This window comes from Mobula birostris, chromosome 28 (genome assembly GCF_030028105.1).
Source record: "Mobula birostris isolate sMobBir1 chromosome 28, sMobBir1.hap1, whole genome shotgun sequence".
Taxonomy (NCBI): domain Eukaryota; kingdom Metazoa; phylum Chordata; class Chondrichthyes; order Myliobatiformes; family Myliobatidae; genus Mobula; species Mobula birostris.
Genome location: NC_092397.1, coordinates 23569879 through 23641967, shown reverse-complemented (window position 1 = coordinate 23641967; position 72089 = coordinate 23569879). Strand labels below are relative to the sequence as shown.

Here is a 72089-nt window from a genome sequence, read left to right as displayed (position 1 = left end):
GAGATAGTAAAGTGACAGAGACATCGTGAGGGAGAGGGAGAGGGAGGAAGGGAGGAAGGAAGGAAAGAAGCAAGGGAACCGGCTCTGTGACATTGCCGGATCTGCTGTGGTTCCACTCTTTCACAGAGATCGGCTTGTTTCGTGGATAAGTATTGTTTCGAATTATGTATAGCTATACTGTAGATATCAGTTTTCTTTTTGTTCTATATCAAAATCGTACGAGTTCTAACAAATTCTGTGGTTTCAACACATGTCCAGTCTCCTTTGTTTGCGAATGCATAAGTAAATTGCCTGAGCTGAACCAGAGAAGAATACAATGAATGAATTTTCAAACAATGTTCATTACAAACAGAAAGCACAAAAGTATATGAAAGATATGAATCACATGCAGCGAACACTATAGCTGGGGCACAGACAGGAGTATGTGTGTACATGAGTGAGATTGCAGGATGATGCGTTACCCCAATCATGCCATGGCCAAGGATGTCTCTGAGAAGGTAAGGACCATTTTGAAAGGGCAGGAGGAACAGCCAGAGGTCATGTTCCTTATTAGAACTAACAACAGACAGACAAGGTCCTGCAAAAAGAATTTAAGGAGTAGGGCATAAAGTTAGGAAATAGTAACTCTTGGGTGGTGATTTCAGGATTATTTCAGGTGCCACATGCTTCCGAGGTAAGATATGGTACGTTGGTACACTTAAATTTCTGGCTAACAATTTGGTGCGGGATGGAGGGCATCAGGAACACAGATCATTGGGCTCTCTTCCTGGATAACTGGGGCTGGTGTAACAGGGATTGGTTACAGTGAAGGGGAAGTAATATTCTCACAGGGAAGCTTGCTGTAGCCACCCTGACAATTTTTATCATGAGGCATGTGGAGGGGGTTTTGGGATCCAGACCTACCGGTCCGTAAGTAGCATTGAGCGGATGGGGTATTATTTGTTTGATGTGTTCAGGAAGGTTTCCAGAAACCGTATGTAGATGGTCCACCAGGAAGGGAGACATACCTGACATATTGAGAAATTAACCTAGCAAGACGATTGGAATTTAATTGGGAAAGTCTTATGAATCTTAATTCTGGAGGGTTTCAGATGATTATTGATAAAAATATGTTTGGACCAGCAGGTCGATGATTATAAATTTGTGGAAGAATTGGGCAGGTGTCATAGAGAGTTGTCTGGGAGCTGATGCTACTAGTTGTTACTGGATGGAGCTGATGTCAGCTGATGTCTGATACCGTGAGAGTCACATACAGCCCTGCCGGTCAGAATTTAGTAGTTCCCTGTTCCTATGAGGAGGGTAGAGAAGGACAAGGATGGTCAGGAACTTAGGGTGATGAGAAATATTGTATTTGTTTAAAAACGTAAGAGGAGTCATAAGAGGAAGATGAAATTAGACGGACTTGGAGGAACATACAGGAAGCAAGAAACAAGTCACACAGCATATCAGGAGAGTGAAGCGTTATCAAGAAATGTCCTCATTCAGGAGGATCACTGAGAATCCCAAGGCATCTTATGCATACACAGAAAACAACAGTATAGTGGGGAGAGGACAGGACCACCCGAGGACAAAGGTGGGAGTTTATGCCCCGAGACAGAGTTAGCATGCGAGGTAGAAAATGAATACTGGTGATCACTAAGGGAAAGGACAAGGAGGAAAGTGTGATGAGAAAGGCTGTATGGTGTTATTCTCCAGCGTGTTGATACTAAAGGGGAAGTGCTGTTTGGTCTCAAATCATTTTGATGGGTCAGTCCTTTGGGGGAATTTAGTACATTGGGAGACCCAGACCACATGCAGTTAAATGTGATGTTTAAACTGCCGGCACCGTACTGCAACAACAAACATCGTAACAACATCTGTTTAACAACCGTTAAACACTAGGACAACCACAGCATTTCAATGACAGAGAGCTGTACAACCGTGATAATGGACTTCAATTCATGGACAGTATCTATACCCCAATCCCACTGGACATCTTTCAGGATATAACAGAGAGTTGAAAAAGAGAACATTGAATGATGTGTGCTTCAATTTCCAAAGATTTTTGAGATGCCAGCAGCAGAAAGAGGAACAGAAATGTAGGCAGGTTCTGGAAAGTAGTGAAAACAACAGAGTAGTGTCTGACTGTAATTTCCCCAACATTTGCTCAGATTGTCTTATCAGAGAGGCCTCGAGGAGTGGAATTTGTTGGCATCGTGGAAATATTTCCCAGCATTTACAGCCTATACTATGTCAGTTTGTGCAGATTTAGCATGTGATCTAAAACTTTGACAATGTTCTCTGGAAAACACAGGGGCTTATATTGATGATCTGGTTGTAGGGAATGACACGTGGGAAGAGCATATTGCAATGGTAGAAAAACTGTTTGAAAGGTTGTCCAAGGCTAATCTTACTGCGAACCTCGCTAAAAGTGAGTTTGGTCATGCTACAGTTACATATCTGGGTTATGCAGTAGGCCAAGGCCAACTGGCTGCTGTACAGGACAAGGTTCAAGCTATTGCTGAGGTTCCCGTTCCAACTGGCAAGAAAGCTTTGAGAATGTTTTTAGTAATGGTTGAGTATTATCATAAGTTTTGCAAGAACGTTGCTGACACCATTCTCCCCCTAACGAAATTACTTGGGAAGAGTGAAAGATTTGTATGGAATGATCCTTGCCAAGAGGAATTTGAACATCTGAAAGCCATCCTGTGTTATCATCCTCTGCTCAAAGCACCTGATTTTTCAAAACCATTCTCTATAGCAACAGACACTAGTGACGAAGCTGCTGGGGCAGTATTGTTACAGAAAGGTGTGGATGACGTTGAACACCCAGTAGCTTATTCCTCAAAGAAATTTAATGTGCATTAGGAAAATTATTCCGCTGCTGAAAAGGAATTGCTTGCACTTATTCTGGCATTTTGAAGACTATGTTTGTCCTGCCCAGAGACCACTTGTGGTTTACATGGATCACAATCCGTTGGTGTTTCGAACTAAGATGAAGGATAGGAATAGAAGGTTAGTAAATTGGACTCTGATATTGCAAGAATATGACCTGACAATGAAACATGTGAAAGGTACTGACAACATTATAGCTGATAGTTTATCTAGATGTTAAGTTAGCAATTCTACACGTTTTTGCTCTATTATCTGTTGATTATACATGTTTCAAACTTTATAATTTTCAGTTAAAGTAAAATTTTGCCTGCGTCAGAGAGAGAGAGAGAGAAAGTGAGTAAGTGAGTTGTGGAACAAAGACACCTTGTTAAAAAGAGAGAGAGAGAAAGAGAGAGAGAGGCAAGGACTGCTCACAGTTTGTTTATACTTTCTACAAGGACACTAGCAGCATCCATGTTCTTACAGAGAGAGAAGGGAGGAGCTGCTTTATGGACAGTTGGTATTCAGCGTGGTGAGATAAATAGAAGGTCAGCTGTTAGACCTACAGACACATGCTTTTGGACACTGAATGAGCTTTGTTGTGCCCACAGAAAAGCTGGGTTTTGGAGGATTGATCAGGCACATCAATCAGTGGCTCTAGCAGTGCACAAAGGGTGTGACCGGTGGGGAGTTATTCGTGTGCCACCCTTGCTGGGTTGACAATTCCACCACAGAAGAACGGTCTGAGTTTGTTGTGGTCACAGTCGGTGACTTCTAAAGGATTTCCGAGGACAACAGGAAGATTGACGGCGTCAGCTCACCTGAAGACTCAGACTTTTCCCTCTCTCTCGCTCCATCACTACTCAACTCAATACCACGAACTGAACTGAACTTTACTCTCATCGGAAGACTATCTATTTACCCCTAGACCTGATGAAGCTTGTTTTTCATATATTTCCACATTTACTTATACATATATATATATATAAGCACTGCTAACCCGTTTGATTTATCTGCACTTGTATTACTGAATTACTTAGTAACTAATATATACCATTAGTTATTTGCAATACTGGATTCCAAAGTGCTTTCCATTTCTGCTGGTTCTTCAACCCGTCACGGGGTACGTGACAATAGATATATTGTATGTGCAGAGTAAGTAATTTCATATATTCCTTTCCATTCTAAAATTAAAGGACATAATTTTGTGGTGAAATTTGCTGACATGGATTAACAATCTTTTGACTGACTGGAAACAGACCAAGGGAGTTTCTTCTCTTCTCTGTGGCAGACATTTACTCTTGGGCCAGTGAAGGGATCGGAGTTTTGAAACAGCTGCTCACAATCCACATGTCATCTGGCCAAGTTAACTACATTTAGACACTCCAAGTTCACAGACAGCAGGAAGCTGGGAATAGAATTTAAGAACAGATCAATGGGGAGATACTGAGCAATTATGCAATTGGTTAGTTTAGGCATACCTGGAGTATTGTGTTTGTGAAACAAATTTGCATCCCCTGTTCACTCACCTGTCGATCTGTTAACTTCCTGAATCCAGCCCGGCAGAGGTACCGCCGTCATCTCCTAACATTTCACCTTCATTCCATGTCTTTTCATTATCATTTCCCTGGTCAGTGATGCCATCTCTCCCTGACCGGCTTACCTTTGGCAAAAGTATATTCACCGGGAAGCACAGGAAAGACACTCCAGTGGTGGCGCTCATCTCACGCACAATGGACAATAATGGTGTTTCTTAGCGTCAATCACACCAGGCACAGGACTTCTCTGAAGGAATTCCTCACATCTGTCCCTTGGGCTCAAACATCTTCAACTGTATGCTCAATGACTTTTCTTTCACTGCAACATTTGAAGAGTGATATCACAAACACGAGAAAATCTTGAGATGCGGGAAATCCAATTTAAACACACACAAACTGTTGGAGGAAGTCAGCAAGTCAGGCAGCATCTGTGGATCAGACGCCATCTGTGTAAAGTTACTATTGTATATGGAGCAGATCGCTCGGCTGTTTTTTTTAAATGCAAAGTGATGTGTGTTTTCAGCATTGTCAGTTTTGGTTTCCAAGTTCATTGTCTCCAGCATGTTCTTCAATTTTTGACACAATCTGATTGAAACATATAAGATTATTAAGGTATTGGACATGCTGGAAGCAGGAAGCATGTTTCCGCTGATGGGCGAGTCCAGAACCAGAGGCCACAGTTTAAGAATAAGGGGTAGGCCATTTAGAATGGAGTTGCGGAAAAAAAAATTCACCCAGAATGTTGTGGATATGTGGAATGCTCTGCCCCAGAAGGCAGTGGAGGCCATGTCTCTGAATGCTTTCAATAGGGAGATGGATAGAGCTCTTAAAGATAGCGGAATCAAAGGTTATGGGGATAAGGCAGGAACTGGATACTGATTGATGATCAGCCATGATCACGGTGAATGGCAGTGCTGGCTCGAAGGGCTGAAGGGCCTACTCCTGCACCTATTGACTATTGTCTAATCCAAACGGCACCAGCCTATCACACTTCCCAAACCCCACACACCACCAGCACAGTTTGTGGCTGGACTTGTACTGACCAGGACTTCGTCCCTCTCCTTCCAAAAACATCTAATAATAAAGCCCTGCACTCCGGCCACTCAAATCTACAACAACACTGAGCCTTGGAATCTCAACTTCATGCTAATCAAGGTTGTTTGTTGCTTAACAGAACTACTGTCACAGCAATTCCTACACGCATTCGTAATGTGAATTCTGTCTGTGGAAAACACCTGTTGATTGTATCTGATCCCGGGGCCTCTATATTCAATAATGCTGAACTAACAGAATTATTTTGTGCCATTCTGATGGCAGTTTTTCAACTGATAAACCTTGTCTCTCCAGGGATTTGGTGTAGCCTGCCGAACGTTCCCACAGTTTCTTAGTCTTCCCGTTCAAATTAAATAAATTCGTAGAATCAAGCAGGGGGCCAAAGTCACAAAGAGCGTCAGTGAATTCGGTCTAACTGCTACACCCTGACACAAGATCTCGGACGGCAGACCCACCGGCCATGGAGTAGATCATGAGAATAGAAAGAAACTGCACCAGTTTCCTTCTAAAGACCATTGGGCACTAGATGCCGTCCCTTCTGATCATGGAATATAGAAAGAAACTTTGAACTACAGTACAGGACAAGACAGTTTGACCCACAATGCTGTGTGGAACCAACTGAAAACTATATCAATAAATCTCCATGAAGTGATCGCTCCTACCCACACAATGTCATTATCCCAGGCTGCAGATTGTGAGCATGCTCCACCCTCTAAGCAAACACTTAACCTTCATATCTCCTCTGAATCTACACCCTCTCACTTCCAATGCATGCCCTCTGTTACTGGAGATTTCTATCCTGGGAAAAAGAAACTCCATCTCTGCTTGATCTGCGCCTCACACTATCTTACAAACCTCTATCAGATCTGCCCTCAGCCTCCACCGATCCAAAGAAAATAACCCAACTTTGTCAAGCCTCTCATAATAGCCTGTCCCCTAAACCAGGCAGCAACCTGGCAAACCTCTTCTGCACCCTCTACACTACCTCAACATTATTCCTATATTGGGGCGAGCATAACTGTATGTAATGCTTCAGATGCGGCATAACCAGGGTCTTTTTAAATTACCTCGTAACATTTGAATTCAAGGCCTCAAATAATAAGACAAGCAGTCTATAAGCATTGGCAACCACATGATCAACCTGTGTAGCCACTTTGAAGGAGCTATAAATGTTGGCCCCAAGATCATGCCATAAACTTATTACTGTCTCCTTGCATTTGTCCAACCATTTATTTGGGCTGAACTCCATCTGACGTTTCTCTGCCCATATCTGCAACTGATCGAAATTACCCAGAAGCCGTAGCACAGATCACTGCAGAATACTGCTGACCACAGACCTCGAGCTCCAGGCAGGCGAGGTTGTTGTCCTTCTTGGATGCGAGGAAGGGGAAGAAACGGCAGTTTGAGGCGTGAATCCGGCGGAGAATGAAGTGTAGGAGAGGTCCATGGCAGACGGTGGAGAGTGAGTACCAGAGTGGTGGCAGAGAGACGGACAGGACCCGTAGGTACCTCCGCATGGCAGCGAGCGTGGCGCGGAGAATCCTGCGGGAGCAGCGGAACGAGCAGTGGTCAATGAAATGGAGGTACCTGGGATCCTCACTGGGCCCGAACTGGGAGGCCTGGAACCGGAGCTGGAATCCCTGCGGTAACAGATGGCGGCGGAGACACGCTCCCAGGAAGGAGCCGTGGCTGTGGTAGCGGGTCTGAGACAGGATGTGGTCGAAGAGTCGGAGAGAGGCAGAGATCACAGAGGGGGAGCAGTGAGAGAGGGTCTCACTGAACTCCTGTCGAAGAGAGGATTTAAACTTCTTCACGGTAGGCATACCTTGAAGAGAGTTCGCAGTGGAGTAGCAAATCATAAACACAAAATAATCTGCAGATGCTGTTGTCAAAGGAACACTCACAATGCGCTGGAGGAACTCAGCAGGTCAGTCAGCATCAGTTGAATAGATTAGTCGACGTTTCAGGTCGAAACCCTTTGTCAGGACTGAAGGAAGAACTTTGGGAGGGTTTGAAGAATGCTGGTAGTTGAAAAAAAACAGTAATTTGAAATACAAAGGGGAGGGGGAGGGGAAGCAGGGAGGTGATTGGCAGGAGAACAATGCGCAGTAGTAGAAGGAGGCGGAACTATGAGGGAGGTGATGCGAAATAGGGATAGAGGATGGGAGAGGGGAGGGAATTACCGGAAGTTGGAGAATTCTATGTTAATACCAAGGGGCTGGAGACTACCTAGACGGTATATGAGGTGTTGCTCCTCCAACCTGCGTTTAGCCTCATCATGGCAGTAGAGGAGGCCATTTATGGACATATCTGAATGGGAATGGGAAGCAGAGTTGAAGTGGGTGGCTACCGGGAGATCCTGTCTGTTGTGGTGGACGGAGTGGAGGTGCTCGACGAAGTGGTCCCCCGATCTGTGTCGGGTTTCACCGATGTAGAGGAGACTGCACTGGGAGCACCGGATGCAATAGATGACCCGAACAGATTCAAAAGGGAAGTGTTGCCTCACCTGGAAGGACTGTTTGGGGCCCTGAATGTTGGCAAGAGAGGAGGTGTTGGGACAGGTGTAGCACTTACGCTTACAGGGATAAGTGCCGGGTGGGAGATCCGTGGGGATGGACGTGTGGATAACTGAGTTGCGGAGGGATCGATCCCTGCGGAAAGCGGAGAGGGGTGGAGAGGTAAAGATGTGCTTAGTGGTTCTTAGTGCTTAGCCTGTTCCTAATATTGTACTGCAGGGGTCAAGACATTTTCCTCCCTGTTACAATCACATGAGAGATGTAAAGGATGAGAAAAGAATAAGCCGTTGAAGGACCTTTGAGAAATAGAATGAGATCATGCGAATGAAAATAGTGTAACACCAGACAACAGATGACTGATGCTGAAGATAAAGGACTTGAATACTGAATTCAGCCGACCCAGTCCTTCACATGCATATTGTAGTGTTTTAGTCACACCAATAGAGGGCATGGATCCCATCAAGTCCAAGTCAGTACTCTGGAGGGATATCCATTCCCCCTCCAGACAGATTGCAAGCCATATCCTTCAACTGCCAATGCTATTTCCATTTGAAATCACATCTACTTCCAACAACCTAAAACATCAGATTCCTGGACTTGATCTTGCTGTATCAAAAAGTTCTTCATTTACATCCTTTATTGGTTGCCCAAAACCTCAAATCCATCTCATCTAATTCAGAAGTAAATTTATTTGCCTTACCTAATGGCTAGATATTAGATTAGATTATGAGGACACTCAGTCCTCGTTCACTGTCATTTAGAAATGCATGCATTAAGAAATGGTACAATGTTCCTCTAGTATGATGTCACCGAAACACAGGACAGACCAAGACTCAAACTGACAAAAAACACATAATTATAACATATAGTTACAACAGTGCAAAAGAATACCGTAATTTGATAAAGAGCAGACCATGGGCATGGTAAAAATAAAAGTCTCAAAGTCCCGATAGCCCCAACATCTCACGCAGACGGTAGAAGGGAGAAACTCTCCCTGCCATGAGCCTCCAGCGCCGCAAACTTGCCGATGCAGCATTCTGGAAGCACCTGACCACAGCTGACTCTGAATCCGTCCGAAAACTTGGAGCCCCCGACCAGCCCTCCGACACCAAGCACTGTCTCTGCCGAGTGCTTCGACCCTGCCCCGCCCGCCGAGCAACAGCAAAGCCAAGGACTCGGGGCCTTCCCCTCCGGAGATTTCAGATCACACAGTAGCAGTGGCAGTGAAACAGGTAGTTCAGAAGTTTCACCAGATGTTCCTCCGTGTTCTCACGTCTGCCTCCATTAAGTCAGAATTGTGCACGGCACCCTACTTGATAGATAACAGATATTCATCATGGAGTGGCTGCTGTGCACCGCGTCGCGTCGCCATTTTCTCCTCTCCGACTTAACATCAACATATCAAATGGAGCCTGGACAATGATACAATGTCTGCCTTAGGATTTGAGTGCAAGATTGCTCACTTCCACTCTGGTTCCTCTATCCCGATTTCACATCACCTCCCTCATAGTTCCGCCTCCTTCTACTACTGCGCATTGTTCTCCTGCCAATCACCTCCCTGCTTCCCCTCCCCCACCCCTTCATCTTTCAAATTACTGTTTTGTTCAACTACCAGCATTCTTCAAACGCTCCCCAAAGTACTTCCTTCAGTCCTGACGAAGGGCTTCAACCCGAAACGTCGACTAATCTTTTCAACTGATGCTGACTGACCTGCTGAGTTCCTCCAGCACATTGTGAGTGTTCCTAAGAGTACCGTCTGTGGTCCTATCCACCTGGGGGCAAACCCTGGCCTTTCTGGCAGCACCCTCACCATAACTTGGTCACCGGGCTGTGGAAAAACCATCCCCTCTCCCTCTGGCTCCTTTTGATCAGCCATTCACTGTTGTTGTTTCGCTCGGTCCTTTAATACTTTAAATTGGTTTCAAGGGTCTTTCATGTATTGGGTCATTCTATCCCTGAATGTCCCAGGCTCCCCGCAACCCATAATTACCCCATAAGGGAGTCGCATTGCTCACCCCATCAATAATTCGTAGGGGCTGAGACCCAAAGTGCAGTTCAGGGTTGCGTGCAATCTCATCAAGATTCCTGGTAATACATCAACCCATGTCTTTCCTGTCTCAGCTATAGCTTTGGCTAACGCATTCTTGATTGCTCGGTTCATCCTTTCTACTATCTCTGAACTCTGGGGGTGGTAGGGTATGTGGAACCGTTGTCGAATCCCTAGTAGTTGGCACATTTCCTTCATCACTTTCCCCGTGAAATGTGCTCCCTGATCTGAATCCACCTGAACTGGGGTTCCCCAGCTTGGGAGGATTTCCTGAACTAGGATCCATGCAGCAGTGCGGGCGGTGCAGTCACTTGTTGGGAAAGCCTCTACCCACCGAGTGAAGTGATCCATAATTACCAGACAGTAGCTTTTCCCCCGGCTTTTTAGCAGGGGCCCTGTGAAGTCTATCTGGATGTTTTTCCAGGGTCACCTCAGCTGAGGCTGATTTGCCAGTTGTAGCTTTCTGCCCTTACCAGGGTTACGCTGGGCACAAATGATACAATGGCGGCAGAATTTCTCAACATCCCCACCCATCCCTGGCCACCACCAGTCCTGCTGGAGGGTTGTGATCATGCTCTGCCTTCCCTGATGCATCGCCCCATGATAAAACTTTAGTAGTATCTGTCCAATACAGGGTGGGTCCATCTCGACTATTTCCTCCCCGTGTGTCCAGCACCCATCTGATCCCTCCTTTGCTCCTTTTCTCGTCCATTTTTCCTTCTCTTCAGCCTCTACCTCTTCATATAATTTTACTAAGCTAGCTTCTGTCATTTCCTCCTGCACACTTGCAATTTCAGTTGCCTCTTGCCCCCTGCTGCCTTATTCGCAGTAATGTCTGCCCTCAGAGGAACTGGGAAAACTTTATATTCTGGAGTGGCCGCAGTCTCTCTGAGTATCCCCTGGTGTTTTTGTTCCTTCGCTTTTCCCTGAGCAGCAGTCAGTGTGTCAGTTTGTATAGGGTCCTGCTTAGGGGGTTTATACAGACCCTCCTCTATTTTAACTGGGTTTATCTTCACCTGCCCACAATCTTGCTTGTCTGTAGCCCACACTGCTGGGAACTGTTGACAAGGTAACCCATAGACACCATCCTGGCTCCAGTCTCTAATGATCAGGGCAGCTGCGCCTCAGCTCGCCAGGCCGTGTATTCTGTTGGTTGTGCGCGTTCACTGCCCCTGACTCGTCCATATTATTTCTCCCTTTCCCGAATCCACAAAAGCTCCTGCTTCCCTCAGGATGTCTATTCCAAGGATTGTGCCCTCATTATTTGGACACACCCAGAAATACACTGGAAGCTGCACTCCCCCGATTTCTAGTACCTGCAATTCCCTTCTTTCTGCTTTTACTGTTTTTACCTCCTACACCCCTGATATAACTGGCCTGTCCGGTTGCTGGTAACAGTAAGTTTGTTATCGATACCGATGCCCCTGTGTCCACTAACATATTGCATTGCCAACCCCTAACAATGCCGTTGTGTACATCCGCGGGTCACCAGCGCTGGCAGGGCAGCCCACTGCCACATCTTTTTCTGTCTTCAGAGGCACCGTTACCAGCTCTTTTATCTGATCGACAGTCAGACCGTTTGCTGATGGGGTGAGTGACTGGGTATCTGCCGTGACCTTCGCCTGGGTTTTCCCCCTCCCTTTTGGACACCGGCTCCAGCCATGCCCCGACAGGGCACAGCTGTAGCATATCAACTCCTTCACTGCCTTATACTTGGTCCGGCAGTCCTTTGCTGGGTGCCCTGGCTGCCGGCAAGCAAAACAAGCCCTCTGGGACATCACAGCAGCTGCATCCAGTATACCCACTTTACGATTTCTCTTGCCTTTTCTATGGTCTATCTCACTGGCCCACGAAACTATCTCAGAGTAGTTGGACCCCACCGTTATGCTTGAATCTAAAACTTCCCGGTGGGCTGAGCTCAGGCCTTCCTTCAGCATTTTTAGGAATCCTGGGTTGTCCCTCCCTGGGTTATCCAACCCTGAATACTCCTCGTACACTCGGTATTTACGTTCTGCATAATCCATGGCTGTCTCGTCAGCCCTCTGGGTCACTGCCATTATCATTCCCCAGCTACTCTCGCCTCCCCCCAGTCACTGCCTCACTTCCCCTTTAAAAGAGCAATATCTTTCTTCATTACTGGCGCTCCCGGTAGTTGTCCATGTACCATCCTGCACCCTCTGGGCCACCCTGTCCCACGTATTCCTCGGGCACTTGGCTTTCACTAACACATGTACATCTTTAAGGTGCATCTGGTGAATTTCAACCATTTCCTCGAGTTTGCGCCAGAACTCTGAATTCCCACAGGCGACTTTAAGTGAGGGCAACTTGGACAAAATGCTCTGTTTCTCCCCGGGGGTGAAGGGCTTATGAATAGTCATAATCAAGGTCAAGGGCTGGCTCGGATCATCAGAGTTCTCAACCTGATGTTGACTGACTTCAATAGGTGCCATTCTGGTTGATCTCTCTGGGTAAAACCTCTCCCTGAGATATCTCCATACTAATTCCCACACTACGCAAAATATAAAACTGCAGAGTATGTACTCCACAATCTGCCAATTTTGAGTACCCGAACTCATGAGGCCTGCTGTATTCCCTCGCATCACACTTGCAAACGCATACACTAAAATGCAGCTCCCCGAACAAGAATACACGCCCCCACTCTGGCGTCTCGAACCGTACCGTTGGTTAACACCTTTCGCAACTGGTGGTTCAAGTCTCACCAAGTTAACCAAGTTAACATGCAAAGGTTCCTCACTTATATAAACACCCATGCACACACTACTTTAATATCTACCAGTTCAGCTCTCCACTTTCGTCATACCTCGTGTTCCCGTGTCTCCGCCGACCGAACAGATCCAAGTGTGAGTGTTATTTTAGAAAAATACTCACCAACTTAGACTGCTAGGAACGCTGGCCACTAGACAGATCACGAAGTATCCCACTCCTGACACCAAATGTTGTATCGTGTGTGAAATCACCGGACAGACAGAGTCACTGGTAGATACAAAGCAGCTTCTTTATTCAACACAACAAGGTACAGCAGGCATCTTACGGACGGAGACGCTTTCCGTAGAAAGGTCTGCTAGCCCAATGTGGGCTCGATATTTATATACTTTATACTTTATTGTTGCTAAACAATTGGTACTAGAACGTACAATCATCACAGCGATATTTGTTTCTGCACTTCACACTCCCTGGATTACAAATATTAAAAATAGTTAAAATTTGTAAATATTAAAAATTTAAATTATAAAACATAAATAGAAAGTAGAAAATGGGAAGTAAGGTAGTGCAAAAAAACCAAGAGGCAGGTCCAGATATTTGGAGGGTACAGCCCAGATCCGGGTCAGGATCCGTTCAGCAGTCTTATCACAGTTGGAAAGAAGCTGTTCCCAAATCTGGCCATAGGAGTCTTCAAACTCCTGAACCTTCTCCCAGAGGGAAGAGGAACGAAAAGTATGTTGGCTGGGTGGGTCAGTCCTTGATTAACCTGGCAGCACGGCTCCAACAGTGTGCGGTATAAAGTGAGTCCACGGACGGAAGATTGGTTTGTGTGATGTGCTGCGCCGTGTTCACGATCTTCTGCAGCTTCTTTCGGTCTTGGACAGGACAACTTCCATACCAGGTTGTGATGCACCTTGGAAGAATGCTTTCTACGGTGCATCTATAAAAATTTGTGAGGTTTTAGGGGACAGGCCAAATTTCTTTAGTTTTCTCAGGAAGTAAAGGCGCTGGTGGGCCTTCTTGGCAGTGAACTCTGCTTGTTTGACCAAGTCAGGTCATTTGTGATATTGACCCCGAGGAACTTAAAGCTTAAATATGCTAAACACAAAGGCAATCGCTACTTGAAAAGTTGCAGACAATGCATAGGCAATGCTTCCTTTTGAAGCTACATACAAAATATCACACCATTCTTTCCTTCTGACGCCAATATATCTGGGTTGGTATCCACAGCCTTTAGGATTTACTTGGCATTTTGCGTGCTAACATAGAAGACAATTAATAGTTATAATGTATAGATAATACTGTCTTTGAAACTGCAGCATTAGGTCAAACTATGGCGCCAGAAGCATCTGGTATTTACACCTTTTAGGAAGCTCATTGTGGTGGACTCAATCCACAGTCCTTTGTCAAACTGTTAAAATAGAAATCTGGTGGCCAAAGTCATTTAAGTGTAAACATATCATCTACCCAAAAAAAAACTCACTCAAACAGCATGAATACTTTTTATCGGCACTTTACATGTAGGGACAGTGATGGTGAAAGGGGGAGGGAAAGAAGACATGGGGAGGAGTGGTCTCAAGATCCTCAGGTGTTCCTCCCAATGGGATAAAGCACAAAGAGGGGAAATATCAAAGAGAGATGAGAATGGAACTGTGATTGTCATGAGAGATTTAATCAGAAGCAGATTAGGGTAGCGCTGCATTGAGTACCTTTGCTCTGTGAGCTGCTACAACCACGATCTGCTGGTGACAACCCATTCCAATTGAGTTTCCCATTCACATACCGACATATCGGTCCCTTACAGCTGTCATAACCGGTGGTGGGGTAGTAATGGGACAAGCTCCCACTTCCCATCAAATGCTGACAATGGTGTGCATCTCAAATTGCCTCTGTCAATCAAGTCCAGCTCCTGGCTTTTACATATGGGTTCGCTACTACACCCAATGAACTGTTTCTAGTGCCAGGGGAAGGTGCAAATGGGTTTACTGGCATCATATAACGAACCGCTATGGGCAGATGGGGCTCCTCAGCCATACTTGGGCTCAAGTGGAAGAAAAATTCTGATCTCAAACCTCCACTGGCCTGTGGCTAGACCCATTCATGGGGAGACTTCAGGAGTAAACCCTGAGGAAGAATCCGGAGCTGGATTCCCTGTCGGTCCTGTGTTCAATGCAGACTGGCAATCCAGCAACACCGCTGGTGCCTGACTGCATCGATCTCCGCCGTTGCTTTGGATTCATCAGCTGTGCAGAGAGCAGGGGCCCCTGCATGGGCAACTGCTTGCTTTACATATCGTACTTCCCTGACTTGTATATTGACGTTGACACTAGGGTGCAATATCCATGGTCAATCCTGACCAGCGGAGGGCCATGATCAACATGTCTGTAGAGGGCCGCCTCTCCCGCTACAGTGAGGCCGAGTACAGGTTGAACAAGCAACGCCTCATATTCTGACAGTGTAGCCTCCAATCTCGATGGCATGAACATTGATTTCTCCAAATTCAAGAATAACTACCTCTTGTTTCCACAACCCACCCCGACCTTTCTTCTGACTTTTCACCCATTCTGATGACCAATTAACCCCTTCACCTCTCCTCATGCACCCTCATGACCTGCCCATCAACTCTGTCTGGTTCTCCACCTTCTCCGTGTCATCCCATGGTCTAACATTCTCTCCTATTAGATTTCTTTCTCTTCATCTCTTTGCCTTTTCTGCCTGTCACCCAGCTCCTCACATCATCATCCCTCCACAAACCACACGTTCCCCACCCCTCACTTGTCCTCCTCCCCCTCCCCACCACCGTATTCTGGCTTTTGTCCCTTTCTTTCTAATCCCGATGAAGGTTCTCAGCCCGAAATGTCGACGGTTTGATGAGTTCCTCCAGCATTTTCTGTATGTTTGCTTCAGTCTGTGTATTGATTAAGCTAATCAAACTGGTACAGTGGAAGAGGAATTTGTGGAATGGTCAGAGACAGTTTCTTACAGCAGTATCTTACCCACGAACGGGCTATTTCAGATGTAATCTGTGTAATTGAGGTGGGATTACAGAGAGATCTTGTGGTGAAGGATCCCTGAAGAAGTGATCACAATGTGGGAGATCTCCAGACCACAGATTGAGGGTGAACAGCAGGGTCAGAACCAGTGTCCTCAGCCTAATTAAAGGCAATTTCAGAGACGTGACTGTGGAGTTGTCTGGCGCAGATGGGGTAAATAGGCTCAGGGACAGGTCAGTAATGAGCAGTGGCAGATGTTCAAGGAGACTGTTCGTAACACTCAGCAGACGTTGATCTCGATTAGACAGAGGGATCGCAGAGAGCAAAGAACATTCTGTGGTCAAAGGAGGCAGACAAGAGGATCAGGATTTTTTCAGGAACCAGTGATGAGACAAAATCTAAAACTAACAAGGAAAAAGCAGAGAGGTTAACTCCAATAATTTGCATTAGTGTTCACAGTGGGGGCACAGCAAACATCCCACAGATATCTCATGGTGAAATTTCAACATTGTGCCATAATGTGTAACAATCACCATCACTAGGGAAAAAAAACTAATGGGACTAAAAGCAAACATTACTTGGTCTCAATGACCTGCACTGGAGGCTTTCACAGGAAGTCTGGAGAGAAAGTAGATACATTGAAGTCTGTCAAAACTCACTGTTACAGAAAGGTCCCAGTAGATTTGAAAGCCATTGTTGAAGAAGGGTGGAAGATGAAAAGCAGGTAACTGTAGCCCAGTTAACTTCACTTCAGGTACTGGAGTCTATAATCTATGAAGAAATAATGTCATTTAGAAAAGTTTAATGTCATTGAATTAAGTCACCAGGGTTCACAGTCAAATTCACACAGCACAGAAACGAGCCATTCAGCTCAAATGGTCCACGCTGACCAAAGTTCCCATCTGAGCTCGTGGTCTGTAACCCCCTCACCACCACATTATGAGCAAGGTTATCCTCCTCCTTCTCCCATTTCCTTCCATTTGACCCATATCCTTCAAAACCTCTCCTTTCCATCTACCTGCCCAAGTGCCTTTTCAATGTACCTGACTCAACCACTCCCCATAGCAGTTCATTCCATTTACTGACCAGTCTGTGTGTGGAAAAGTTGCCCTTCAGGTCCTTATTAAATCTCATCTTAAACCAATACCTTCCAGTTCTTGATTTCCCAACACTGACAAAAAGACTGTTCTCTTTGACCCAACCCTGGTCCTTCATGAATTTATACGCCTCTGCAATATCAGCACTCTTTCTCACACATTCCAGAGAAAAATATCTAAAATCCTTTCCACAAATCTCCTCTGCACTCTTTCCCGCTTAATGCTGTCTGTCATACGGCAGGGTGACCAAAACAAATCATTCTGGTCGCCAGTGAATCTTCTCAGCTCCAGGGTGGACAAGGTCAATTGTGTAATAAGGACACATTTGAGTAAAAACACTGACACTGTATACCAAGCACACTGAGCTGCCAGAGCACAGCATCGGCCAGTGAGGACACAGACCAGTACAACACCCAGCTCTCTACTACAAAATTCAAAGTTGAAAGTAAATGTATTATCAAAAATACACTTGTGTCACCGTGTACAACCCTGAGATTAGTTTTCTTGTGGGCATACTACCAGTTTGTTAGAGCGGTAGGGGAGGATGAAACTAATTTGGTGGGGGTGGGTTGTAGAAACCAGAGTGGAGGCACTCAGGATAGGAGGAAAGGTAAAAGAGCAAAGATAGCATGCAATTACACTGTCAGATGATAGGACATCACCGCAGCCAGCAGGGTGAGTATCAGTGCATGAGGGATGCAGAATCAAAGGGTAGCGATACTGTACTCAGAGTGTTATATCTCTATCCACAGAGTATAAGAAATAAGGTGGGTGATCTTATTGCCCTATTACAGATTGTCAGATATGATGTCATGGCCACCGCTGTGTCGTGGCAGAAGGATGCTTGCAGTTGGGAGCTGAATGTCCAAGGTTACATGTTGTATCAGAGAGATAGGAAGGTAGGCAGAGGGGGTGGCATCAATTCAGTAGAAAGATGTGATATAGGATCAGAAGATGCTGTATCATTCTGCATTGAGTTAAGAAACTGCAAGGGTAAAAGGACCCTGACGGCAGTTATATACAGGCCTCCAAACAGCAGCCTGGATATGGACCACAGATTACAACAGGAAATAGCAAAGACGTGCCAAAGGGCAATGTTATGATAGTCATGGGAGATTTCAACATGCAGGTAGATTGGGAAATTCAGGTTGGAATTAGATCACAGGAGAGTGAGTTTGTTGAATACCGACAAGATGGCTTTTTAGAACAGGGATGAGCTGCATTAGATTGGGTGTTATATAGTGAAACCAAGGTAATTATGGAGCTTCAGGTAAAAGAATCCTTAGGAAACAGTGATGACAATATGATTGTGTTCAGCTTGAAATTTGATAGAAAGAAAGTAAAGTCTGACGTATCAGTATCTCAGTGAAGTACAAGATATTACAGTTGTATGAGAGAGGAGTTGGCCAAAGTAAATTGGAAGCAGATACTGGCAAAGATCAAGCAGAGAAGCAATGGTGTGAGTTTGTGGGAAAGATGAGGAAGATGCAGGATAGATGTATTCCAAAAAATGAAGAAACACTTAAATGGCAAAATGGGGTTGATGAGGGAAGTCACAGCCAATGTAAAAGCAAAAGAAAGTGCATCCAACAATGCAAAAATTAGTGGTAAGACAGAGGATTGGGAAGCTTTTAAAAGCCTACAGAAAGAATAACAGGAGGGAAAAGATGAAATGTGAAAACAAATAGCAAACAATATCAAAGTGCGTAGTAATAGTTTTTTCAAGTATGTTAAAAATAAAAGAGAGATGAGAGTGGGTATAGGACCGCTGGAATACGAGGGTGGAGAAATAATAAAGGGGGACAAGGAGATGGCAAATGAACTAAATGGGTGTTTTGCATGAGTCTTTGCAGAAGACACTAGCAGTGTGCCAGAGATTGCAGGGTGTGAGGGAAGAGAAATGAGTGCAGTTACTATTGCAAGTGAGAAGGTGCTCAAAAAGCTGAAAGGGCTGAGTGTATGTGTCACCTGGACCAGATGTACTGCACCCTACGGTTCTGAAAGAGATAGCAATAGATTGTGAGGGCATCAATAATTATCTTTCAAAATTATTGGACTCTAGCATGGTGCCAGATGACTGGAAAACTGCAAATATCACCCCACTCTTTAAGACTCCAGGAAAGCAACAGAAAGGAAATTATAGACCAGTTAGCCCGAACTCAGTGGTTGGGAAGTTGTTGGAGTCAACTTGTAAGGGAGAAGTTAGGGAGTACTTGGAGACACAGAACAAGATGGGACAAATACTCCAACATGAGGAATTCTGCAGATGCTGGAAATTCAAGCAACATACATCAAAGTTGCTGGTGAACGCAGCAGGCCAGGCAGCATCTCTAGGAGGAGATACAGTCGACGGTTCAGGCCGAAACCCTTCATCAGGACTAACTGAAGGAAGAGCTAGTAAGAGATTTGAAAGTGAGAGGGGGAGGATGAGATCCAAAATGATAGGAGAAGACGGGAGGGGGAGGGATGGAGCCAAAAGCTGGACAGGTGATTGGCAAAAGGGATATGAGAGGATCATGGGACAGGAGGCCCAGGGAGAAGGAAAAGGGGGAGTGGGGGGAAAACCCAGAGGATGAGCAAGGGGTATAGTCAGAGGGACAGAGGGAGAAAAAGGAGAGTGAGAGAAAGAATGTGTGTACATAAATAACGTATGGGGTACGAGGGGGAGGTGGGGCATTAGCGGAAGTTAGAGAAGTTAATGTTCATGCAATCAGGTTGGAGGCTACCCGGACAGAATATAAGGTGTTGTTCCTCCAACCTGAGTGTGGCTTCATCTTTACAGTAGAGGAGGCCATGGATAGACATATCAGAAAGGGAATGGGACGTGGAATTAAAATACGTATGTGGCCACTGGGAGATCCTACTTTCTCTGGCGGACAGAGTGTAGGTGTTCAGCAAAATAATCTCCCAGTCTGCGTCGGGTCTCGCCAATATATAGAAGGCCACATTGGGAGCACCGAACGCAGTATATCACCCCAGCCGACTCACAGGTGAAGTGTCGCCTCACCTGGAAGGACTGTCTGGGGCCCTGAATGGTGGTAAGGGAGGAAGTGTAAGGACATGTGTAGCACTTGTTCCGCTTACAAGGATAAACGCCAGGAGGGAGATCAGTGGGGAGGGATGGGGGGGGGCGACAAATGGACAAGGGAGTCGCATAGGGAGCGCTCCCTGCAAAAAGCAGAATGGGGGGGAGGAAAAGATGTGCTTCGTGGTGGAACCCCATTGGAGGTGGCTGAAGTTACATAGAATAATATGCTGGACCCGGAGGCTGGTGGGGTGGTAGGTGAGGACCAGGGGAACCCTATTCCTAGTGGGGTGGCGGGAGGATGGAGTGAGAGCAGATGTGCGTAAAATGGGGGAGGAAGGGAAGCCCCTTTCTTTAAAAAGGAGGACATCTCCCTCGTCCTGGAATGAAAAGCCTCATCCTGAGAGCAGATGCGGCAGAGACGGAGGAATTGCGAGAAGGGGATGGCACTTTTACAAGAGACAGGATGAGAGGAGGAATAATTCAGATAGCTGTGAGAGTCAGTAGGCTTATAGTAGACATCAGGAGATCAGCTGTCTCTGGAGATAGAGACAGAAAGATCTAGAAGGGGGAGGGAGGTGTCGGAAATGGACCAGGTAAACTTGACGGCTGGGTGAAAGTTGGAGGCAAAGTTAATAACGACATGGGTCCGAGCTATGCCTGCCTTTTGTTGGCTTTGTGGAACAATCTATGTTCCAAACCTATTCTGGCATCTGTCCCCCACTTTTCCTTTGCTACGTTGATGACTGCATTGGTGCTGCTTCCTGCACGCATGCTGAGCTCATTGACTTTATTAACTTTGCCTCCAACTTTCACCCTGCCCTCAAGTTTACCTGGTCCATTTCCGACACCTCCCTCCCCCTTCTAGATCTTTCTGTCTCTATCTCCAGAGACAGCTTATCTACTGATGTCTACTATAAGCCTACTGACTCTCACAGCGATCTGAACTATTCCTCCTCTCATCCTGCCTCTTGCAAAAATGCCATCCCCTTCTTGCAATTCCTCCGTCTCCGCCGCATCTACTCTCAGGATGAGGCTTTTCATTCCAGGACGAGGGAGATGTCCTTCTTTTTTAAAGAAAGGGGCTTCCCTTCCTCCCTCATTTCACGCACATCTGCCCTCACCCCATCCTCCCGCCACCCCACTAGGAATAGGGTTCCCCTGGTTCTCACCTACCACCCCACCAGCCTCCGGGTCCAACATATTATTCTCCGTAACTTCCGCCACCTCCAATGGGATCCCACCACTAAGCACATCTTTCCCTCCCCCTCCCCCCTGCTGTCTGCAGCGATCGCTCCCTAAGCAACTCCCTTGTCCATTCGTCCCCACCATCCCTCCCCACTGATCTCCCTCCTGGCACTTATCCTTGTAAGCGGAACAAGTGCTACACATGCCCTTACACTTCCTCCCTTACGACCATTCAGGGCCCCAGACAGTCCTTCCAGGTAAGGCGACACTTCACCTGTGAGTCGGCTGGGGTGATATACTGCGTTCGGTGCTCCCAATGTGGCCTTCTGTATATTGGCGAGACCCGACGCAGACTGGGAGATCGTTTTGCTGAACACCTACGCTCTGTCTGCCAGAGAAAGAAGGGTCTTCCAGTGGCCACACATTTTAATTCCACATCCCATTCCCACTCTGACATGTCTAGCCATGGCCTCCTCTACTGAAAAGATGAAGCCACACTCAGGTTGGAGGAACAACACCTTATATTGTCTGGGTAGCCTCCAACCTGATGGCATAAACATTGACTTCTCTAACTTCCGCTAATGCCCCACCTCCCCCTTGTACCCCACCCGTTATTTATATACAAACATTCGTTCTCTCACTCTCCCTTTTCTCCCTCTGCCCCTCTGACAACACCCCTTGCCCATCCTCTGAGTTCCTCCCCCCTCCCCCTTTTCCTTCTCCCTGGGCCTCCTGTCCCATGATCCTCTCATATCCCTTTTGCCAATCACCTGTCCAGCTCTTGGTTCCATCCCTCCCCCTCCTTTCTTCTCCTATCATTTTGGATCTCCCCCTCCCACTTTCAAATCTCTTACCAGCTCTTCCTTCAGTTAGTCCTAATGAAGGGACTCGGCCTGAAACATCAAACGTAACTCTTCCTAGAGATGCTGCCTGGCCTGCTGCGTTCACCAGCAACTTGGATGTGTGTTGCTAGGACAAATACTGCATGGTTTCCTTAAGGGAACATCTTGCATGATGAACCTGCTGGAATTCTTTGAGAAGATTACATGTAGAATGGGTACAGGGGATGCAGTCCACGTTGGATATTTGGACTTTTAGAAGGCATTTGACAAGGTGCCACACATGAGGCTGCTTACCACATTAAGAGCCCATGGTATTACAGGAAAGTTACAAGCATTGACTGATTGGGAGAAGGCAGCGAGTGGTAATAAAAGGATCCTTTTCTGGTTGGTTGCCAGTAAGTAGTGGTGTTCTGCAGGAGTCAGTGTTACGACTGCTTCTTTTTATGCTGGATATCAATGATATAGAAGATGAAATAGATGGCTTTGTTGTCAAGTTTGCAGATGATATGAAGACTGGCGGAGGGGCAGGTAGTGTTGAGGAAATGGGTAGGCTGCAGAATGACTTAAACAGATCAGGAGATGGGCAGGAGAGTAGCGAATGAAATACAATGTCAGAAAATGCATGGTCATGCTCTTCGGTAGTAGAAATAAATGTGCAGACCTTTTTCTAAATGGGCAGAAAATCCAAAAATCTGAGATGCTAAGGGAATTGGCAGTCCTCGTGCCGAACAACCTAAAGGTTGACTTGCAGGTAGAGTTGGTGATGAGGAAGCCAAATATTATAATTAACATTCCTTTCCAGGGGTCTCAAATATAAGAGCAGGGATGTGATGCTGAGGCTTTATAAGGCACTGGTGAGACCTCACCTTGACGACAGTGAACAATTTCGGGCTCCTCAACTAGGAAAAGATGTGGTGGCATTGGAGAGGGTTCAGAGGAGGTTCATAAGGATGATTCCAGGATTGAGAGTGTTAGCCTCTGAGGAATGTTTGATAGCTCTGGGTCTGTACTCGCTGGAATTTAGAAGGATAAGAGGGGATCTCATTGAAACCTTTCAAATGTTGAATGGACTAGACAGAGTAGATGTGGAAAAGATGTTCCCCATTTCCCATGGCGAGGGAGTCTAAGACAAGTGGGCACAGCCTCAGGGTAGAGGGGCGCCCATTTAAATCAGAGATGCAGAGAAATTTCTTTAGCCAGAGTGTGGTGAATTTGTGGAATTTATTACCAGAGGCAGCTGTGGGGGCCAGGTCGTTGGGTGTATTTAAGGCAGAGCTGGATAGTTCCTTGACTGGATGGGGCATCAAAGGCTTCGGGGAAAAGGCCGAGGAGTGAGGCTGAGGAGGAGAAACAAGCGTCAGCCATGATTGAATGGTGGGGCAGACTCGATGGGCCAAATGGCCTAATTCTGCTGCTATGTCTTATGGTCTTACTCAGTTAATCCAAGAACCACAACATAATCAATGAAACACCGCACCCAACCAGGTAACCAAATAACCAATGTGTAAACAACAACAACGTGTGCAAATACAAGAGAGAAAATAATAATAATCATAAAGAAATGAGAAATAAATAGAGAACATAAGATGCAGAAGTCGTGAAAGTGAGTCCATAGATTGTGGGAAACAGTTCAGTGATGAGTTAAGTGAAGTTAAATCTCTTTTTCTAGTAAATGAATAGCCTGTAACTTCCCTTTGGACTTGGAGGCAATTTGATGTGGCAGAACAGAGGTGAGACAGCGGACCCGTCACTGAGAGTGAGGAAGACACGAAGTTCGGTTAATTTAAGCACCGGGCCCAAATGGAAAAGTCAGGTACAGGCCAAATGGAGGCATCAGGGACCAGGCCCCAGCTCGTATCGAAGCAACTGAACCCAGTGTTTGGATGATGATTTAGGAGCCAGGCCAGATTGAAATGGTCAGTGTGTTGGCCCGAGGCCAGGGATGAGCCGGTTCAGCTCGCTGCTCCATTCTGCGCTGAACTAAGCATCTGTGGATGGACTCTCTGAGGATTTCAGTTCAAAATGCTACAGTATTTGCTTGTGTTTATTGTTTGCATGATTTATTTTCCTTTCTGCACATTGGGTGTTTGACAGTCTTCTTGCTTTATTAGTGGGTTCTTTTGGCTTTCTTTGTTTTATGGCAGCCTGTTTGGAACGAACCTCAAGTTTGTAGAATATAAGCATACTTTGATAATAAATGTACTTTGAACTTTGGTTCAAAAACCTGATAGTTGAGGGTTAAAATGTCAAAAATTTAATAAAACTCAAAACTGATGATCTTTTAATTACAGGCCAGGATGCAGAAGAGTGGAAAATGACAAATATTCTTCCCCTTTTTAAGAACTGCAATAGGGACAAGACAGGAAACTATACCCTGGTGACTCTTACATTAGTGGTAGGGATATTTTTGGAAATGATCTTTAACAATGGGATCAACTTGTATCTGAGAAAGCATAAACGCATTCAGAGTAGCAAAAATCTCTTTGCATGGGCAACGTCAAGTCTTGCAAACTTGGTTGAATTTTTAAAGTGAGAAATTCAATTGCTGAGGGCCGGGTAGTGGATATAGAGCATGTGGACTCTGGTGAAGCTTTCAACAAAGGCACTGATCGAAAGCAAGAAGGCACATGGGCTGAATAGATATTTGGTAGAATATATTCAAAGTGTAGCTTGGTCAGAGAACACAGAAGGTAATGGTTGAGGGGTGTGATTCTGACTGGAGACCTGTGAACAGTGGTACCCCACAAGGATCAGTACTGGGAACTGACGAAGGGTCTCGGCCTGAAACATCGACTGTACCTCTTCCTAGAGATGCTGCCTGGCCTGCTGCGTTTGCCAGCAACTTTGATGTGTCTGCTCTTTGTGAAGTGACTTGAATGAAAATCAAGCTGGGCTGATTTGTAGGTCTGAAGAGACAGAGAATTTAGTGGAGTTGTGGATACAGTGCAAGGTTCACACAGGATAGACATAGACATAGACATACTTTATTGATCCAGAGGGAAACTGGGTTTTGTTACAGCTGCACCAACCAAGAATAGAGCAGAAATATAGAAATAAGTCCAGGACCAGCCTATTGGCTCATGGTGTCTGACCCTCCACGGGAGGAGCTGCAAAGTTCGATGGCCACAGTCAGGAACAACCTCCCATGACGCCCAGTTGTGTCGCGGTGGAATATGGCCGGAGTCCAACAGCAAAAAGTTCAATATCCGGGCTACAAACACGTTCCTCGATCGCAATATGACCAGGATTGCACCATCCGTTGTTAACCAGAACAGCAAGCCCCCAACTCCTTTACGCTTCCCGCTCTCAGTGAACTTCCGGTCAGCCCGAACGGTCTGGAAGCCCTCCATGGAAAAGTTTTGGTCGGGTATGTCCACGTGCAGTCCAAGTGGAGAACTCCTCTTCTCCACAAGTCTCTGTTGTCTCGACCCGGTCCTCTTTCCTCATTCAGGATTCAGCAGAATATAGACCAGCTGTAAATACGGACAGAGAAATGGCAGATGAGCCGAAGAACTTTGGGAAGTCAGATTTCAGAGGTTTCCTTTGGAATTCCTCTCCCTGTTGGAGTAGTTGAAATGGCATTTATGGCAATGACAAGCTCCACCTCAAGATGTGGGAGATCAGGGAGTCAGTCAGCATCCCCGACAACTTCACATCAGGGAAATGCACCATCTGCAGCTCCTGACTGACCGTGTGAAGGACACTGAGCTGGAGATGGACAGATCTTGAGTTTTCAGGATGCTGAGACCACAGATTCAGTGAGTTGGTCACACCTGAGGTCAGGCTGCAGATAGTTTAGTGACCACCATGACTGGAAAGAGGAAGGGACAGACAGTGCAATGTCTCCCTGTGGCTGTACACTCCTTTCGATATCACTGAGAGGATGACAAACCAGAGCGCAGCAGCCGTCAGGTCGGTGGTACTGACAGCCGGGTCTGATGCTCTGCGTGAGGAAAGGACAAGCAGAGCAGTAATGACAGCACTCTCACAGTACAGGGGACATGCAGGAGATTCTGTGGCAGCATCAGAGATGCCAGGATAATGTGTCGCCTCCTGGGTACCAGGGTCAGGTATCTCTGAGATATGCAGGATTTCCAAAAGATAGACTTGCCGGCAGAGTCGGTGGTGAGGAAGCCAAATGCAATGTTAGCATTCATTTCCAGAGGACTACTGCACAGAAGCAAGGATGTAATGCTGAGGATTGATGAGGCATTGGCTCAATCACACTTGGAGTACTGTGAACTGTCTTGGGCCTCTTATCTAAAAAAGTATGAGCTAGCATTGGAAAGGGTCCAGAGGAGGTTCACAAGAGTGATGTCAGCAATGAAAGGGTTAATGCATGAGGATCTTTGATGGCTCTGGGCCTGTCTGTACTCACTGGAGTTTAGAAGAAAGAGGGGATCTCATTGAAACCTATCAAATATTGAAAGGCTGAGATTGAGTGGACGTGGAGAGGATGTTTCTGATAATGGGGCATCTACAACCATAGGACACATCCTCAGAATACTAGGAGATCCTGTTAGAACAAAGATATGGAGTAATTTCCTTAGTAAAGGGCAGTGAATCTGAGCAGCCGATGTCAGGATGCTGTTCACTGAATACAGCTCAGCGTTTAACCCCATCATTCCCACAATCCTGATCAATAAGCTACAGAATCCGGTCCCTCTGCAACTGGATCCTCGACTTACCAACCGAGAGACCACAATCTGTGCGGATTGGTGATAATATCTCCCCCTCGCTGATGATCAACACTGGTGCACCTCAGGGGTGTGTGCTTAGCCCACTGCTCTACTCTCTATATACACATGACTGTGAGACTAGACACAGCTCAAATACCATCTACAAATTTGCTGATGACACAACCACTGTTGGTAGAAACTCAGATGGAGATGAGAGGGCACAGAGGAATGAGATATACCAGCTGTGGTGTCGCAGTGAGAACATTGCACTCAATGTCAGTCAGACAAAAGAGCTGATTGTCGACCTCAGGAAGGGTAAGACGAGGGAACACGAACCAATCCTCATGGAGGGATCAGAAGTGGAGAGAGGAAACAATTTCAAGTTCCTGGATATCAATATCTCTGAGGATCTAACCTGGTCCCAACATATTCATGCAGCTACAGTACAAAGAGGGCAAGACAGTGGATATATCTCATCAGGAGTTTGAAGATTTTTGGTTTGTCACTTTAAAACACTCAAAAACTGCTATAGGTGTATTTGATGTATAGCATTTATAATACACGTTATTTCTGTCTTTGCACTCTAGTTAATCTACTTAATCTACATATCCATATACACATATACTGATTTATTTATTCTTTCTATATTATCATGTACTGCATTGAACTGCTGCTGCTACATTAACAAATTTCATGACACACGCCAGTGGTAACAAACCTGATTCTGGTTCTGACTCTGAATTCATCCCCACAGACGGCTGTGGCCAATTCACTGGGTATATTTAATGTGGAGGTTCTCGACTGTGGGGACGAAAAGAGGGTCTGAGAGAGTTCAGAGATCTGTCATGATCTCTTACTCCTGGTAGAATGGTGCAGCAGACTGGATGCGCCAAATGGCCTAATTCTGCTCCTGTGTTTTATGGTCTGATGGTCTCGGAGCAGCTGCAGGACATTTCAAATGGAAGGCTGAGCAGCCAGACATCGTGGTGGACGGTGCATGTTGGTAATTGCAACTTAAGGAGGAGGAGGGCTGTGGTCCTGTGCAGTGAATTTAGAGAAATAAGACAGAAACTAAGAAATAGTAAGCTGTTTATTACTCCCAGTGACACTTGTTAGTGCAGGGAGATATAGAAATAAACCACTGATGAATGTGTGGTTGAGGAGCTGGTGCAGGGCAAGAGATTCAGTTTGATCGATCAATGGGGATAACTTCTAGGGATGATTGACAGAAATTGTTCACTCCCTCGGGTCTTCATGGGAAGGAACAGTTTTCTCCCTCTTGAAACTGCAGGGAATCGTTTTGACATGACAGGTTGGAGGTTTAAAGAGGATCTGAAGGGTGAGGTGATGGAGGTGGATAAAATTATCTGAGACGTACAGAGGTTAGAGAGACAGAGACAATTTCCCTCGGTATAGGTGTAAATCTAAAGGGAATAGTTTTAATGTCGGGGAGGTGATTTAAAGGGGATCTGCAGGGTAAATATTACACACAAGAGAATTGCTGGTATTCCAAATGAGCCGTCAGAGGAGGTGGTGGAGGCAGAAACACACAAAGTCTCTGTTCACAAACGCTTCTCAGGAAACTGTCATTCACTGTGTACATCCTGCCCTGGTTGAACTTCCAGGTGCTGGGTCGTTGTTGTTTTCCATCTGTACAGTATTAATGATCTGGATGAGAATGTGGTGAACTGGATCAGGAAGTTTGCAGATGACATCAAGATTAGTCGTGCAGTGGACAGTGAAGAAGGCTAACAAATATTGACATGTGATGTGGACTAGCTGGAAAAGTGGCAGATGGAATTTAATACACACAAGTATGAGGTGTTTTTGAACATAGGATTAACGAGAGAAATGTGTGGTTTAACGATGATATGATGAAAACTGTCCTCTTTCCCCTTTCCCCAGAAGGAGGTTACAATCTGGAACACACTGCCTGAAGGGGTGGTGCAGGCTGGTGTTTAAGGACCATTTGGATGAGTATTTGAATCACCAAGGCAGGGTAGGAGACAGACCAAGTGCGATGGATTTTTGTTGGATAAAGGTATTAATAGTCACACAGTGAACCAAACCCCTCAAAAGGTGACCAAAGTGTTCCCATCCTCTGTGCACCCTGTACTTTTATATGGGAATTTGGTGAAGTACTCTGGGTGATATTAGGAGAAATGTCTGACAGCTTGGTCACAGTGGGAGGGTGCAAATATCTTCTCAGAGGATAAGGGGTTCAGTGGAACAAGCTCACAGCTGAGAATGAAGGTGACAAACCCCACTGCAGTGGAGGACTGCTGTGGTCAGGCTTTCATATGCCTCTGGGCCTTGCTCACTGAAGCCCCTGTGCATGTGCCTCTCACAGGTAGACAGGGTTGTGTGTTCTACTTGCCTTGTCAGCCAAAGAACTGCCTCTCATTAGAGTTGGACAAAACTGTTTAAAGACAGATTTAAAGGGGATCTGAGGGGTAAATATTTCACACAGAGAATAGCTGGCATCCGGAATTAACTCCCAAAATAGAGTCACTGGTCTATACAGAAATGAAACAGTCCCTTCGGTACAACTCATCCCCGCCGACCAAGTTGTCGACCTGAACTCAGCCCATCTGCCTGCATTAGGCCCGTATCCCTCTCAACCTTTCCCATCCATGTGACTGTGCAAATATGTTTTAAATATTGTACCTGAGGCAGAGAGCCGGTGCAGTGAGGCGCTGACAGACACTCACTGCTCCGCGGGCAGGAAGAGGGGAGGCGGATCCCACAGCGGAGCCGAAACCCCAACAAGTAGAGACCGGCTCCACCATCTCGGACTTCCCGCACTGGACCGTTTCCAGGGAAACGACGGCGGTGACGGTGGGACCCCTGTGACGTTACCGCGTGTCTGTCACGTGACGGGGCAGCGGGAGCTGTCAATCAGTGGAGCCGCCGGAAAACTGGGGAGCATCGTTAGTAGAATCGGTCTGGGGAGGGTGGGGGCGGATTTCCAGGAACGGTGACTCTCCCACCCCACCTCCGGGAAGTGACTGTGTTATAAACTGTAACATTCACATTGCAATCTGACTCTTAGGTCCTATAAATATTTAACGTTTGTATTTTGTATATTTTTGTGTGGATAGTCCTTTTAATTTTGGATAAAAAACGTTGAAACTATATCAGCTTCATCAACCTTCCTGGTAACTTCCTCAAAAACACTCTACAAGATTGGTTAGGCATGACGTACAATGCACAAAGCCATATTAACTATTCCCAATCAGTCCCTCTCTGTTCAAATAATTATATCTATGGTTGCTTAGAATACCTTCCAATAACCTTCCAACAACTGATATTAGGCTCACTGGCCTATGATTTCTTGGCTAATTTGTAGACCCTCTCTTAAACAACAGAACAACATTAACTATCTTCCAATCCTCTAGTACCGCACCCGTGGATGAGGAGGTTTAAAATATCTCTGCTGGGACCCTGCAATTTCTGCATTATCCTCCCACAAGGTCTGAGGGACCACCTTGTTGGGCCAGTAGATTTATTCACCCTAAGGCAGCAAACTTCTCCTCTTCTGTGGAAACAGCCTACAGGTTTGAGGTGGATCATCTGACGGAGTGGTGTAAGGACAACGACCTGGTGCTTAACACTTGTAAAACAAAAGAGATGATCATTGACTCCAGGAGATCAAAGGACAGAGTACACAGCCCCTTCCATATACATGGAGAGGTAGAGGAAAGTGAGGAAAACCTAAAGGTCCTTGGAGTTATGATGTCAAAACATCTGAAATGGACCACCAACACCTCGCTGCTTGCAAAAAAAAAGCACAACAAAGACTCTTCTTCCTCAGAAAGCTGAAACAGGCCAAACTTCCAGAAGAGCTGTTGCTTAACTTCTACCGAAGCACAATTCAAACCATCTTGACCAACAGCGCCACAGTGTGGTATGCCAGCTGCACAGCCGCTGAGCGACAAGACCTGCATCGCGTGGAGAAGGTGGCCCAGCGAATTGTCGGGATGGAGCTCTCAGGACTGGACATCATAATTTCTAGCAGACTCAGGAGGAAAGCAATCAGCATAACCAGAGACACCACACACCCCGGCCACACCCTGTTTGACCCGCTGCCGTCCAGCAAAAGGTTCAGGACACTAAAAGCCAGAACAAGTAGACTGAAGAACAGCTTCTATCCCAGAGCTGTGGCCTCTATCACACCACTCCCACAGAACAATGACCGAAACTGTGAGCACACAAATGCACAAACAAGGTCTCAAATACTTGCACTAACGGCACTTTGTGCATTACTGTGATATGCTGGTGCTACTGCAACTTATTTTCTGTTACATATCTAGTTAATACTGAGTTTCTATTATTGTCTTGATTTTATCTACCGCTTTATTTAATTGCCTGAGAGGAAGCCAAACAGAGTTTCATTGTACCTATGTATAATGACAATAAAGATCATTCAATTATTTTACAAGTATTGCATTTTCTAAGTAACAGATTTTTTTTTAAGTCAGGAGAAAATTTAGATATTAGAGATACAAATGGAGTTAGGTGTCTTTGTGCAGGATTCCCGAAATGTGGACTTGCAGCTTGAGTTGGCAATAAGGAGGAAAATACAACTGCGTTTGTGGTGTGGACTGATCATGAAAACCTGGGGTATATTCAGACCGCCAAAAGTTCGAACTCCCGCCAGGCCCGTTGGGCGTTATCTTTCGGACTATTCAAGTTTTCCCTCACATACCGTTCAGGGTCCAAGAACAGGAAGCCGGACGCGCTTCCCGCCAATACGACTCCAAGGCGGACAATTCAAGCCCAGGCACTATCCTCCCACCATCCTGTGTGGTTGCCACCCTCACTTGGGTGATCCCGTCCAAAGTAAAAGAACGGCAATGGAACTGGCGATCGTCTGTATGTGCCCGTTTCCGTCAGGTCTCAGGTTTTCCAGTGGGAACACACATCTCGGTTCGCCTGCCACCCCGGGAGTGATAGGATCCTAGCGCTCCTGAAAAAAAAACGCTCTTGGTGGCAGTCCATGGAGGCGGATACACGTTATTATGTCTCAGCATGTTCCATCTGTGCTCGGGGGAAAGCATCACATCGGCCACCTGCGGGTTTACTTCGTCCTCTGCGTGTCCCTGGTCGCACATCGCCCTAGATTTCGTCACCGGTCTAGCCTCTTCACATGGAAGCACCACCGTACTCACCGAGGTAAAACGGTTCTCCAAGGACGTGCACTTCGTAGCCCTCCCTAAACTCCCTTCCTCGCAAAAAAACGCAGATCTTCTCGTCCACCAAGTCTTCCGCCTCCACGGAATCCCCACGGACATCGTCACCGATCGAGGTCCCCAGTTCGTCTCGCAGGTATGGCAGGCCTTCGGTCAAGCCTTAGGTGCATCGGTCAGTCTGTCATCCGGCTTCCACCCCCAGACGAACGGGCAGACGGAACGCGTCAACCAAAGCTTGGAGGCGACACTATGTTGCGTAATGGCAAACAACCCGTGGACCTGGAGCGACCACCTCCCGTGAGTTGAGTACGTCCAAAACTCTCTGGTGAGCACTGCCATTGTAAGGTCCACATTCGAGTCCTCCCTGGTGTACCAATCCTCGCTGTTCCCCGCGCACGAAGAGGAGATTGCAGTACCGTCGGTTTAGGACTATATACGATCGGTGCTTTAAGGTTTGGGAGGAGCCATGCACGGCCCCACTCAGAGCAGCAAATCGCAATAAAAAGACGGCCGTCCGGCACTGTATTCCAGCGCCTAAGTACCAACCGGGGCAGATGGTGTGGCTTTCATCCGAGGACATCCCTCTCAAGAACGAGCATAGGAAACTCGTCCCTCGCTTCCTGGGACTATTCAAAGTCGAAACTGTTATCAATCTCACAGCAGTCCGCCTGAAGCTGCCAAGACCTATGTGCATCCACCCGAATTTTCATGTTTCCCATTTAAAGCCAGTTTCCGTCAGCCCCTTGTGTCCTCCGGCTGAGACTCCCCCACCTGCCCGTATCATCGATAACCTTCCGGCATACACCGGCCAACGACTACTGGATGTGCGCCGTCGGGGCAGGGGTTTCCAATACCTGGTATACTGGGAAGGATACGGTCCAGAAGAGCGTTCCTGGGTCCCACGCTCCTTCATCCTAGACCCTTCTCTCATACAGGACTTTCATCGGGACCATCCAGACAGGCCTGGCGGATCGCGTGGAGGCTCCCGTTGGGGGAGGAGAACTGTCATGGTCCCTTGTGGCAATCTACCACAGTGCTATTTACCTCAGGAATTCGGCCTCGATCCCCTCGTTTAAATTCCAATCATTCATAGTCGTCATAGTCATAGCCATACTTTATTGATCCCAGGGGGAAATTAGTTAAATTCCCAGGTTGCACTAACTACAGACACCTGCTTTCCATCAGAAAATTCCGGATAAAGACCCAGTGGTCACAACAAGGAGCTGCCAGTTCGTTGGTCGACTCCGGTGTGAGTAACCTCGTTTCGTGGTTCTTCGGACTGACAGTTCTAAGTCTAGCATCGCTCCTGCATTCTCTTCAAACATAAGACCCCGGGTAAAGACTCTCCTGGAAACCGATTCCCGCCCGCCATGGCATCAACGCCTCCCGACTCTACCCCCGTGCCCGTGTTGTGCACTTGGGTTCATCCACCGCCACGCTCGTGTAACAATATCTATATTTCTAACTGAGTGGGACTTTGACAGTTGTCATATGAAATGCCTGTTGACATTGAATAATAAACAAGAGAGAATCTGCAGACACTGGAACTCCAAGCAACAGACACAAAATGCTGGAGGAACTCTGCAGGCCAGGCAGCATCTATGGATAGAAGTACAGTCGACGTTTCAGGCTGAGACCCTTTGGCAGGACTGGATAAAAAGAGATGATTAAATTTAACAGGTGGGAGGGGAAGTAGAGAAGCACGACGTGACAGGTTAAACCGGGAAGGGGGGAGAATAAAATAAAGAGTTGGGAATTTTATGGGTGAAACAGATACAGGGCGGGAGAAGAGGGATAGAATAAAAGGCCATGGAAGAAAAAAAAGGAGGGAGAAGGACCAGAGGGAGGCGATGGCCAGGGACGGAGATATGGTGAGAGGGAATAAAGGGGATGAAGAATGATGAGGGACGTGAGAACATGACTGGAAAATCAAGAAATCGATGTTCATGCCATCAAATTTAAGGCTACCCAGACGGAATATAAGGTGTTGTTCCTTCTAGCCGAGTGTGGCCTCATCACGGCAGTACAGGAGGCCATATAGATTGGAAGCTCACTGCGTTAAGGTAGCTGCTGAGTTTTATGCAGAAAAATATTGACTGATTTGAGATATGTGGCATGGAACCAGTGCTTGACCCTCAAATTTATCCAGTATTTTAACAACACTACGTCATATCTCTTTTCCCAAATATAGCCCAATCACTCAAATACTACACGGTCCATAAATTTACATAAATGGGACGTCAATGATATTGGTCTAATACCAGAAGGATCTGACGGGGCAAGGGGGTGTTCCCAGGTTTTAGAATAGACACTACAATTGCCATTTTCCGTGAGGAGGGAAGATGGGCTCAATTCCAATTATGATTCAAAAAATGTAATATTATCTCAAGAGAGTTGTTAGACATTTGTTTAAACATACAATAATATTCATCATCTTCCTGGAGTCAGAAAGTGGGGTCGGGCGATGCGGGGGAGGGAAAGATGTGCTTGGTGGTGGGATCCCATTGGGAATGGTGGAAGTTACGGGGAATTATTTGCTGGACACGGAGGCTGGTGTGGTGGTAGGTGAGGACAAGGAGGATCCCTATCCCTGGTATTATTTGCTGGACACGGAGGCTGGTGTGGTGGTAGGTGAGGACAGGAGGATCCCTATCCCTGGTATTATTTGCTGGACACGGAGGCTGGTGTGGTGGTAGGTGAGGACAGGAGGATCCCTGTTCCCTGGTATTATTTGCTGGACACGGAGGCTGGTGTGGTGGTAGGTGAGGACAGGAGGATCCCTATCCCTGGTATTATTTGCTGGACACGGAGGCTGGTGTGGTGGTAGGTGAGGACAGGAGGATCCCTATCCCTGGTATTATTTGCTGGACACGGAGGCTGGTGTGGTGGTAGGTGAGGACAGGAGGATCCCTATCCCTGGTATTATTTGCTGGACACGGAGGCTGGTGTGGTGGTAGGTGAGGACAGGAGGATCCCTGTTCCCTGGTATTATTTGCTGGACACGGAGGCTGGTGTGGTGGTAGGTGAGGACAGGAGGATCCCTATCCCTGGTAAAGTGACGGGAGGATGGGGTTCGAGCAGAAGTGCGTGAAATGGAAAAGATGCGGTTGAGGCTGCGTTGATGGTGGAGGAAAGGAAGCCCCTTTCTTTTAAAAACCAGGTCATCTCCTTCTTTCTAGCATGAAAACCAGATTCTGAGAGCAGATGGGGTGGAGACGGAGGATCTGAGAAAAGGGAATGTTCCAGAATGAAAATCCTCACCCGGAGAGCAGATTATTCTGGAATGAAAAGCCTCATCCTGAGCGCCCAGGCAATATCCGGGTAAACCTTCTCCGCACGCATCCTGGTATAATCATGTCCTCTCCATAATGTGACCACCAGAACTCGGTGTTATCCGAGCGCATCCAGGTGCTAAAACACATTACCAACAGACTGAAAAAAGCACGTTCAAGGAATTTAAGAGTCCCGGCGACCACCAGCGCGCCCCCACCCTCCGCGACACCGAGATTGATGCCCAGTCCTCGCACAGACAAGTCGACAAGCACACGGAGATTATCAGTAAAATACAAAGATGCATGTTTATAGTCCAGACCTCACAGCCCAACGAGATCATCTCTCGACAGACCCCCAGTGGCCACGCCGACGCAGGACGCCCGCTAGGGAATGCCGCGGCTCACAGGCCCAGTCCGCCCATATACAGGCACATATCTATTTGTTTTTTTTGTATTTATTTGTTTATTTATTTTTTTGTTTATTTGTTTGTTTGTTTGCTATTAATTTACTTATTTTCACATTGCTTGTTTGCCATTCTGCTTGTGTGTAGGTCTTCGTTCATTGATACTGTTGTATTTCTCAGATCTACTGTGAAGGCCAGCAAGTAAATGAATCCCAATGTAATGTATGGAGACACATTTGCACTTTGATAATGATATTACTTTGGACTTTGAATGTGCTCTCTGAGTTCCGATTCCATGCAATTTATTGATAATACTCTGGCTTTTCTCAGATTATTGAACGCTGGGAGCAGACAACCCGCCGTCCTTACCCGTTTTCCGCTGGCTGTGAATCCAGTCCACACCAGCGTTGTTACCTGGTGACAGTCCTCTGAAGCGGCCCAGTCAGCTTGTTGGATGGCTCAGAAAGCGGGAGGAGAGTGAAGAGTGAAACAAGTCTGGATGCCCGCCCTGCAACCCTGCAGACCTTACCACCTCCATCAGTACTTGGGTCCTGGAGCTCCGTCATTGAGAGCGCGGTGGGAGCTCGCTCCGCACACGTAGAGCAGTGGTTACGGAATTAGGCCCGGCTCCGCCTTCTCCAGGACAGCTTAGAAACGGCAAAAAACATTGCTGCTGCTGCAGAGGCCCACATGTGGATCTTGGGGATTGTAGTCGTGATGTGAAGGACCCCTGCGCCGATAATTGAGTTTCTCTCCGCCTGAGTACCGCATGGGGTTCAGGGTAAAAGGTCACCGAGCAAAATATGAACTCTGTTTCTCACTTCACTGATGTTGTCGTATCTGCTGAGTATATCCAGCAGTTTCTGCGTTTACTTCAGGGTCAACTCTGTTTCTCTGACTCCGGATCTCTGCTGACCCTGTCACATGTGGAGGAAGTGGTGAAGGTGACGGACTGGAAATCCATTTTGGGTTGTCTCCACGCAGGTTCGAATCCTGTCCACTGCAATGAATAGTGGAGCGGACTCGAAAGGCGGAATCGCCCACTCCAACTTCTGTTTCCTGTTGGTCAACGTCCAGCCTTTGTGTTTTGCTACACATTTGCTACTAAGAATGAGGTTATGGAATAACATGGGACAAGATAGGAAAGTCAGCATGTTTTCCTTGAGGGGAAAACTTGGTTGACGAACCTGCTGGAATTCTTTGAGGAGACTGCACGTAGGATAGATAAAGGGGATGTAGTGAATGTTGTTTATGTGTACTTTAAGATAGCTTTTGAGAAGATGTAACACATGAGGCTGCTTACCAAGTTAAGAGCCCATGGTATTAAATCAAAGCAACTGGCATGGTTAGAGCATTGGCTGGTTGGAAGGAGACAGCAAGTAGAAATATAAGTATCCTTTTGCGCTTGGCTGCCACTGACTTGTGTTCCGCAGTGGTCAGTGCTCTGACCACTTCTTTTTATGCTGCATATCAATGGTTTAGATGATGGAATAAATGGCTTTGTTCCCACGTTCGCAGATGATACGAAGATTGGTGGAGAGGCAGGTAGTGTTCATGAAACAGGTAGGCTGCAGAAGGACTTGGACAGATGAGGAGAATGGACAAGTGAGTGGCAAATGAAATACAATGTTGTGAAATGCATGGTCATGCACTTCAGTAGTAGAAATAAATGTGGCATATTTTCTAAACGGGGAGAATATCAAAAATTGGAGATGCAAAGAGATTTAGCAGTCCTTGTGCAGATGTAGTTCAGTGGGCGAGCACATGCTTTACATGTACGAAGTCTCAGGTTCATTCCCAGATGAGGAAATTGCTCTGTGCTCGGCATTCATTTCCGTCGTTGAAGCGCGGATAAGCCTGTAACATGCGGGAGAAGCCGTTGCTGTATCGGTAGGGAAATTCAAAAACATTGCACAACAATTCCAATGACTATATGTAGCAGAGTGTCGCAGTGGAACCGTGACGGGCCCATAACCTAGAGAACGCTGGATCGAAACCATCTTCTGCTGTTCATCAGTTATCAGTGCGTTTTAAAGCTGGAGATACAAGGGAATCCACCGGCTTTCAGTTGAATAATGGAAGGAGAAATGACAAAAGAGTTTAAATTACATGTGTGCAATGGTCGAAGATGGACATTTCTGTTTCATCGGCTTTTGGTTCCAGTATGTACAATATGGTTTCCTAGGCACACACTCATCCACACAGATTTTAATGAAGTCAGTGACAACTGTGGCGTACTCATTAAGACTGCTAGATGAATCCCTGAATACAGTCCTGTCCACAGATTCAAAGCTGTCCTGCAAGCGCCCCTGCACCTCCCTTGTCAATACCCTTTTTAATCCTCACTACTGATTCAGCAGAATTCAGCATCTGCCTATACTTAGGGAGTAGGAGTCGAGCCAGGTGATCAGACTTACCAGTGTGGGCAAAGTGGAAAATCTGGAAAATATTTTCCTGCATCAGTTAATCAGCCAATAAATTCTATTGCTGAATGCTCCTCACCCCAACACACAATCAGGCCGGAATGGGTGCGTCGCATCTGGACAGTGCTTTACACAATGATCCGCTGAATCGGAAACGATTCCGACCCTCTCCGTTCGGACGGGAAGAAGTGTCTGTGTAAAAGCGTCGATACCATAGTCAACGAACAAACACCGGGGTGACCCTTTAAGCTATACTATACCCGGACATGCCAGCAACAGGTCGCACTTTTGCATTGGTTTCTCGCTTGTTTAGTGGTTAGTATCCCCGTCTGTCACGGGGAGGACGGGGGTTAATTTCCCCGACAGGGAAATGGTTTTGCTGTTTACATATTAAATGTAATTGCAACTCGAATTTACCAAGTAATTTGAAAAGGGTTAAATAGTCATAGTCATACTCATAGTCATAATTTATTAATCTCGGGGGAAATTGGTTTTCGTACAGTTGTTCCGTAAATAATAACTAGTAATAGAGCCATAAATAGTTAAATAGTAATATGTAAATTATACCAGTAAATTATGAAATAAGTCCAGGACCAGCCTATTGGCTCAGGATGTCTGATCCTCCAAGGGAGGAGTTGTAAACTTTGATGGCCACAAGCAGGAATGACTTCCTATGACGCTCAGTGTTGCATCTCGGAGGAATGAATCTCTGGCTGAATGTACTCCTCTGCCCACCCAGTACATTATGTGGTGTATGGAAAACATTGACCCAGATGGCATGCAACTTAGACAGCATCCTCTTTTCAGAGAGTCCAGTTCCACCCCACAACATTAACGGCCTTACAAATGAGTTTGTTGATTCTGTTGGTGTCTGCCACCCTCAGCCTGCTGCCCCAGCACACAACAACAAACATGATAGCACTGGCCACCACAGACTCGTACAACATCCTCAGCACCGTCCGGCAGATGTTAAAGGACTCAGTCTCCTCAGGAAATAGAGACGGCTCTGGCCCTTCTTGTAGACAGCCTCAGTGTTCTCTGACTAGTCCAGTTTATACTCAATTCGTATCCACAGGTATTTGTAATCCTCCACCATGTCCACACTGACCCCCTGGATGGAAACAGGGGTCATCGGTACCTTAGCTCTCCTCAGGTCTACTACCAGCTCCTTAGTCTTTTTCACATTAAGTGCAGATAATTCTGCTCACACCATGTGACAAAGTTTCCTACCGTAGCCCTGTACTCAGCCTCATCTCCCTTGCTGATGCATCCAACAATGGCGGAGTCATCCGAAAACTTCTGGAGGTTAAAGAGGTTAAGTCCGAGTTTGGAGTTGAAGTGATCGGTTCTTTGGGGATACGGAGCAGTCGGTCTGCAGTGACCCCGGGAGTGAGAGTCACCCGATAGGAGGCACTTTGTTTTCTACTTTGTGAAATCTCCCCTCAGCGACTCTGTATCACAGAGTTATTCGACGTAACACGCGGTGACGTGGAACAATATTTGCTTCATCTGCCTTTGCCACATTTTAAAAGTTAAAAAAAGGCTGTTCTTGTGCTCGATTTCAGGTTTACAGTTCAAAGAGTCAGAAAGGAGAGGGTGAGTGGAATCGGTGCCTTCACCCAGCTCAGGCCACCCTGCAGAGACTCCGGGAGACTCCTTCCGTCTGACTGCGAGCTCGGAGCTGTGAAAGGTCATCGACCTGAAACGTGAACTCGGTTTCTCTCCCCACAGACGCTGCCTAAACTGTGCAGTATTTCCGGCTGTTTCAGCTTTTAGTTCAGGAGCAGTCCTGTTTCTCTGACCCCGGGATCGATGCTGTCCTCATCCGTCCCGGGACACAGTGATTACGTCCCATGTAAAATGTCCTTCTTTGAGGAGTGTGTACTCGTGGCCGAATGTTTTGGCGATGCACTGGGAACTTAGTTTGGTATTTCCCCTTCTAAATCTGACCAATATGTGGTTCCACTGTTTTCTGTTTAATGTTGTCCGTCACCTTCTGATGCAAAACATTCATGCAGATTGTGAAAAGCCGAGTCACAGCATCGATTGTTAGTCACCATCTTCCAACGCCGGAATGGACCATTTATTAAAGCCTTTTTTTCGTTTGTCTCTGTGGTGCAATCGGTGAGCGCGTTCGGCTGTTAACCGGAAGCTTGGTGGTTCGAGATCACCCAGGGACGCTGGTGATCCAGCAGCTTTTGCTGCGCGTTATATTGCCCACCGGGAAACGCTGCGCTGTCCGGAGCCCGGCGTTCCCTGCTCTGCCGCATCACGTTCAGTGGAAATTAAAATGATTTTTGTTACATACCGAGATACAGTGAAAAGCTTCGCTTTCATGCTGTTCAGAGAGATCAGATCATTGCACAGTGAATAGAGAGAGAACAATGTTAAGCAATAACAGAATGCAGAATAAAACGTGAGGGCGACATAGAAAGCACAGTGCGGGTAAATAATCAGGTGCCGCATCGTAACGGGGTAGATTGTGAGATCAAGGCTCCATCTTATTGTACTTGGGCACCACTCAACAGACATAACAGCGGAGTTGAAGCTATCCACGAGCCTGTAGTACGTGCTGTCTTGTACCTTCTGCCGGATAGAAGAAGGCAAATGAGAGAATATCCGGGGGTATGATAGCTTTCTGTCAGGAGTGTATATTATCCACTTCTCTTTGACCATAAGTGTGTGTTTCCTCCAGCGACATCCTTGGAACTAACGTACTTATCGGGTCTAATGTCGTGGTTTTGATTTAATTTTGGGTCCTCGATCATTCAGTTGTAGTCGAATTGGTTTCATCCCACATATGTCCTCGTTCATTTTATTTTTACTATGGATGTCCAATCCCAATACACGTCCAGCAACCCACCGCCCCCGCCCCCCGCCCCCGGCCCCACCACCAGGAAGGTCTCAAAGCTCTCCGCTTCCATCGGGATACCAGACCCAACCAGCTCCCCTCCACCACCATTCACCTCCGTCTGGCAGAACGTCCTCCCACTTCCTTTCAACACAATGTGAGCCATGGACACTGGCATGGGTCCCAGCTGTGCCTGCCTCTTTGTCGGCTACGTGGAACAGTCTATGTTCCAAGCCTACACTGGTGTCGCTCCCTAACTTTCCTTACACTATATAAATGACTGCATATCTACCTCTTTCTGCACCCATGTGGAACTCGTCCACTTCATCAGCTTTGTCTGCAACTTCCACCCTGCCCAAAAGTTTACCTGTCCCATATCCGACAGCTCCCTCCGTTTCCTCCATCTCTTTGTCTCTATCTCTGAAGACAGCTTGTCTACTGATGTCTATTATAACCACACAGACTCTCTCAGCTACCTGGACTATACCGCTTCGCACCCCGTTACATGTAAAAATGCTAGCCCCTTCTCTCAATTCCTCCGTCTCCGCCGCATCTGCCCTCAGGGTAAGTCGTTTAATTCAAGAACAAAGGGGATATCGTCTTTTTTCAAAGAAAGGGGCTCTCCTTCCTCCACCATGAAAGCTGCTCTCAACAGAATCTCTTCCATTTTGCTCACGTCTACCCCCACCCCATCCTCGCTCCCTACCCCGGACAGAGGGTTCGTCTTGTCCTCACCTACCTCTCCCCACCCTCCGCCTCTAGCACACAATTCTCTGTAAGTTCCGCCATCTCCGGCGGGATCCCACCACCAAACACATCTTTCCCTCCCCCCCGACGTTCTGCTCTCTGCAGGGATCCCATGTGCGTTGGTCCCTCCCACTGATCTCTCTCCTGGCACTTATCCTTGCAAGTGAAACAAGTGTTACACCTGCCCCGACACATCCGCCCTCATTACCATTCAGGGCCCCAAGTAATCCTTCCAGGTAAGGAAACACTTCAGCTGTGAATCTTTTAGTGTCATCTACTGCATCCAGTCCTCCCAGTGCAGCCTCCTGTATATCGGTGAGACCCGATACAGATTGGAGACCACTTCACTGAGCACCTACACTCCCTCCACCAAAACAAGCGAGAGCTCCCAGTGCCCATGCATTTAAATTCGGCTTCCCATTCCAATTCCGACATGACAGCGCATGTCCTCCTGTATTGTCGTGATGAAGCCACACTCAGTTTGGAGGAACAACAACACATTATCTTCGGCTGGGTAGCTTCCAACCTGATGGTATGAACATCGATTTCTCAAACTTCTGGTAATGTCCCATCCTTCACGAAGCCCGATTCTCTTTTCCCTCCCTGACATTATCTGTTACCCACCCATCACCTCCCTCTGGTGTTCCGTCCCCTTTTCTTTCTTTCATGGTCTCCTCTCCTTCCCTGTTCTCCAGCCCAGTATCTCTTTCACCAATCAAAGTTTCAGGTCCTTAATTTACCAGCCACCCCTCCCCCCGCCGGTTTCACCTATCACCTCGTGTTTCTTCTTCCCCTCCCCTCACCGTCTAACCCTGATTCTTCGTCGTTTTTTTTCCCTCCATTTCGGATGATAGAACTCGCTCCGATACGTCGACTGTATTTTTTCCCACAGATGCTGGCTGGCCTGCTGCGTTATTCCAAAATTTTCTGTGTTGCTTGGATTTCCATTATCTGTAGATTTTCTCTTTGGGCCTCTGTCCATATCGCTCCACTCTTACATATTCATGAGCCTATCTAAACACAACGTATATCCCTCCGTCTCTGAACCTGGCAGCCCGTTCCAAGCACCCGCCCCACTCTTCTAAAAACGTGACGCGCACATCTTCTTTAAATGGCATAGTTATTAGAAACAAGGTTAGTAAACTTGTGGCACAGAACAGTACCAAGGCATGTGATTTAGTGGCCATTAAAGACACTTGGTTGCAGGGTGGAGATGACTGGGGATTAAGTATACAAGGGTATCAGGTAATACGGGAAGATATGCAAAGAAGGTCGGGTGGCGCTCTTGAATAAGGATGAGATCAGGGCGATTGTGAGAGACGATATAAGATCTACGGAGCAGATTGTGGAGTCTATCTGGGTAGAGATTAATAATAGTAAAGTGAAACAAATCACTGGTGCACTGGTGGGAGTTGTCTACAGGCCACTTAATAAAAATATTGCAGAGGCAGAGGCGATTAACCGAGAAACAACAGAGGTTTGTAAGAATGGATCGGCAGTTGTTATGGGGTACTTTAACTTCCACATAGATTGGGTGAATCAGGTTGGTCAAGGAAATCTTGAGGAGGACTTCATAGAATGCATCCATGATGGCTTTCTTGAGTAGCATGTTAGTGAACCTACAAGGGGAAATGCTATCTTAGATCTAGTCCTGTGCAATGAGACAGGTAAGATTAACGATTTGTATTCAGGAATCCTCTTGGAAAGAGTTATCATAGTATGATTGAATTTCGCATATAGATGGAGGATGAAATTGTTAGATCTAAAATTAGTGCATGATGCTTGAACAAGGGAGACTACAAAAGGATGAGAGAGGAGCTGTCGAATGTGGGTTGGGGGAACGGGCTATTTGGTAGGACAGTTGAGGAACAGTAGAATACTTTTAAAGAGATTTTTCACAGTGCTCAACAAAAGTATATTCCAATCAAAAGTAAGGAGAGTAAGTGTGGGGAACAAAAGATAGTATCAAATTAAAAGCTCATGTGTACAAAGTCGCAAAGAGTAGTGGGAGACTGGAAGGTTGGGAAAACTTTAAAAAGCAACAAAGAACAACTAAACAAGAAATAAGGAAAGGGAAGATAGAGTATGAAAGTAAATTAGCACAAAATATAAAAACAGCCAACAAAAGTAAGGTGGCTAAAGTCAACGTAGGTCCCTTGGAAGACGGGAAGGGGAAATTGATATTGGGTGATAAGGAAATGGCTGAGGTATTGAACGACTATTTTGTGTCGGTCTTCACGGTGGAGGACAGGACTAATATGCCAAAGAATGATGTTATGGACGAAATGGGAGGTGAGGACCTTGATAAAATCACTGTCACTAAAGAGATAGTGATGAGCAAATTAGAGCGCCTGAGGATAGGTAAGTCCTGGTCCTGATGGGAGGCATCCCAGGGTGCTGAGGGCATGACTTTGGCGGAAGTTACATCAGACGTGTTGCCAATCATTTACCTACATTTCCCACGCTCTGGGCAGGTCGCCAGCGGATTGGAAGACAGCAAATGCCACGCCACTTTTTGAAAAAGAACGTAGGCAAAGGACGGGCCAGTTAGGCCAGTTAGCTTAACATCTGTAGTCGGGAAATTGCTTGATGCTTTCATTAAGGAAGAAATAGCAAAACATTCAGAAAGGAGTGGTTCCATTAGACAGACGCAGCATGGATTCAGAAAGAACAAGACCTGTTTGACAAACTTACTGGAGTTCTTTGAGGAAATAATGAGTGCAGCAGATAGAGGGGAACAGGTGAATGTCGTATACTTGGATTTCCAGAAGGCGTTCGATAAGCTGCTGTACAAGACAATTATAAATGAGATACAGATGCCTGGAGTCGGAGGAAGTGTATTGGAATGGATAGTGGATTGGTTAACCAATAGAAGGCAGAGAGTTGGTCTGAGTGGATGTATCTCTGGTTGACAGTCAGTGGTGAGTGGGGTGCCGCAGGGGTTGGTGCTGGGCCCGCAGCTGTTTAGCATTTATATTGATGATTTGTAAGAGGAGACTGTGTGTAGCGTAGCAAAATTTACTGATGACACTAAATTGAGTGGAGAAGCAAATTGTACAGAGGATGTAGAGAGTCTGCAGAGGGAAATAGGTATGTTAAATGAGTGGGCCAAGGTCTGGTAGACGGAATACAACGTTAGTAAATGCGAGATTGTCCACTTTGGAAGGAATAATAGAAGAGCAGATTATTATTTAAATAGTGAAAGATTGCAGCATGCTGTTGTGCAGAGGGACTTGTCAGTGCTTGTGCATGAATCGCAAAAAGTTGGCTTGCAGGTACAACAGGTTATTAAGAAGGCAAACGGAATGTTGGCCTTCATTGATAGAGGGATTGAATTCACGACCAGGAAGGTCATGCTGCAACTACACAGCGTACTGGTAAGGCCGCACCTGGAGTGTTGTATGCAGTTCTGGTCTTCATATTTGGGGAAGGTTATACTGGCTTTGGAGGCAGTGCAGAGGAGGTTCACCAGGATTCGAGCGATAAAGCGGTTAACCTATGAGGAGAGATTGAGTCGCCTGGGACTATACTCACTGGAATTCAGAAGAATATTAGGGAATCTTATAGAAACATACAAACTTTTGAACGGGATAGATACGATAAAAGTAGGAAAGTTGTTTCCATTGCTAGGTGAGACTACAGCTAGGGGATAATGCCTCAAGATTCAGGGGAGAAGATTTAGGACGGAGATGAGGAGAAACTCTTTTTTCCCAGAGAGTGGCGAATCTGTGGAATTCTCTGCCCAGGGAAACAGTTGAAGCTTCTTCACTAAATATATTTCAGATGTAGTTAGATAGGTTTTTACATAGTTATGGAATTAAGGTTTATGGGGAAAGGAGGGTAGATGGAGCTGAGTTTAAGGACAGAACAGCTATGATCTTATTGAATGGCGGGGCAGGCTCGATGGGCCGAATGGCCGACTCCTATTTCTTATGTTCTTAGTTCTTTAAACGCTCGCCCACTTCAACATTAAATTTCGTCCCCGCAAGAATATCAAATTCCTACCCTAGGAAACCAATTCTGACTATCTGCCCAATCTATGTCTCTCATAGCTTTATACTTCATAATTCGGTCAATTTCCTCTCAGGCTCTAACACTCCAAAGAAGGCAAACCAGCTCAAACACTTTAATCAGGCAACAACCCGGCCGGCAACGCTTTACAAATTCTGCCGATCCTTCCTGTGAAGTGTCCTTTCTTGTAGAATATGCAATAGATTCTGAAAAGGATTTAACGGGAAACTCTTGAGGGATGTTAATTCCATTCCTAATGCACGAGACAGTGAATGATAATTAATGAATCAATTTTACACTCACACCGTGATTAATTGGCCCTTGCAGTTCTACGTAGATCGTGTCTATGTCAGAGGTTTATTTGTTAAGTACTCTAAATTGTACAACCTGCGATGGCCAGGAATCGAATCCGGGACAACTGCTTGGAAGGCAGCTATGCTCACCACTATACCACCATCGCTCAATAACGTTGCAAATGTTTGGAGTACTGAGGTGTCTCCCATAGTTCCATGTGACTCGATCAGTCCCCGAGCTGCTTTCTGTCGGATCATTCCTCACTCTGCGTGGAAGCTGAACGTAAAGCTGCTGATCCCAGAGAACATCGAGGAACTAGAGAGGGAGGATAGAGGTTGGAGAATCTTGAAAGCCTTCTTTGATTCCCCGGTTCTCTGGTGGGAAGCCATCAAGGAGAACATCAACAGGTTCTTCATGGGCAGGGGTATCCAGAAAGCAAGGCAGGAGCAGTAGGAACTGTGTAAATTCCAGAGAGAGTTACAGCAACTTCTTCTCCAGTCGAACGGGGTGGATATCAGGGAGGAACTGCGAGAGGTGAAGGGCCGGCAAGCCCAGCACCTCGCCGCCGAATCCTCCAAGATCATCTTCCGATCAAGGGTCCAAACCTTGGAGCAGGACGAGACGTGCTCACTCTTCTTCTTCCAGAAGGTGCACAGGGGGAGCTCTGTGATCCACAACCTTATGGAAGAGGACGGCTCAGTTCCGCCCTCGCAGACCGACATAGTGAGGATCTGCAGGACCTTCTCTGCCGGTCTGTATGGCGAAAAGGTCACAGGCTCAACAGCCTCCCGCAGCTTCCTGACCGCTATCAGAGGTCTTAGACGACGGCATGCGAGAGAGTCTGGACCAGTCACTGACCCTGGGCAAGCTGACAGGCTCCGTCCGTTCCTTTGAGTCGAGTAAAACTCTTGAAGCGACGGCTTACCGGCTGAGTTGTACTCGGTTCTGTGGAACTGGATGGGCTCAGACCTGCTGGAAGTGTACAACGCCATGCTTCTGGCCGGCTGCAAGTCAGAGTCCATGAGGAAGGGCATCATCACCCTCATCTACAATCAGAAGGGGAAAGGGAGAACATTAGGAATTGGAGGCCCGTCGCCAGATCTCACCAACAGGCACCAGGACCTCGCCTGGCTGGCGGTGAGAGGGGCTCTCTCAGTCAAATCCCTCCTGTACGCCCGGAACGTCGTTTCCACACCCCACTGCCCACGGGAGGACTACAGTGAGGGAGAGTCTGTGACCCACCTCCTTGCATACTGTCAGGTCGCACAGAGGGTGTGGAGGAGGATGGACGGGCTAGTGTCACGTTTCATCCCCAGCAGCTGTGTAACAGAGGACTCTCTGATCTACGGGCTGTTCCCGGGGACGCACACGGAGACCAACATCCGGTGCTGCTGGCAGATTATCAACTCAATGAAAGACGCTCTTTGCTCGGCCCGAAACTTGATGGTCTACAAGAACGTAGAGATGTCCTTGGGAGAATGCTGCCGACTGACACATTCTCGGCTGCAGGAGTACGTGCTGAGGGACGCACTGAAACTCGGTGCAGCCACCGCAAAGGGCCCGGTGGGGATGGAGCACTGTTTAGGGTTCTTCTCCCGCGGGAGTGGGAGGGGTCGGGAGCGGGGAGTATGCCCCTCAAATATGGTGTGGAAAGAGTAAACAACAGACAGCCACTTGGGTGGCTAAAAGTGCAAATATGGAGCCTGGAATGGAAACACCTCTGAAGGATTGAGAGTCATTGAATGGTTTATTGTGCATAATTTTATTTTTGAATAAAGTACTTTTGAAATAAAAAAATGTGCAATTAAAAAGAGACTACAAAGATCTCTGTGAAGTTTCCAGATATCTGCTATCTTGCCTCATTCACTCAATAGCCGGGGATGTATCCCATCCAGTCCTGGTGAGAGTCCCAACGCTCCCGCAGCTTGTTGTCAACGTGCACTGGAATAGCAGAGTATCCTTTCTGAAAATTCTTTACTGCATCGCTTTTTGTTTGAGGAATACTGATGTGAAATATTCATTTCGTGCTTTCCCCACTTCCTCAGGCTCCAAGCATACGTTCTCTCCTCTGCCCCTGAGTTGTTCTACTTTCCGACCTGCTCTGTGATGTCCCTCTTGTTTTTAATGTGTGTGCAAATTGCATTGGTATTTCCCCAGTCTTGCTTTGCTAAATCATTCCCACTCACCAGCATCATTCGGCACTACAGATTCTCTGTTTAATTTGCATATTGCTGTCTATTTATCGAGGGCATTGTCCAATATCCACTTCCTAAACTTTCCTCAAGATTCATTTTCCTTTTTGGCTGAATTTTCAACATTACTGAACTGCTCAACTTTAAATGAATCCCACTGGTCAGATGTGAGTTTACCCAATCTCAGCAGCTCACAGTCTCCACTCTGCCCGTTTCCTGACAAACAGAGTTCTCATCAGATTGCCCTCAGATTAATAAATACCCCAAGGTTGTGTCCTTATTTGGCAATGACGGCTGTCAAAATAGTTTCCCACAGAAAATCATCAGGTGCAAGGCTCATGCCCCAGTGCAAGGTCTCTGAAATGTCTCGAATATATCTGCTTCTAACACTACCCCTAGATGCGAATGCCATTCATTTTCTGTGTATAAAAAAAAATAATCTAAAGCATTTTCCATTTTTTTAAATTCCTCTATCACCTTGAAATTATCTAAACTCGGTTTTGCCACTTCCGCTCCCAGACAAATACTCTGTCTACTCGATATTTGCCTTCCAGCATCTTATATACCTCTTTTAAGTCACCTCTCATCCTGCTTCTCTCCAAAGAGAAAACTATTCCCATCCTCAACATGTCCTCACAACACATCATTTATGAAGTTCAACTTAAATTTACTGTCAAAATTTACACGTGTTCCCACATACTACCCTAAGATGCATCTTCTTGTGGTCGTTCATAGCGAATACCTGTGGTTCCATGGTGTAATGGTGAGCACTCTGGACTTTGAATCCAGCGATCCGAGTTCGAGTCTCGGTGGAACTTATTTCCTGGTTCTGCCAAGTGACGTGTCCATTTGTGAACATACTGGATTGTTCGTGAAAATTTTGATCACTCCGCGTCGGGGGGGAAGGTCGAAGGGCCGCTTTGCCCGAAGGTCGGCAGGTCGGGTCTCGGTGGAGGGAGGCCCCACGGAAGGACTGAGTTTGAGCTGTCGCTCTCCTTGACGCTGACAGAGGCTGTTTTCGAAATTCTGAGGCATATGTGATTGTTGGTGTGGACGGTAGTTTATATTGGTCTCTTCCAGTTGTTTTTTTTTTATGTTTTTTTTTTGTTAACGATCCTGCTTCCCTCCAAAGGGAAAAGCTCTTGTCATACTCAATCTCTCCTCACGAAACCTGCTCTAGGAAGTGCAATGTTTAAAATAAATTTATTGTCAAAGTTCACACGTGTCACTACACGCTAGCTTGCGATTCAGTTTCTTACGATCGTTCACAGTAAATACCTGTGGTTCCATGGTGTAATGGTGAGCACTCTGGACTCTGAATCCAGCTATCCGAGTTCGAGTCTCGGTGGAACCTGTTTCTTTATTCTGTCAAGTGAGGTGCCCGTTTTGTATGTGACAATTTTGGTCACTCCCCATGGGAGGGTGCGTCGGGCCGCCTCCAGCAAAGAGAAAGAGCCCAGTCTTCGTCTATGAAGGCCCCACGGCAGGACTCCATGACGTCCTCGCTGATTTTCGAAGTTCGAAGATATGCAAGATAGTTAGTGCGGACGGTAATTTATATTGGTCTCCTTAAGGTTTTTTTTTTCTCTGTGTTTACATTCTTGGCTATTTGCTACTTTCTGAGTGGGGGTGGTGTTGAAGGCTAATATTCTTGTTGGCGTTTTTTTTTTCTGTGTTAGCCGTGTTAGATCTGTTAGATTTTTATGTGCGGGCGAGGTGTCAGGTGTTTGATGTATATTGACGCTGTTTTCTGTGTAGGAGGAACTTGGAGATTAGAGGTTTGATATTTCAGATGTTGTGTACGGGTGGGAGATCACTTACAGTTGTGCGAGGGTGGCGTTGGGATTTTGGGGTTTGCGAGTTCCAATTCTTTTTCCTTGCGTGCGAGAGGTGATGACTTTTCATTCAACGATATTGTTGCTGTTTGATTCTGTATTTCATTGTTATCTGGAGAAGACGATTTTCAGAGTTATATTGTGAGCTCATCCTTAGGGTGAGTAAAACTATCCCCTGTTTTAAAAGCCTGATCGTTGAAGCGTAATAGCTATTCCTGAACCTGGTACTATCGGACGTGAGGGCTCGCATAATTTCTTGATGGCAGCATCGAGAAACGAACATCGCCTGGATGATGGGGTCCTTGATGATGATGCTGCTTTCCTTCGGCAATGCTCCGTACAGATGTTCTCATAGTGGGGAGGGCTTTACCTATGCTGGACTGGCTGCATCCACAACTTCTTACGGTCCACTTCACTCAGTGGCATTGGTGTTTCCATACAGATCATGATGCAACCAGTCAGGATAATCTCTGTACACCTACACAAGTTTGTCAACGTTCGAAACGACATTTGCACAAACTTGCGTAGAATTGGCTGTGAATGTTGGTAAGTCGTTTCGGGGTGCGAACAAATTCTGTTCCTCTAAGCCTCTACAGTACGAACCCAGTCAACATTGTGGAAACTACAGTCACACACTATCTGTTGCTTTTACAACATTCTATAACATTCCTACCTTTCTGTTCCTTTTTCTCCTGCTGAAACTTAAAAAACCTCTGCAAAGTGAAGCACACAATATCTCCAGTTTCCTCTTCGTGAAATCTCTCTTCCATCCTGAAAGAATCCCAGTTGGAGGGAGGTGATTGACCGTGGCCACGTATTGCTCTCCACTATCAGGGTTGTACAAGTTTCAGTGCTTGAAGCGCTGGGGTTGTACTAGTCTTCAACGGTGGAGTACAATGTAAGGTGGGTTCAGGTCTGTGTGCACTCACACAGCGCTGAGAATTTTATAGGTCTACGTCCCCGTACCGAAGGTCTATATATTGCAAATTACTTTGTTTTGTGTGTTTTCAGTGTTGCAAGTGGCTGGTGTACAGTGTGCGGAGTTTGGTCTGTGTTTGATCGTGTCTTCACTGTGTCATGTCTGTCTTTATCTGTACAGCAAATGGATGCTACTGGAAAACTGTGTCCCCACAGAGTTGTATTGTGGTTGCTGGGGTCTGTGTCCCTGTCATAGAGTGGAGAACAAAGTGGGGTTTATTATTGTTAAATGTAAGATATTTCCAGGAATGTTACAGTTCTCTGATTACACAGCGCAAAGCCAGTTAAGTGTCTACGTATAATAACAATCTCTGTCACTTCAGTACTGGTCAGTCACTGTGAAAGTCTTTGTATCAACGATTATCAAGGCCTGTTTCTTAATAACTTCCTGCCAACAGTTGTAGAGGTCTGTGCCCTTACAGAGCGGTGCGGGCTGTTGTAAAGATGTATCTTCTTACAGTGCGGTGCCTCGTGTTGTAAATGCGTTTGCCCTTACCGTAAGATGCTGATGATGTCTATAGGTCAAAGGTAGAGTGCTGTGCTTTTGTCATTGGTGGAACGTTTTGATAAAACTTCGTACTTGTATCAGAGTCTTGTGCTGGTCTGTGTCTTTACTGACCTGTACTGTGCTCCGGCAGCTCAGTGTGCTTGGAAGGTAGTGGCAGACCTTTACAGAAGTGTGTCCTTATTACACGAACTGACCATATACACTTGGGTAGATTAGAAGTCTCCTGGAGACTACACTGAGTTTTTCAGACCATTAGTGGACAAAAGATCACTGTGGAATGGGGTAGACTAGTAAACCAATGTATTATATACAAGCTTTTGGTACTACATTCCTACTGTCCATTTCCCAGTCTCTTCCCACAGCTCGGCATGCTATTTCCTCGAAGGACCTGTCCAGTTCCTCTTTGAACACACTGAATGGTTGTTCCCATCAGCTCGGCAGGCTATGTGTCCTAGATGAGAACCACAGTCAAAGCAGAAATAAGGGTTTCGTCACTCTCTCCATTTGATCCTTTGCCCAATGGTGCTGTGATCATTCATCAATAAACAGTGAACAGTACAGCACAGGAAGAGTCCCCCCGGTTCACTCTGTGTCTGTTGACCATGATGCCAGTTTAAACTGCATGTCTGCATGCATGTGGTCTGTGGCCCCCAATGAACTAAACCCCCCCGAAGGATTTACCCACCTTAACACTCTTTGAGAGACCCAACACAATCTCCTCCTTAGAATCAACACATCTTAGAATATCAGCCTACCCTTTCCTGATCTCGCTTTCCTCCCTGACGTTTCCCTTGGTAAACACCAATGAAAAGTGTTCATTTTGTATCTCACCTTCTAACTATGCAAACACTCCCGCCTTTGTCCTGGAGTGGTGCTGCTGTTTCCGTAGTACTATGTTTTCCCCCTAGATCCATCCAATTTGTGCTGCTAAACAGGACATATGACGGTTTTTATTTAAAAAAAAATAAATGCAATATCTCTCATTACTCTGAGCTCCTGAATGTCACCAGACTTCTCTTCCTCCCTCAGAGGGACAGGGAAGCCCTGAAATCTGACCGGCTGGACTGTCAGAGACTCTCACATGCCAGGCATGGATTTAACCAACACATTCAGCTCTCAGACCGCTCTCTACGATTCCTGCCCAATTCGGCTGCAATTCGCCTTCCTAAGTTTACGTTCATCCACATGCAGTTCCCATCATGTCCTCTTCAACGACCATCTGACAACCTCCAGAATTATGATCATTAAATCTCTCCCAGTGAAACTCATCTTGCTGGGCCCTATTCCAATGCCAATCAGGTATGTCTCTCTCCCCGGTGCACCATCTACATACTGTTTCTTCCTGAACACGCGTAAAAAAAAAAAATGTCCAATCAAACCTGGGACTGTAAGGGTGTCCCAGTTATTCTGGGCAGATTATTCAAACGCTGCAGCTCCTCTGTTGTTTTTACATCAGCCTATGATCTGCCGATTTATCTGTTCGCCTGTCTTCCGGGCTACACGGAAGTTGACAGTGTAATCGATTCACAGTGATTACAGCTATCCTATTCCTAAATTCTACCTGCCTTCTGTGTCACCGGGTTCAGATATGGCCCAAGTGCGGAGTCAGAGACACTGAAGCAGGTTGATATTTCACAGACTTTAATGAGAATAGTGTTAAAGGAGAAGGAAAACATTGAACAGGAGGCCAAACACGGCCGTTAGCTAAAACCCTCAAATGGTGAACTAAGCCTACACTGCGCCTGAAAAGAACAACTAAGAATAAAACGAATAGCGCTAGTCTTCAGAGTCAATTGACCTGACTGGCCAATTTCTCGGCAAAGGCCGAATGCAAACAGACAGAAAAGAGCTGTTGTACTGTGTCCAAGACTCGACAAATTCTACGACGGAATGAATGGAGTTAAATACTATCACAATGAAATAATAACTAGCTGACACTTGCATATTCACGATCGTAAATGCCGAATCTGATGCCCTGCCGAATCCGTGGTTGCGACAGGACCCCCCTCTCTATGCGCATCCCCTGAGGCACCATAACCTGTGTGCGCTAGAAGTCCCCGATGAGAGACTTGCCCAAGATGTCCTTCAGTGATGCTGGTAGACAATTGCCATGGTGTGCACTGCCAATATCGGAGGCAAAGACGGCCATGCAGAGACAGAAACAAGAGCTTTTACAGAGGTAGCTCGACCAAGTGACACCGTCAGAGGGATCATTTTCAAAATGAGAACTCTCCGGTTGGAGCAGATCGGGCATCTGCTTCAACAATAAAATAACAGAATCCTGGAGCCTATGAAAATTAACATAACAAACTGAAACAGAAAGCACAGGAAACCACATGACAAAGAGCGAGTCGCTCGAGAAAGACGAAAGGAGCTGTTAAACCTTTGATAACTGTTGTTAATCAACATTAAACAATTCTGGTGGTCTAAAAACCTCAGAGCCCAATGCTCTCTGATGCCCCGCACATGCCTGAAGCAGTCACTACAGGACCACCCCCTCCCGATAGCTGGCACCTGATGGCGCAGGAAAACCTGAAAACGCGAGAGCCAGGAATGACTCGAGAGACCTAGAGAACTTTAGAGGGAGGCACGAGGAACTCGAGAGGAAGGTCGACTCGGCGATCCCGAGAGACTGAGACACCTGGGAACCCCAGTAGACTGAGATCAAGAACCCGTAGGCGGGGCAGAGAGAGAGACTTCGGTGTTCACGAGGTGGGGAGGGCATTGAGAAACCCTGAGCACATGAATAAGCCTTGGAAACAACCGGAAAAATAAAACGTTTAGGAACATAGAGAAAAGCCCTTGGGAAACCTTGAAAACATGAAACTTGAAACCAAGAGAAGGAACCTTTTCAAATCTTATAGTGTTTTATCTTTCACAATTTATTCCAGAGGCAATTAGAATATGAACTCAATTTCCAGATCAAGACAGCATAGGTAGGTTTCTTTCATCGCTATGCTAGCTATTTCTCTATAGATCTGTTTAATTTGCTACATGACAATTCAGTTTTCCCAGTCTGCACCATGACTGTACCATGACTTTCATCATGAGGTTACTTTACTTGTGTATCTGCACACTCCAGTCAGGGATCAGCTTTTGGAGTATGGCTTTTCCAGAATTTACACTACTGACGTCAATGATGATTTGTTGAATCAATTGAAGAGCTTACTTGAAGTGCTCATTTGTTATGCAGACCTGAGACATGGAACCACAAAGCTGGGAACCTGGGTATTTGTGACTTGAAAAGCTTAGAATGGATATTGAAGCAACTCAATATAGACTAGAGAATTAGATATGTAGACTCGAGACTCTGGGAATGTAGAGTCTGGAGACGCACTGAGAATAAAGTTACCCTCTCCTGACGCCACCAATGTCAAAACGTCACTGTTCAAACTTTGCAAGATCCTTCTGTCACGATGGAGACAGAGAAAGGGGTTTATACATAGGAATTCTAACGGAACATTGTTGCCTCGCCGAATCACTCTGACCAATGAATCTCATGGCCAAGGTCAGCTGCTCTCTCTCTCTGCTGGGTCCATCATTGTGTGGTTTGAGACTTACTGTCACCGGCTTTGGATATGGCCCAAGTGTGAGGTGAGAGACACTGAAGCAGATCGATATTTCACAGAATTTAATGTGAACAGTGTGAAAGGGAAAAGGAAGCAATAAACACTCTGGCCGTTAGCTAAAAGTCTCAAATGGTGAATGAAGCCAACACTGCTGCTTAAAATAACAATTAAGAATAAAACGAATACCGCTCGTCTTCAGAGTCAATTGACCCGACTGTCCAATTTTTCAGCAAAGGCCGAATGCAAACAGGCAGTGAAGCGCTGCTGCACTGTTTCAAGTCTCGGCAAATTGTACGATGGAATGAATGGAGTTAAGTACTATCGCAATTAAATAATAATTAGCTGACATGTGCATATTCACGAGCGCAATTGCCCGATCTACTGCGTTGCCGAATCCGTGGCTGTGACATTGGCTTACTGCAAGTGCCAGCGAGATTTCCTTGCCGCTGTGACATTGTTCCTCATCAGCAGAGCTGCTCCGGAATCTCTTTTAGCCTCCTCTGGGCTGTCTGAATCATATGAATCCTAGACTGGTTAGAAACCAGTCCAGTCCTTCTGTCACCCAGATCTCTGTAATCAACGAATCACCGCGCCATGTGCTAATTCAGGCGCTAAGTACGTCTGCCTTAACAGTTCTGCACCCTGCACTGATATAAACACACTTCAGCCTCTCGGTGCCACCGTGCTCATTAACGTGGCTGCGTTCCGCAACCTCATCTCTACTTTCCGCTCAACACTACCTGCTCACCTGCCGCTGTGATTCCCAGAAAACCACATCCCCATGCGTACATGTCATAGTTTTCTCCGTGTGACGTCTCATAGTGTCATTTGATATTGCAGTCGTTTGCCGCAGCCGCTTGTTGCGAGCAGATCAGACACACAGGTTTGCTGTTGTCCTCACAGAAGAAGAAACGAGCTTTCCAATTATCGTTGAATATCTGACCTTCGATGACAACTTTTATTTTCTTGCAAAGCATTTTGAACCACAGCAGCCTTGCTACAGGTGTTACTTGCCTGAGTACTCTGACTGCTCATACTGTGTCTGACGACGTAAGTGGAGCCCTCGTGGTCTTCAGAGCAGGGTGGAAGGTGCTTATGCACAGCGGGCGGTTAACTGCCGCCTATTGTTTTCTAAGTACACACAACAGCTGCCGGCGAAGCAGGCGGCACAGACAGCGGTGGGAGCTGGAGCGGCTGCCGTACAGACGCATAATAAATGGTCGTGAATGTACTTTTATTCCACAAATCATCCCGCGGGCCTGTAGTTTGACACCCCTGTTCGAACGGGATCCGCACTGATAAAATCAGCGGTGTTCTCAGATATATCAAAGATGCTTTGCATCATTTCAGTCCAATAATTGCACAAGTTCCACGGCTCTCGGCCAACAGGAAGTTTAATGCTGTTCAGATTTGAAAGGCCATGATGCAGCTTGCTGCCACTTTGTTAGAAATGTCTTTGATGACCAGACTTGTATCATGTAGCACTACAGCAGTGTTGTTAGCCGATCACTGCAACACTGGGGTCATACTGATGTTCTCACGATCCCGTCTGGTAGGTCCCCAGAACAGGAACACTACAATCCAGTTACAATCATCAGTCTCCTTCGTGCTTCAATGCTGGCAGGTGTTAGTATTTTCTGCTACAGACTCCAAATATCAATAAATATTTGACAGCTTTTGTTCAGGCCAAAGACTCAATTTAAAGGCAAAGAGGATACCCTTGGCAAACAGCAGTGAGCCTGTCATCCAATACTGCAAGTGCCATTAACAGAAGTTATAGGATCACTGGTGACATGGACATTGCACGTACTGTTACCTAAATCTGATCTCATCACCCCGTAGTTGCAGTAACAGACTTCACCCTCATCCTCATGAAACAGCTTCAGAGCTGAGGATTTATGCAGTCCATGATGAGAAGTTTATTGCCATCGTTCAAAGCAGTTCCATTGGCAAGTGTGATTTCTCTGGGCAGTGCAGTCCAGTGCTCCCTTCACAGCTCTAATCTTCTTATCAAAGTGGTAAACAGAATCAAACTCAGTACAATTGAAGGGTAGAGACTGCACTGTTATCCCACTTTCCAAATGTATAGACCTCTTACAGCACACTCAACAACTCGACCGTTTAGCCCCAGCATGCATTCATAACTAAGGGTCATGTTCATTGAGTGGAACAGGAGCTGTGCTGCCTCGTCTGTGATACGAGGTACTCAAAAGACTTACAGTATCCACTAACATTTCTCCCAGTATCGGATCAGGAGAAGAAGCCATCAATTCCAAAAATTGACATGGGGGCTTACATCAGGTGCTAATTTACAATGGGCAGAATTACAATTGTACAGATACTACAGTACAGTTTGGGAAATAAACTTCATAGTCTCTGATGGTGGTGGCGGTGGAGGCAGGCAGACAGGAACAAGGAGTTTAATATTGAAGTGGCACCAGCCATGACCTCATTAAATGACAGAGCAGGTAGGAGGGTCTGAATGGGAGCTCCTGCTCACAATTCGGATGTGTGTGTGTCTGTATGTCCCTGTGGTGTGGTGACCAGTGCTACATCTGAGATCCCACTTCCGTTTATGCATTTCCAGTAGAGTTCCCTGCTCTGGCACACTGTGCCTTCAGACAACAAATGCAGGTCTGCTCTATGCCTTCTTCACCCATCAACTGACTGCTGACTGCTGTCAGGGACGTGTCCTCATGTTCTCCAGGGACCCTCTGCCCCTGCACACTTCTCCATATTCCTCCATGTACTGTGTGTCCCCGGCCTTGTTTGTCTTCCCCACCTATATCTCCTCAGTTCCCCAGATTAAATTCCATGTGCCTCCTGCCTGCCCACCTGCTCAATCCACTGGCCTTTCCTGCAGTCTTCAGCTTCCCTCCTCACGATCTCCCACACGGACAAGTATTGTCACATCTGCAAACTCCTTCATCAGGTGCCCACACTGACAGCAGAGTTTCCCTCACTCCCTCTCACCGAGACAGAGTGGGATCCATTTGTACTTTGCCTTAGATCCTATGGGATCGCTCTGCGCTGTGGGTTTTATCTAACACGTCGCTGACATCCATGTGGATGACATCAAGCACACTGTACAGACATCAAACAGTTGTGGATAGGAACAGGACATTCAGCCGACTATGATTCCAAATTAAACTGATCCCTTCTGCCTGCACAGGATCCATATCCCCCAATTCCTGCAAATTGATCTGGTATTAAAAAGCTGACAACTTTGCTACCACTCCCATCCCAGGCAGTGTGATCCATGCACCCACCACTCTGTAAAACATCTACTTTAAATTTTACTCCTCTCCCCTTAAAGCTATGTCCTCGAGTATGTGATGTGTGAACTCTCAGAAAAAAAAAGATGCGCACTGTGGAACCTAACAATGCTTTTCAGAGTTTTATCAAATCCTGTCAGGTCTCTCCTCAGGTCCAATGCTCCAGAGGAAGCAATCCAATTTTGTCCTTCTGGTCCTCACAGCACATCCTCCCCAGGCCAGGCAGCATCCTGATAAATCTCTCCTGAACCCTCTGCAAAGCCTCCACATTCCTCCTGCAACTAGAACTGCACACGACACTCCAAATGTAGCCTGAACAGAAACTCTACATCTGAGTCCGGACTTCCTGACCCTTGTATTCTGTGTTTCTGATGATGACGGCGAACATACCGTACACATTCTTTACCACTCTGCCTGTCTGTGTTGCAACTTAGACCCCCTGATCAAACTGTGCGTTAATGCTGTAAGGGTCCTGCCATTAAATGTGTATGTTCCCTTCACATTTAACCTCACACTTGCCAGGATTAAACTTCACTCTCTTCATCAACTCTCCTGAAAAATAATCCAACAACATCCAACCTTCCGATGTTGAGAATAAATCTTCTCTCAGCAATGATTCCTGGTGTCGCTCGGAATTATCTCCAGCAATCCTCTGAGCACTGCCTGGAAGTTGACTGGCCGGTAATTACTCAGCCCATCCCCATTTGCCTTTGTAAACATGGACACAATGTCAGCAGCCTTCAATCCTCCCGCAGCCAGAGAGATTGGGAAATGATGTGCAGAGTCTCTGCTGTTTCCACCCATCCTCCTCTGAACCGGCCTGGATGTGTTTATCAGCGCCAGGTGAATTATCTGTTTGCTATGATGCGGAACAATATTTCTTCCCCCGATACGTCACTGTCCTCTGCTGCTTCTGCTCCTGATCCTCAGCCTATTCAGACCCTTGCGCCTGCTCCATGGTTCGATAAGGTCACTGCTGGTCTTATACCTCAGCACCACCTTCTGCACTAACCAGAGATACAGCTCGGATGGGTTGAAACTAACTTGACAGTGGGATGGGAAACGGAGTGAGAGTGCAGAACACGAGGTAGTTTACAAACACAGTCAATGTGTAGAGAGACTCTTAGTAAGGAAAGGCTGATGGTAGGGCAAAATTGCAGTCAACGGGGTGATTTGCAACATAAAGGGAGGACAAAATCAAAAAATGAGCATACAAGACTAAAGTTGATGTATTTGAATGTGTGCAGTATACATAATAAGATTAGTGAATTTGTACCACAGTTACAGAATGGCATGTATTATGCTGCAGGCATCACTGAATTATGGCTGAAAGAAGATTATATCTGGGAGCTTAATATCCAAGGATACATATTGTATCAAAAGGACAGGCAGGAAGGCATAGTGGGTGGTGTTGCCCTGTTGGTAAAGAATGAAATCAAAGCATTAGAAAGAAGTGACATAGGGTCAGAAGATGTTGAACCATTTTCGATACAGCTAAGGAACTGCAAGAGTAAAAAGACCGCAATCAGCATTGTTTTCTGAAGGGAAAATCTTGCCTGACAAAACTGTTGGAATTCGTTGAAGAAATAACAAGCAAGATAGACAAAGGAGAATCGGTTGATGTTGTGTACTTGGATTGTCAGATGGCCTTTGACAAGGTGTCATGCCATACAGGAGGCTGCTTAACAAGCTACGCGCCGATGGTGATACAGGAGAGATACCAGCATGGATAAAGCAGTGGCTGGTTGGCACAAAGCAAAGAGAGGGAGTAAAGAGAGCCTTTTCCAGTCACTAGTGGTGTTCCACAGGGGTCTGTGGTGGGACCGATTATTTGTATGTTACATGTCAATGATTTGGACGGTGGAATTGATGGTTTTGTTGCCAATTTTACAGACGATGCAGAAATAGTGGAGGGGCAGGTAGTTTTGAGGAAATAGGGAGTCTACAGGAGGACTTAAAGAGATTAGGAGAATGGGCAAAGAGCGGAAGATGGGTCAGGATGCGCGTATATGGGAAGTGGGCAAACTATCCCTCTAGTGTTTGTAGATCTCGTACTGGAGATGCAGTATCACTTCACCCTGCCACGTTGATTTTGGCCCACGTTGTCATCGTCTCGGTCCCCGACTTGCCTTTATTGGGATCTTCCTCCTCGTTAACCTCCGTGCTGGAGTTTAAGTTAAAATGGTGGAGTTATTGCTTATGGATAGTGTTTTGGGGGTGGGGGTTTTATAGGGACTGGGTGCTGTGATCTGGGGGCTGTGCAGTAGCTAATTGAGGGGAGTTGTGGGGAGGGACAGACCCGGGGTAGAGTTAGGTAATGGGGGTGGAGGATTCACGGCGAAGGGAGGTGGGATGGGGTGGCAACTGCATTTAGGGGACGGGGTGAAGGTTTCTGCGGGATCTTGCAATAGGGGGCAGGGCTGAAACAGGAACCAAACTGCTGCTGATATTAGGTAAATTTGGCCACTTGATGGGGTGAGGGCTTGGGTTTAAGGGGGTGTGTATGAGGGTTGGAGATGTTAGGTTTAGGGGTAGGGCAAAGGACTGTCAGGTAAGCCCTTTTGTGTGGTGTGGCTTGGGTTATTTGGGTGCTGTCCGGTTTAGTTTGGGTGCGCAGTCCATTGGAAGTTAGAATTAGGGTGAAGTGTAGGGTTGGGAATGTTTATCAGGTGTCGTGGTGCTGGTGATGTGGGGTGAAACTGGCTCCCTAATGGGGAGAGGGCCCGCGTTTATGGGGGCGTGCAGGAGGGTTGGAGATGTTATACTTAGGTGTATGGCTGGGTGGAGGGGCCACAGGACTTTGTGGTGGTGGGAGGAGTTGAAAGAGCACCCGGTCTGATGATGAAGTGGCGTGAACTTGGCCCCCGGTGGAGAGAGGGCTCAGGTTTATGGGGGTGTGTAGGATGGGTGAAGTTTTTATGTTTAGGGATATGGCTGAGGAAAGTGGATGCAGGCCTCCCCATTTGGGGGAGGGGAGAAAAGGAGCATGGGGCCCAGTGTTAAGTAGGTCCCTTTGCTGGGGTGTGTCCAAGGCTAACTAGAGTGTGTGGTCCTTTGGATGTTAGGATTAGGTTGGGGGTTAGGGTTATGGGATGTCCGGTGGGTGGTGGGAGTTAGAGCTGGTGATATGAGGTGAGATTGGCACCCTGTCGGGAAGAGTACTTGTGTCCATGGGGATGCATTTTTCCCAAGGGGGGAAGCTGGGGGGTTGGGGTGAGTGTTGCGTCTGGATCAAACTGATCGTTACGAATCTATTCTTCCGAGTGGTTATCCCTTGTGGAGTTATAATTTCGAACTTTATCCCTCTCTATTCTGTTTAGGTGTTTCTATCTGGGAAATTAGTTTCTGTTCTAGTTGTTCGGCTCTATTTCCAAAGTAAGACATACCTTTCCTATTTAATGGTCACCTGTCTTAACTTTGTTTCTGGGTGGGTGACTGAAGGGGATTTTCCTCTTCCTCTCTACTCTGGTTTTCTCAATAATTTTCTTAATTATTGGGTGCAGTGTTGGCCAAATGAAAAACAAAACATTAGTCCCAACAAGTCCGTTAGTTTCAAGGACTCCGCTGCAGGAAATTCAATTTCCGGTCATATCGAACGGACAGATTCCTGATCAAAGACAACCCCGCTCCTTTCCCTCCTCCATCGGGCAGAAAGCACAAAAGCCTGAAAGGACGTGTCACAAACTCATGGATAGTTTCAGTCCAGCTGTTTTGTCTATTGAATGGTTTCTTAGTACGATAAGGTGTACGTTTGACCTCACAGTCCACCTCGTTATGATACTGCAGCTTATTATTTACCTGCACTGTGCTTCCCCTGTCGCTGTTACACTTCAGTTCACCCGGACTTCTGGTTTTACTGGCTTGAGCTCAGAAAGTACAAACGTTGTAATAATAATAATAATAATAACAACAATAACAACAAAGGAATATTGTCGATAGCATGAAATGTCGAGTTTGAAAGTGAGTTGTGGAAACAGTGTTGGTGTGAGTGAGGTTGAATGAATTGATCCCTCTGGTTCAACTGGCGATAACATAAAATTAAACATGAAATACACTGGTGCCCTGTAAGAGTTTCTGTTGTTTGATCGTCCATGTACAATATATTAAGTTTATGTCAACATGAATGTAAGCAAGGCAGGTCGTGATAGTGTTCTGTTTTCCATATGTGGATTTTTTTAAATCTTTAAATGAATGTATTAGGCACAGCACGGACGGCACAAAACGGACAGCCAAGGCCACTGGATCAAAAGCGTGCCTGGATAGTTTGGAACACCACCATTTCGGATAACAGCCGAACAGCAGCTGACCGATTGCATAGTAGAGGCCACCTGAATAAAAGCAAAACACATGGACACTTCCTGGTTTTGAAGGCGGCGAACAGAGATCGGTGCTTCGACTGGCTTTTTACAATCTGTATCCCTGGGAGGGATCAGGGAGTCAAAACCGATATAAAGACGTAGTCGGCAGGATTCGAACCTGCGCGGGGAAACCCCAATGGATTTCTAGTCCATCGCCTTAACCACTCGGCCACGACTACAAGTTCTTCACAGCTGGATTCAAATCCCGGAGTCAAATGAACGGGGTTGATCCTGAACTAAAAGCGGGGATTGCTGGAAATATTCAGCAGATCTGTTAGCGGCTGTGAAGAGAGAAACCGAATTCGCGTTCAGCTCAATGACCTTTCACCAGGAAATCAGTCACTGAATTGGATGGAGTCTCAGTCAGAGCAGAGCAGGATCGGGAGATGTAGAATCCTTGTGGGGGGATTAAGAAGCTGTTCGGGTAAGAAGACCCCGATGGGAGTTTCTTTATAAGCTTTCGAGTTGTAGCCATGGATGTGGTCTACAATATACAGCGGGAGATTCTCTTTGTCTGCTGACTGTTATTTAGTTTATAAACACAGGAGATTCTGCAGATGCTGCAAATCCAGAACACAGAATGCCGGGGCAAGTCACCAGGTCTGACAGCATCTCTGAGGAGGAGGAAACAGTCCATATTTCGTGCGCAGATGCCCGTTGAGCTCCTGCTGCATTTTGTGGATGCTACGTCGGTCAGTCTCGACGTGACCAGCAGCGACCGCAGTCTGAAGTGAACCGGAGAATACACCCACAGTCCAGGATTTATTTTGTCCAATCCCGAGTCTCGTTCACCTCCCAATCCGTCCATATGATCGAATGAAGGTCAGAATTCCGTCAGTTTTCAATAGTCCGCAAATCACTGGGTCTGAATGTGAAAGTGAGCTTCTGTCAGCAGTTCTCTCTCTCCTCTGTAGAGTCCTGCCGTCGGATGTCTTGCGATTCTCGTACCAGACGGTTTAGCAACTGGTTAGCGCTCTCTCAATGATGCTCCTGTGAAATAAAAACAGATTGAAGAGGGGTTGGGGAAGTCTCACTGAAGCCAGGAAGTGGACACACCGGTGCGCTTTCTTGCTGTTCCCTGTGGCGTTCAGAGGGCGGGTTTGGTGGTCCACTCTCTCTCTCTCTCTTGAGGAGCCGTTTATTTGCGGTAATGAGCGGTCAGCCTGCACCTTCCAAATGAATCATCTCTTTGGTCTTGTCCACGTTGAGACTCAAAGCATCATTCTACCTCCTTTATGTGTGCCGCTGTATCGCGGTACCGTCATTGTGATGACTGCAAACCTGACGATTGGGATTGAGTTTTGCAATGTTCAAAATTCAATGCTCACCACGCGCGTGGAGATGCCGGGGATCGAACCCGGGACCTCATACATGCGAAGCATGCGCTCTTCCACTGAGCTACATCCCCACTTAAAATACAGAAGTGTTCAGGTCCAAACCTTCCTGCATATCACAACTGAGCAGTGAAACACAGACAATGGCTGATGGCCACAGTCATTCGGCCCCGAGTCTGCTCCACCATCCAGTGCGATCATACTTCATCCTTGTTCAGTTCTCTTCCCGAGCATCATGATAATTTTTTTGTGGAATGAAACCAAGTAGACTCCAGCAGAATGATCACGGAAAATAAAGCATGTGCCACGTTCTGAAGCATAGTTTGAATGGTCTCCTCGTTAAAAAAGATGGACGCCTCACAATCTCCCTCGTCACGACGCTCCACCTTATTATTTTCCCGCACTGTGCTTTCTCTGTGGCTGTTTCACTTTATTCTGCATTTAATTAATGATGAACCTTGTTCTCAGACAATGCTCTGCGTCATGATATGATGTCTATGAAAGCAACTCACATAAAAAATGCTGGTGAACGCAGCAAGCCAGGCAGCATCCATAGGAAGAGGTACAGTCGACGTTTCGGGCCGAGACTCTTCGTCGGGACCAACTGAAAGAAGAGATAGTAAGAGTTTGATGTCTATGAAAAGTATGAAAGAGAAGCTTTTTGTCACATATTGTATCTGGCAAAAATAAAACAATTTAAATCCCCACTGAACTCTGTACGGCAGCAGAAAGGGAACATCCCCCCATTCCTCCCCCCCCCCCCACTATCCCAGCAGACAATGAAATGCACAGTAACTGCTGCTGGATTACCAGACACCTTGGGTGGGTTCGAACCACCACCTTTCGGTTAACAGCCGAACGCGCTCACCGATTGGGCCACCAAGACAGGGACTGAAAAAGGATTAAATGATCCATTTCTTCGTTGGACGATGTTGACTAGTAGTCGATGCTAGGACACCGATTTTCACAATCTGCGTGAATGAATGATTTCCATCAGAGAGTCGAGGACACTATAAAAAGAAAACGTGAGGAACAAATATTTGTCCGATTTAGAAGCTTCGCGGGGAACTCCCAATAAATTCTTATCGCATCTGCAAACGACTTGGCCACGACTACACACTCCTCACAATTGGGCAGGCCAGGAACAAGGGCATTTTACATGGAATGTGGTCACTGTGTCACGGGACGTATGGGGAGTGTATCGATCCCGGGGTCGGCAAAAACAGGACAATTGCTGAAGTAAAATCCGAAACTGCTGGAAATATTCCACAGCTCAGGCAGCGTCTGTGGAGGGAGAAACAGAGTTCACGTTTCAGGGCGATGATCTTTCACCCTGAGCTCTGGGCGCGGAGTTGGAGGAGAGAATCTCACTCAGTCTCTGGCGGGTGGCCTGAGCTCGGCGAAGGCGTCGGTTTCATTCTCCTCCTCCTTTCTAACTCGTTGAACCGTACTCCTTAAATCGAGCGTAAGACCGGCCTTTGCTTAAAGTTTAAAGTGTAGCAGAGGCAGATGATGGAAATATTTTAGCGAACATGGGACCCTGTCACTGAGGGTTACACTGAATGGCGCTGAGATACAGAGTCGCTGAGAGGATATCTGAAGAAGCAGAACACCGATCGCGAGATTTTCCTTTCCCGGGGTCACTGCAGACCGGACTGTTCCACATCCCCGATGAACCGATCATTTCACCATCAAATTCCGACTTAACCTCCTTAACACTTTTCTTTTTGCTTTGAAAATTCCGTTTGAAATCACATTTAATATGGAAACAGCAAAACTAATTCTTCGTCGGGGAAATGAAACCATCATTTTCCGTGACGGGCGGATGTATTAACCAGTGATGAGAAACCAGCGCGAAAATAAATCTGTCATTCAGACGTCCGAACACACGACGTTTCACGGGGTCAAATCAACATTCGTTCGGGGACTGCAAAACCGACACTTTTCAGACATTTTACTTTTCTCCCTCTGCGACCGGCGAGATCTCGGGAATCCTTTCCGATTCAGCTGCTTCTTTGTCGAGCACTGCCCAGAGGACACGCTCCCGTTTGTCCCTGATTGTGCGTTGGGATGAAGAAGATTCCCCAACAGGATTTATTGTCTGAGTAATCGATGCAGGGAACGATTTGGAAAGCGGGGGTGTGTACTCTTCCACAGATGCCGCCTGGCCTGCTCAGTTCCTCCAGCATTTTGTTTATTTTCTCTCTTTTCCAGTTGGGACGAACGGGCATCCACCGACAACATCAAATCTCTTTTTTCTGCAAATGTTGCCTACCCGCTGCGTGTTTCCAGCATTTTTTTATATACAAGACACGGGTTTATTCTGCAGAGAATAGATGACATTAAGATACCTCAATCTGTTAATCTTTCCAACCAAACAGAAACCTCCGCAAAAATTAAAAAGGATAACATATAAAGGTACATTCCAGCCGAAAGCCAATGGATTTCCTTGCATCTACCAATGATGGGATGCCGTCGTGTTTTAAAGTGCACTGACGGAAAATTGTTGTTGTTAGCAGTTGAGATAGCAGAGGATGGTTTCGATCCATCGACCTCTGGGTTATGGGCCCAGCACGCTTCCGCTGCGCCACTCTGCTATGGGAAAAAAAATAGCATTGCTCTCCCATGAATGATGTGCAACCTCTTGCGTTTGTTTGTGTATGCGCGCGTATCATTGTGTGTGTGTTTGCGTTTGTGTGTGTTGGTATGGGTGTGTGTTGTTGCGTATCTGTATATGTCTGGCTCTATATTTCAGTCTGTGTCTGTGTCTCTGTCTGTCTATGTTTGTGTCGGTGCCTGTATCTGTCTTTGTCTTGTCTATGTTTGTACATGTCTGGGTTTGTGTCTGTATGTCTATGCCTGTATGATGTCTGCATCTCTGTCTGTGTCTGTTTCTGTCTATGTCTGTGTCGGTGCCTGTATATGTTTAGGTCTTGTCTGTTTCTGTATATGTCTGGATCTCCCTCTGTGTCTGTCCATGTTGCATCAATTCCATTTCCCCCTTATTCCTACCCACTTACTTCACTTTCTGTCCTTAGTTCTGTCTCCACTTTCGTTTCTTTCTTCCTTACTTTCTGGACCACCCAGTTATTCTCTCCGTGTCGTTTATGCTTTATCCCATCTTGCACTTCGTTCCCGATATTTGCCAGTGAATGGGGTTTCTCTCATTTAATTGCTAGCAAGGACAATTCATCCCTCTTGTGGGGCTTCTTATCAATAACGACATTCTGAGCCACACTCGGGAATCACGACGTTCAATCCCGAGGTCCCATTAACGTTCTAATCCTGTCCTGATCATTGAATGAATGTTGGATTTCCAAGCTGAACCAGAAGTTCACCTCGTCTCCGTGTGAACGGAACTCGCGGGTTTAGATGTTGACTTGGTTTCCGCATTGCAAGTACGTACCTCAAACCATCCCTTCATCGGGATTTAGTTAGACCATAAGACATAGGAGCAGAAATCGGTCATTCAGCTCATCGAGTCTGCTCCGCCATTCCATCCCGGCTGATCCCGGATCCCACTCAAACCCATACACTTGCCTCCACCGCAGTCTGCGGCTGAGCATTCCACAGATTTGTTACTCTCAGGCTAAAACAAAATCCTCCTCACCTCAGTCTAAAAGGTCTCCCCTCAATTTTGAGGCTGTTCCCTCTAGTTCTGGACACCCCCACCATAGGAATCATCCTCTCCACGTCCACATAATCTTGGTTCTTCCACATTCAGTAGGTTTCAATGAGAATTGTAGTTGTTGCTGGAATGTTCAGAACACCACGGCCGAGCTTTCGTCCCTTCCCTAAAAGTGGGGGTGTTTTTAGAATTCCACTACCGAGGACTCATATGCGGCAAGGAACCATTCTTAACTATCCCACGGGTTACAGGGTTATCGTGGCGTCTCTACGACGGCAATGAAAGGCCAACGATAGTGCGGGAAATTTCTTCATCTGGGATTTTCCGCCCAGATTTCAAACTTCACAAACAACAATGTGGAAATGCGGGGTTTGGACCCGGGACCTCACACATGCGCTCCTCCACTGAGCCACGTCACCACTGTCAAATGAACGATGATATCTTCTGTCTGACATTCTGAGCACAAAGGTTGGACGTTCAAAGATTGAAAATAGAAGTCGGAGTAGGTTATTCGGCTTTTCGAGCCAATTCCGCCATTCATTTTGATCGTGGTCGCTCATCTAACCTCAGTTTTTCTTCCCGATTATTACGCACGCCCTTTCATCCTTTTTGTATCTAGTCATAGTCATAGTCATACTTTATTGATCCCAGGGGGAAATTGGTTTTCGTTACATTTGCACCATAAATATTAAATAGTAATAGAACCATAAATAGTTTAATAGTAGTATGTAAATTATGCCAGTAAATTATGAAATAAGTCCAGGACCAGCCTATCGGCTCAGGGTATCTGACCCCCCAAGGCAGGAGTTGTAAAGTTTGATGGCCGCAGGCAGGAATGACTTCCTATGACGCTCTGTGCTGCATCTCGGTGGAATGAGTCTCTGGCTGAATGTACTCCTGTGCCCACCCAGCGCATTATGTAGTGGATGGGAGACATTGACTAAGATGGCATGCAACTTAGACAACATCCTCTTTTCAGGCACCACCGTGAGAGAGTCCAGTTCCATCCCTACAACATCACTGGCCTTACGAATAAGTTTGTTGATTCTGCTGGTGTCTGCTACCGTCAGCCTGCTGCCCCAGCACACAACAGCAGATATGATAGCAGTGGCCACCACAGACTCGTAGAACATCCTCAGCATCGCCCGGCAGATGTTAAAGGACCTTCGTCTCCTCAGGAAATATCTGAAGATATGTCTGTCCTCTCCTCCATTTATTCTCATTGTGGGGAGCTGCGTCAGGGAGAAAAGGAGACGTGACTGTCTGTGGGTCTCACACCATTGACCTGTAAAATTTAAGGAGTTTAAGTCAGAGAGCAACAACAGACTTTCAAACTCAGAGTATTAGTTTAAAAGGACGACGTAAAGGCGGATGAACAAAATATTTCACCAAACGCAAGACTGCGCATTAGTCCTGAATAGAAACAAGACACTTTTGGAAATTCGCATCCATGTCAAATTAAAGAGAGAATATTTAAATCGGAATCACTTGTCACATTCTTGCAGACTGAAACGGAATGATCATTAACTACCCAAATTAAGATTGTTCCCTGCAGTCGGGAATGCCGTCAACCGAGTCGTGAGGATGTCAAGTTGTGAATTTATTTAACTTGCGCGATGACGTGAACGAAATATCCGGATTCCTGGGTCGGAAAATGACAGAGAGAGACACAGTGAGTCAATAAATCAGCCACCTGCCACAGAGGACAGTGGTGGTCTGGGTCTTGTGTTATAGCCACCGGCCACCAGAGGGCACAGAGGAGCTGGGTCTTGTGTTATATCCACCGGCCACCAGAGGGCACAGAGGAGCTGGGTCTTGTGTTATACCTACCGGCCACCAGGGGGCACAGAGGAGCTGGTGCCCGATGGAACCGCCGCAACACGTATTGGTTGAAGAACAAACGTTTGATATACTGGTGCCAAATGAGAGTTTGCATTGGTTTCATATTCCATGTTCTGTCCATTCATTTCATGGCAAACTGCATGCAAAGAAAGGCAAGTGGTGATAGTATTCTATTTTATATATGTGGTTATCGCTTTCAGTAAATAAAATAGGAGCACACACACCGGACAACAACAGCAGCAGGATTTCCAGAGACTATGAGTGGCCTCGACCACTGATGTTCCGGTAACGGCGCAAGGCTCTGATCGATTGCGCCACAGAGACATCCTGAAAGAAACTGGAATAAATCGGCTCTTCCTGGGTTTAGAAACGGTGACCAGATATTGGTGCTTGCTCCGGTTCATTTACAATCCGTGTCCGTGAGACGGATCAGAGAGTCACGAAGAATATAAAACAAAAAATGAAGAGGCAGGTAATTTGTCAGGATTCAAAACTATGCAGAGACAACATAATCGATTTGTTATCCATCGCCTTAACCACTTTGACACAATAACTATGTTTATATGTGACAACGGTAGCAGTGATCCAGAGTCAAACAAACAAAAATGATCCTGAACTAAAAGCAGAAACTGCTGGAAATACTCAGCATCTGTGAAAGGAGAAGCAGAGTCCACGTTTTGCTCGGTGACCTTTCACCCTGAAATCCATGGGGCATTTGGTCGGAGAAAAACTATATTATAGCGGGATAAGTTTTCATCATATGGCGATGACAAACACAAAGATCCCCATGTGGGCCTCAGCAGCAGAGACGAAGGTGTTTGCCGTTTCCCAGCTGTCCTGGAGAAGGCGAAGCCGGGTCTTATTCCTGTCACACTGATCTATGTGTGCTGAAGGAGCCCCCAATGGGCTCTCAATGACGGGGCGCCAGGACACTGAAGCAGAGCACAGGGACTGACTGCAATGGTGACGTCTGCAGGGTAGCAGGCGCCGCCGTTTCACTCTGCTCCTACTGTCTCCCATCCGGTGCATTAGCTCCACCTACTGTAATGGAGTATGAGGGGAGCCTTGATCGGGATCAGCTGCGACATCACAAATCTATTTTAACTAAAACGTTCACCAGGGTCCTACACGACTTAACCGTCCCGGCCTGAGGTACCAGTATATCCTGCAAATTCCGCACCCCAGCTCGACCCATTAAATGCCTAAACAGCTTCCAACATTCCAAAGAATATCTGTGGCACATCGTGATCACATTGTCCACCGTCTCTGAGAGATTACAAAAATCACGCGAGACATTCCCTTACTACACAACAAGTTCCAAAGAGGAGTGCAAACCCGTATGTCCGACTATTAGTTTCATAAGCCACACATCTTCCCTCTTATTCTTTTCCAAAAGGTGCCACCCTTAGACTGATGGAAACAAACAATAATATCACCTCCCTCTGCAACTCTTATCCCACAATTTCTGCTATTTCCCAGCCTAGTGCAACATTTGGCTTCATACTTTCCCACATGAAATATAATATCTACCTCAGACTTAGTGTCTGCTTTGCTTTGAGCGATGGAGGACGAGAGGTGACCTGATAGAGGTGTAAAAGACGATGAGCGGCGTTGATCGTGCGGATAGCCAGAGTTTTTTTTTCCAGGGGGTGAAATGGCTAACAGGAGGGGGCATGGTTTTAAGGTGCTTGGAAATAAGTACTGAGGGGATGACAGGGGTAGGTTTTTCACACAGAGAGTGGTGGGTGCGTGGAATGCACTGCTGGCGGCGATGGTAGAGGTGGATACAATAGGGGCTTATAAAAGCCTCTTAGATAGGTACATGAAGCTTAGGAAAATAGAGGGCTGTGTGCTACGGGAATTCTAGGCAGTTTCTGGAGTATGTTACATGGTCGGCACGGCATTGTGGGCCGAAGGGCTTGTAACGTGCTATAAATTTCTATGTTCTGTGTTTTGGGTTCTTCCCACACATTTCAGAGCATATAGATCATAATACACATTCATCAACAGATCGGCTGTGGCTTCTTGAAGACTTCGATTCCAAACTTTGCAGTACCGAGGTAGTGTCTGAGCAGATCACAACTCTGTTTGACTTAACTTGTTCAACCCATTGCAGACTAATGGTAATGGCCATAAATCCTGCTGTATAGACAGACAACCTTTGCCCACCACAACATTAAAGCAGGGAATAAATAACCCATCCGGTTACTAACTGGCTTTTTAGAACAGTCTGTAAAGACAGGCAAAAAGGAAACAATGCCGCTGCAGAAAATAACCAGACATCCTCTCACCCTCTCAAGAATTTAGAACATAGAACATAGAACATAGAATAGTATAGCACATTACAGGCCCTTCGACCCACAATGTTGTGCCGACCCTCAAACCCTGCTTCCCATATATGCCCCCACCTTAAATTCCTCCATATACCTGTCTAGCAGTCTCTTAAACCTCACGAGTGTATCTGCCTCGCCCATTGACTCAGGCAGTGCATTCCACGCACCAACCACTCTCTGAGTTAAACACCTTCCTCTAATATCCCCCTTGAACTTCCCACCCCTTACCTTAAAGCCATGTCCTCTTGTATTGAGCAGTGGTGTCCTGGGGAAGAGGTGCTGGCTGTCCACTCTATCTATTCCTCTTATTATCTTGTACACCTCTATCATGTCTCCTCTCATCCTCCTTCTCTCCAAAGAGAAAAGCCCTAGATCCCTTAATCTCTGATCATAATGTATACTCTCTAAACCAGGCAGCATCCTGATAAATCTCCTCTGTACCCTTTCCAATGCTTCCACATCCTTCCTATAGTGAGGCGACCAGAACT

General features: G+C 46.4%; 5 non-coding genes across 5 annotated transcripts; 2 read left to right on the top strand and 3 right to left on the bottom strand.

The window, feature by feature from the left end:
• Positions 1–45843: 45843 nt before the first annotated feature.
• trnag-ucc (transfer RNA glycine (anticodon UCC)) lies at positions 45844–45915 on the bottom strand. The gene has a single exon. It is a non-coding gene; the product is annotated as a tRNA-Gly (tRNA).
• Positions 45916–48687: 2772 nt separating this feature from the next.
• trnaq-uug (transfer RNA glutamine (anticodon UUG)) lies at positions 48688–48759 on the top strand. The gene has a single exon. It is a non-coding gene; the product is annotated as a tRNA-Gln (tRNA).
• Positions 48760–49223: 464 nt separating this feature from the next.
• trnaq-cug (transfer RNA glutamine (anticodon CUG)) lies at positions 49224–49295 on the top strand. The gene has a single exon. It is a non-coding gene; the product is annotated as a tRNA-Gln (tRNA).
• Positions 49296–62561: 13266 nt separating this feature from the next.
• Positions 62562–62643, bottom strand: trnas-aga (transfer RNA serine (anticodon AGA)). Its single transcript has one exon. It is a non-coding gene; the product is annotated as a tRNA-Ser (tRNA).
• A 1157-nt stretch (positions 62644–63800) lies between these two features.
• On the bottom strand, positions 63801–63872 carry trnaa-cgc (transfer RNA alanine (anticodon CGC)). Its single transcript has one exon. It is a non-coding gene; the product is annotated as a tRNA-Ala (tRNA).
• Between the last annotated feature and the right edge of the window lie 8217 nt (positions 63873–72089).